We start from the raw sequence: 72,089 nt of genomic DNA on the forward strand, positions 1-72,089 counted from the left end.
CGATGGACAAAAACAAAAGAAAAGTGAAATGAAGCCTGTCACATGGAAAATGATGTTGACATGAAAATCTAGCACTTGGAAATTGGAATTGGAGATTTTTTTATTTTTTTTTGCACACAATTTGAGTTTGTGCTCTATAATGTTAGTCAAGTTTGGCTTTATTTTTCATGAGGGCCTACTTATGATAAAAAAAAATTCTTTTTGACAAAATGGGCATTATTTCTTTGATTCTAATTATTTAATGACCGAATTAATGATTTAATCAAGTAGCACAAACCACAACCATTTGTTATTAAATGGTCATCCATGAAGTTGAGCAGGTTCCTTTAAATTTTTCTAACTTAATGAGATTTTGTGACATTGAATTTGGGTTTGAAGAAGATTATCAAAACAACTCATTGAGATTTTCTGATATTCTGCTTTTTTTTTTTTCACCGAAATCTAAAGTTGCACAATAATTACTTGCTTCCAGGGTTGAATTCTATTTGAGGCAGAGTTGAGGGAATGGTTGCAAAGAGTAAAGGGTAGGAATGGGATGCAGAATTATAAATGCGATACACGAGTCACTAAGCTAATGCAATCTGAACAATTTAGGAGTGGCAATGGGGCGGGGGATTGTGACAGCCCCACCTTCCCCTAAGGCAAATCAAAAGGTTCGGCGGACCACCTGCCCAACTCTCGATAGGACTACGGAAACAAAACACACCAACCCTACATAACGCGCGATAGAACCCAAAGAAAACAAACAATTGGAGACCACCAAGTCCAAAATAAATCTTACCAAACCATACAGTAATATGGGACTTCGATTAAACACTACAACGAAAAGAGAAACGAAAACAAAAAAACGAAGCGAAACGGCCACGTCGCAATCTGGCCGGATTGACAGGGGAAATTGAAAAAAAATTTGGTTTAGCCACTGCCTTGAATCCGGCCGTTAAAAATTTGGTTTAGCCACTGCCTTGAATCCGGCCGGATATCCGGCCAACTTCCGGCGGGATTGTGACGTGGCCGTTTCACTTCGTTTTTTTGTTTTCGTTTCTCTTTTCGTTGTAGTGTTTAATCGAAGTCCCGTATTACCATATGGTTTGGTAAGATTTATTTTGGACTTGGTGGTCTCCAATTGTTCGTTTTCTTTGGGTTCTATCGCGCATTATGTAGGGTTGGTGTGTTTTGTTTTCGTAGTCCTGGCTAGAGTTGGACAGGCGGTCCGCCGAACCCTTTGGTTCACCTTAGGGGAAGGTGGGGCTGTAACAGGGATCCCTCCCCCATCCCCCGCCCCGTTACCTATTAATTCCCTCTGCCCCCGTCCCCCGTTGCCTATTAATTCCCCCTACCCCATCCGGTTTCCCCCGCGAGGGCACCCGTGAGATTAAAAAAAAAAATTATATAATTTCATTATAATTAAATTTGAGCAAATAATCAAGTACTAAAATATCAACATATCACCAAATTATTATTCATTATAACTTCACAATTGAAACTCATAAAAATAATTAAACAAAAGTTATTTGAATATAATCTAATACGATAAAACAAATATAACTAAAATAATCATGTTTTTACTTTTGATACAAATACAATCACTAAATTATTATTCTGTTTTTGTAGAAAAAAATGTTATTGTATTAAGTGTAGTTAGGAATTTAATATAAATGTATTAATAAATTTAGTATAAATAATTAATATTTTTTATTAATAGACATGTATAATTAGTAGTATAATTAATAATATCATTATATATATAATTATGCACACATATACATATATCTTTTTTTTTCCAAACAGGTGCCACCCCCCGCCCCGTTTCTAAACGGGGGAAAAAAATTCTACCCCGCCCCCGTCCCAATAGACCCCCGCGGGGCGGGTGCCCACCCGTTGCCATCCCTACTGAACATATTTTGGTTTGGATCAACTGGACAGACTTTTATCTTTCTAAAAGATGAACAATCTTTCCAAAGCCCAAATATTTAGAAAAGAAAGACCTAATAAAGATATGGCCCGATTTATTTAAGACAGAAAGCTAATCAAAGTCAAGCCCAATGTGAAAACTAATCGTGTGCTCTTTGGAAAGTATGCCTACTTGGGAAACTTCACAATCAAGAACATGAAAAATTTTTGTATAACAAATTTCTAAAATAATCACACTACCAGTCTTTAAAGTAATTGTGACTTTTTGCAACATATATAAACTTGTAAAGCAGTATTCTATAGATGATGGTTTTGCATGACAAATGCATAATGTTGGGTGTTATTATTTGAATTAGTTGTTTAATTAATTTGTATGTACTATATTTGTATCATTTTGTTTAACCAAAGCAATATCTTTAGCTTTCTTGTGTGTCTATTTCTTACAAAAAATTATGCAAAACACATCAAATGGTTTATACAGTATTTGATAGTATAAATTTCTATTCGAAACATAGTTATTAAACCTGACTTGTCAGCTTGACATGAATTGAACCGATTGACCCGGTGATCCGAGCATTAAGTTGGGCCGGATCTCTAGTTTGATCGGATAAAGAATTGACCCTATCAAATTCGGTAAAAACCATTTGATCCATTGGTTCAACCAAGAACCTACACCAATTTTTAAATTGATCCAATTTTTTTTTTCAATTATGAGTCTTTGTTTTTGAAACAAAGTATATGTACGATTTTTACAAGATTTGTATATTAGATCTTTTTTTAAATGTTCATACGATTTTACCGCTTTCTTAATTTTTATTTGATAAATAAATTTTTTATAAACTTGTTTGCTTTTTTGTTATACAATTAATCATTTTAACTTTTAAACTGACAATATTTGAGCAGTTAGAAAATTATTTTGTTTTAAAACAAAAATAAAATAATGAAACATAATGCTATATTTTTTAAAACAAGTGACACATTTTTGTTTTATACTTGACTATATTATTTATTTATGTCAAAATCTGATAAAATGAAACTAAATCTTCTATTAATATCTATATATTCATTATATATCTCTTTAAGTGAAATGATTACTATCCAAAAGTACTTTATTAGATATTTTATGTATACTAAAATTACTATTTTATATTTACGAATATCAAATTAATACTCGCCAATTCAACCAGTGATCCACTAGTTGAACAAGCGGTCCATTGACCTAGTCCCTCCGCCAATTCCCTTGTCGGGATGAGTTTAATAACTACGATTTGAAGAGACAAATTTTGTATTAGCTTTTCAATTAAGGGAAAAATGGGAAAAAAGAAGAGACTTTTAAGCATAAACTATGAAAGCTAAAGAAATGTACAAGACATATCTAATAACAAAAATCAAGAAGTTGTGGTAAAACTCATCCAGACGTACAAGAGGTGTGAGGACCCGAATTTTACTTACATTTATTTTATTTTACTGGCTTATTTAATTATTTATTCAACCGTTTACTCCGAATAATTTATTTCAACCATTTTAAATCTATTTACATGGAACAATGTCTCACTTATATTTTTAAAATGTCCCGTTAGCAAATTTAATTTTTCTGCGGCTCGACTAGTAAGGAATAGCAAATACACATTTTTCGAGGTGATATTCGGTCCGAGAGTACAATAATCTTGGAGAATTAAGAATAATTAATAGTAGATTAAGAAAATTAATTAAGGGATTAGACGTGAGTGAGTGAAATTAAGCTTTTACCGCACGCGTGTCGAAAGTTTCTCGAAAGTCGCATCGCGCGACTAATTGGAGATTGGAGCATTTAATACTAGACTAGTAAGTGTGAATAATTACTATGTTAGAGGAATTACCTTGGAGGATTAGTGTATAAGTGTAACAAACAAGAGAGAGGGTGGTAGTACGAAACCCTATTGATCCACTATTAAGATTTGACTTTTGCACAAAACTTAAGGGCTACTTTTCTACATTCTTTCTCTCCAAGTTTCATCACTCAAACTCCCTCGTCTCTCTCTCCTCTCTCAGCCGAACCTCAAGGAAGAACAAGGGGAAGAGAAAACTCCATTCTTTAGCTCCAAGTTTGCTTGCGAATCAACATCCAACTATCAAACCTCTTGGAAATTTACTCTAGCTTGAAGAAAGAAGCAATCTTGTGGAGTTCCTAGGAGAAATTTTGGTGGAAAAATCTGGTTTTCATCTAGGTTTAAAGGGTAATCACTTCATCTCTTTAATCTTTCCATTTATACAAAGATTAATGGTTAGATTTCATGGGTTTGAAACCCTAATCGTGTTTAGTCTAGCGGACTTGAGGAAACATTTATCTCGCTTTAAATCCTTAGCTAGATGTCTTGAGGAGGCCTTTAGGTAGATGACTTGAGGCTATATTACTTGATTATTGTTGTTTATGTGATGGATGAGATGATTATGGTTAGAAAGTTGAGAGAAAGTTGGAAAACTTGTGAAAAGAAAGCTGGCCGAAATTCTGTTCATGTTGTTCTGCTTTTAATTTGAAATTTTGATGCTTGGTTGGCTGTTAAATTTATGGATATATGTTGTATCATGTGTGTAGAAAGTGTCTTTCGAAAATCATTTCAAATGGTTGCATAAAACTTGAGTTTTGGTAAAGTTTGAAATCTGGAAATTCGCTAGCAGGGTAGCCGGACAGTGGTTCTTTGTTTGAACATAACTCTTTGTACAAAAGTCAAAATTGAGTGTCGTTTGCGGCATTCAAAACTAGACATTCAGGGCTTTCAAATGGTATAAAAATCCCCTACTAGTTCATTTTGAGTAAACCGTAACGAATCGGCAAAATAGACTGTCCTGTTATGCCAGTCTGTCCGAGAGAAACTAGGAAGCTGCATCTTGTGGCTCAATTTTGTTCCACTTGTGAAAAGATTTTCAGAACGATGCCTTCTGATAAATTGTAGCATTTTGAACCTAGTTTTCAACCCATAAACTATTCTCAATTTGGATTTGGATAGAGTTAGATATGGTTTGATTTCAAAACTGCAATAAAGCTGGAAACTGGAAAATTTTCCCTTCCCCGCTGACCAAATGGTCAATTCTGTTTTGGAGTGTTTCATTTCAAAAATTTTAGTGTCATTTACCCATCAATTGCCCATTAAATGTTTTTGGAATCTTGGTTTCAAAAATGGAGCAAATTGGGGCTGATTTCGTTGGACAAAACTTTTGAAAAAGAAAGAGAGATAGGGTTGGCAGATTAGCTTTGAGAAATGTCACAAACTTTAGGCGTTTCGTTAACTGTCTTCCCATGTGATTTTTTACCTAAATTTTGATAGAGAGATAGTCCACATATGGAAGTTTAAGTGTACCAAATTTGGTGTAATTTCAATATCATTTTGAGGCCCAAACAATGCCCCAAATATTGCTCTTCAATCTGGAAATCCACTACTCAGGTTTCAAAAATCAACCGACTTCAAACTGTTATATCTTGTTGCTCAAAACTCCAAATTTAGTTCTGCTTTTGTGTTTGAAACTAGGCTTGGAACTCTTATTGTGTGATAAATTTCAGAGACTGATTCACTTTCTGTGAATTTTGCCAAATTTCCAAACATTGCTGAAAAACCAAGACTGGTTCTGTCCTGTCTTCTTGAAACTGCAACTTTGAGCTGAAATTTGAATGCTTTCTGGTTGGAATCTTGGAAAAATGTCTTCAGGGAAGTTTTAGTACTTTTAATCTAGTTTCCAACGGTATAAATTTTTCCATTTTTGGACATACCAAACTCAAGATTTACTTTTCCAAGTTTTGTCGCGCAAAGCGAAAATTTTCCAATTTTGTAGGAAATGAGTTTTTAAGAACTTTTCATTTCCTTTCGATATTGATAGACAGTTTTAAACTTGATTTCATGGATGATTCAAGTTTCACTTGAGACTTTAAATTCTCATTTTTGAATCTCGATTTTTGAGAGACTAAAGTTCTCTTTAAGACATTGTCCTATGTCTAAGCAAATGCACTTTCTTCCTCGAATGATAAGTGGTTGTGAGTATATGTGAGTGATGGTTGGTCACTATTTCTTCAAGCGCTCAAGAGGATGTTGAAGGGAACCTTGGAGCAGACCACTAAAGACTTTATTTGCTCACTTACTTTTGAATTGGTGAGTGTCAAGTGCATGAATTGTTGTTATATACTCGAATTGTTCCTTATTAATTGAGTATTTTGAAATTGTCGAGACGAGCGTGTATTTTATCGCACTCGTTCTCTTTTAAGTGAATTTATAACTGAATTGTGTGAAGTGAAAATTATATTTGTGTTGAATCGATGTCGATTGGAGTGAATCTCATCGACTTATAATTATATTTGTGTTGAATCGATGTTGATTGGAATGAATCTCATCGACTTATATTTATAATAGTGAAGGATGCCCAAACTCATTGGCCGACCTTGTGACTCGAGCCGGCATAGATTTGGTCGTGAAGCTTGGTGAGCCATGAGAAAATCATAAATTTGATCTATTTGAGAGATCTATCTTGACATACTCAAGTAGTATCGTCTTATATAAAAAAAGTGCGGGCCCGGAACAGGGGGTGTAACGGTGAACGAGAGTGTGAAGTAAGTGGAGTTCTACGGACTTAATATCTACCCGGTTGACGGAATGTCATCACGTGGAGGTATTGGATCGAGCCTCAGCAAAGCAAGTGGAATCTAACTCCTGAGAGCTCCCGTATCCTTATTGAGTGTGTTTATTGTTAATTGTGAATTACTTGAACTTTATAGCTTTATTTCCTGTATAAATGTTATTGTTACTTGAACTATGTGTTTGCATGCTTTTCTTGGCCTCACTGAGCGTTCGCTCACCCCATTAGTTTGTTTTCCTTAACAGGAGTTCGGGATGGAAAGATTTTTGGGAAGCCGACTTGATTACTTTTGATTTGAATTTTGGATGTAATTCATTAGTCAACTTTTGGTGGCTGTAATTTTTGGGAATGTTGATGTACCTTTTAAAAACTTATGATGTAAGATTTGAATGTTCCTTTAAGGAAGCGACTTTTCTTCATTTCGACTTTTATTATTTGGTTGTTATCATTTAAGTTTGAATTAGACTTGTATCGAGTCCTGGCGAGAGTTAGACAGGCATTCCACGGATACCCTTGTGTTCGCCCTAGGGAGAAGTAGGGGCGTCACAAGTGGTCCTAGGGATGGCAATCGATCCTCCGCCCTTGTCCTGTCCCCCATTTTTTCTACCCATATCTCCCACCCACCCTACCCCGCCGCAGACAGCTATGGGGTGCCTCCGTAATTGTTTAATTATAATTTTTATTTTTATTTTGACATTATTACTATATATAACATCAATAACAACATTGTAAAACATTATTTTAGATTCTTAACTAAATATTCAATGTAAAATCAAAGTTAAAATTTATTTTTTTTAATTCATTTCTCTACTTTTAATGGCAAATGTGAACTTATAATCGTCATATTTGTTTAAATAAGTTACAATGTGTAAAAAAAAAAAGAAGAAGTAAACTAAAAATAACCAAAACATCATTTTTGTCATAGAAATTATGATTTCTTTAGTTCTCAAATTATTATAGATATGCATATATTATTGATGTGTATCTATATTGTGTATGACAAATCTAAACTCATAACCACTAAATTTATTTTTAATTTTCAATGAATAACTTACAATATGTAAACACTTCAAGTAAATTAAAAATAACTAAATAATCATTTTATCATACAAATTATGATATATATGTATACATTATTGATCTATAGTTATAATGTACATACACGCACATGCACACACATGCATGCATATATATACATTTACATATGTATGGATGAAACTATATAGATATTTATTTTTTTTAAAAACTTTATATTAGTAGTGAGAGACAATACAAGAAATGGAGCGTGGGTATCTTCCCTGTCCCCACACCCACCCCTCCCCATGACTTCCCCGGTGTATACCCACTTCTTTTGCCATCCGTAAGAGGTCTTTTGTTCAAACTTCCTTAACAGCATATAATTTTTTTCCATTCACCAAAAATAACTCATAGGTACCTGGCGCGTTTCCACTTTTATTATCATTTTTTCTTTCATATAAAAAAAGACTGTGTTGGTTTAAAAAAAAAAAGGACTCCGTTCAAAAAGACTCTGTTCAGAACATGGTCGATTACTGGTTTAATGAGTGTTCAAACTTCATTAACGGCGTTCACTTTTCTTCCAAATGCCGGAAGCCAGGTTGAGTTGATAGCTTGCCTGGTCCCACTCGAGGTGGGGTAAGCTTTGGAAGGCCTAAGATTGGGCCAGTTAGGTCCAAAATTGGGCCTAAGTTCAACTGAGGCCTTTTTAACATTAGGATTAGCCCTAATATCTGGCTTAGCCCAATAAACAGTTGTATTTCCTTCTACTTTAGCACGATTTTTAGTCTTCTGATGTATACTAAAGAGTAACACCTATGTTACATATGTGTCATTACCAAGCGTTCAACTTAATTAAAGTATAACTATGATAATATAAAAAGGATAATTGTCAACATAATAGAGTATGTAACATGAAAGTCATATCCCATTATGTAACATCACATCCGTTGCCCTTAAATACGCATTGAAATTCATTCTTGTTCAACAATTGGCTGTCTCAAGGTGTAGCTCTTCTCTTTAAATAGGAAATTACAAGTAATTACTGGCCAAAAGCCAAAACTTCCAATCAACATTCCAGGATTAGTGTTTATTACACACTTAGGGTAAAACTTTATTATTTTACTCAAATAGGCCTCGATTCTGGCACATCACCTCTGTTCACATTTGAAAGAGAGGATGCTGAGTCTAGCAGGAAAGGAAGTGTTATTGAAATATGTGATTATGGCCTTTCCAACATATGTGATGTCATGCTGTAGATCACCCAAGGAGTTATGTAAGAGCATTGGGGAAGAAATGGCAAAGTTTTGGTGGAGACAAAAGGGGAGGAGAAAAAGATGCACTGGTTAGGGTAGGAAAAATTATCTAAAGTCCAGCAGAATGGGGGTTTGAGATTCAGAGGCCTGGGAGAATTCAATCAGGCCTCGTTAGCCAAACAACTGTGGAGGACACTTACAAGGCCAAATTTATGAGTAAGTAAAATTCTCAAAGCTAGGTACTTTAAAGGGACTTCAATTTGGAAAATGAAAGGAAGAAATACTGATTCATGGTGTTGGAGAAGTATTTTGAGTGCTAAGTCTTTACTGGAGGAAGGGGTGAGGAAGAAGGTGGGTGATGGAAAAACGATAGACATTTGGATTGATAGATGGATTCCAGGGGCTACTGGAGGGAAGTGATCACAACTGTGCAAAGTTCATGAGTTGATAAAAGAAGGTAAATGGGATGAAGAACTACTGAAGAGAGTTTTTGAAGAGGAGGATAGAGAAGAGATAGTTAAAATTCCACTAAGCCTTCAAGAGGCAAAAGACAAACTCGATTGGGCAAATTAAACCACTGGGGAGTACATGGTCAAGTCTGGTTATAGATATGCCAAGGATAAAAAGAAAGCAAGGAATCAAAGGGGAGCTAAAGGAGAATCAGGAAGCAGGAATGAGGAAAATTCCAAATGTTGGAAAGTGATATGGAACTTAAAGATGAAGCATATATTAAAACATTTGCTATGGAAATGTCTGAAGGAATTTTACCAGTTAATGAAGGGATTAAGGCAAGAAGCATGCAAGGCAGTCCAATGTGCAAGTGCCGTGGATTATATTCAGAATCGATCGAACATATGTTTTTTTATGTGTAGCAATATAGAAAAAAGTAGCCCCAATACAATGGGATGGGCTGGACAAGTTCAGAGGAAAATTCTGGCTTTGGTGGTCTGAACTTGTGGAAGCAACTGTAAGGGAGGAAGGGGAAGAGCATATCATTTTCACAGTTAACTTGTTACGGCAAATATGGAATTCGAGAAATAAGGTAAATTTTAATGGGACGCGAAGATGCCCAATGGTAGTGGTAAACAAGCTATGACAGAATGGGTGGAGTTTCAAAAGATAAAGGAGAAGGAAAAGGAGAGTGAGGCTGAAGTACAACAGGAGAAATGGAAGTATGGAAAGTGGTCTGCTCCCAGAAAAGGATGGATTAAACTCAATACAGATGCAGCTTTGAATCAAAGAGCAAGGAGAGCAGGCTGGGGAATTGTAGCTAGAGATTGGAGAGGTAAGCTGGTTGCATCGTGGGCATGCCCATCATTCACTTGTACTGAACCAAAACTGGAGGAAGCTCTAGCAATCAGGACTGCAATGGTGAAAGCTACAGTGGAAGGATGGGAGAAGGTAATTATAGAGACTAACTGCAAAACAGTTGTGGACAAGCTTGAGAATGATGCGGAGGATGCAGTTATCTCTACAGTTTTGCAGGATATTAAGTTGTTAAAATATAGTTTTGATGAATGTTGTTTCTCTTTCATTAGGAGAAAACAACTCTGCGAGTCACAAGTTAGCAAAATTTGCTCTTTACTTGAAAGATGTAACTGAGTGGGAATTTAGTTTCCCAGTTTGAATGCTTGAGACAGCTCGAGCAGACGCTGAGGAGCAGTTGCTCTAAGATTTGTACTTGGTTGAAGTTAATGAAGTGTTGCCGTTTTTGGAAAAAAAAAAAATCATTTTTGTATGGTGTCCAAAGCATCTTTTTTATAAAGAAAATGAGAAACCTAATGCCATCCTACTAAAAGTGACATTCAAAACCTTGATCATAATTGATTACTCTGGTCATTTCATTATAAAATATAAGAAGACGGAAAGAGATATTCACACGAATGAATCCGTCCAAGAAGATGCAGTTTTATCATATAGCCAAGCGTATACATACATATGTACAAAAGTTCAAGTAGAAACAAGACATCACCAAACATAAAGCTGTAAAGTAGTACAAGTCACTAGTAAATTATCAACCACCGGTTACATGGGATAACAGTTCATCAATAATGAAATTTCAAGGAAACAGAGAATCTTGTTCACGAACATCTCTCTTTCACCTTCACTGATAATCCACCTTTCATCCTAAGGGTCAAAGATAACAAAGGCTCAGGACATTTTCCATCTTTCAGTACTGCATCAATCCCAAATCTTTCCAAAACACAAGCTGCAATAGACTTCATCTGAATATAAGCCATATCTTTTCCTATACACATTCTTGGTCCAGCATGAAAAATTGGAAACTTAAATGGATTTTCTTGTTTATAAATTCCATTTTCCAACCATCTTTCTGGTTTGAAATCATAACAATCTTTTCCCCAAATGCTTTCCATTCTCCCCATTGCATAAGTATGGTAGCTAATAAACCAACTTTTTGCAATAAAAGTCCCTTCTGGCAAAACATCATCTCCTAAACAAGCCCTTGTATCAATTGGCACGGGAGGGTATAGCCTCATAGTCTCTGATAATGCTGCATGAAGATAATGCATTTCCCTTAATTCATCAAAATCATAGGCATCACCAATTTTTTTATGACTCCGATTTCGAATCAAATCCAATTCTTGAAGTATTTTTCTCTCAATTATTGGCCTTGTAGATAGCAACCAAAAGAACCAACTAAGAGCTGATGAAGTTGTATCCCTTCCAGCCAAAATAAAACTAATAATAATGTCCCTGAGAAATTCAGCTGAATTTTCAGAATTCCCAATAAATCTTGACAACAGATCTTCATCTTTTCTCTCAACTCGCTCTTCGAGTCTGGACTTTATGATCTTATCAGCAAACTCATGGACCGTATCAATTGATTTCTTCAACCTTTTCTCTGAACCTATGTTGAAGAATTTCTTGAATAGATAAAAAGCTGGAATAGCATACATGAATCTACCTGAGCTAAGAGTTGCAGCATCCTCGAAAGCCTCCATGAACTCACGGCCACTGGTTGCATCCCCTCCTAGACATCCTGGATCAACATTGAATGCAAGTTCGCAAATATTATCAAATGCAAAACGTTCCAAAACATCTTGCAAATCCAAAACTCTATCAACTTTGGCTGCATCTTCGAATAATGGAATTAAGCGAGTTTGCACCTCGACTCTAACGTTTTCAATAACGAAATTTCGGAGGGATTTTGTGTTGAACTCGTAGCTAGCAGTTTTCCTCTGAACTTTCCATAATTCACCATCTGAATTGAATATTCCTTTTCCAAGAAAGTCTTCAAGAAGGCCAATGAATCGAGGTCCTTTCGGGTAGTTCTCAAACTTGGCTTTGAGCATGTGTTCGACAACTCGTGGGTTGGCTGTTGTGATTCCACGGACGCCGGGGCGGCGGAAGACGGCTGTGTGGGAGGGGCATTTGGAGAGGATTTCAGTGCTCCAATCCAGAAATTGGTGGCGGTTGAGGAGGAATCCCGGTAGAGTTCCTACTACAGGGTAGATTTTGAAGCCTGTTTTGGTGGTTTGTTTGGATATTGGTTTGAGAAAAAAGAAGTAAAGGTAAAGCGAGATGAGGAAGATGAAAAGGACAGAGGGTAAAGAGAATAGCTCCATGAAGAGGATAAAGGGCCGTAGGAGCAGCAGAGTAGGCAGTAGTATTTCTTTTAAGATTTTGTTTGCTTACATATTGCATTTATGTTAAACCAGAAGGAACCAAGCACTAGGTCCATCCATAAAATTATGGCTAAAATTTATTAGGAAAAATCATCCAAAACGTCCCTCATATTTTGTAAAATAATTTTTTTCGTCCCTCACTTTTAAAAATATAATTTTATGTCCCTTACATATTTACATCGATCAAATTTAGTCCATAATTAGGTTTCCGATCATTTTTTGGCAGAAATCCATCATGTGCAAGGCACATGATCATTTTTGAAGGGTAAATTTGTCAAATTATATTTTACATAATCTGATCTATAGTCCTTCACATTTTATAAAATAAAATTTTTCGTCCCTCACATTTTATAAAATAAAATTTTTCATCCCTCACATTTCACAAAATAAATTTCTCCATCCCTCACATTTCAAAAAATGAATTTTTCATTTCTCACTAATTATGTGTGTAAATACATTTTTTTTAAACACATATATATGTCTATTTGATTTTGCTTAATAATAATAGCATAAATACATGTATGTAATTGGGCCCAACTTGTGGGCTATCTTCTCTTTTTGTATGATTATGACTAATATTTACCACTAGAACCTTAATTTGCATATTCTTATTGTATTTTGACCGAAAATAGCTTTATTGGCCAACTTGACAATGAATGCAAGATTTTTTACTAGCTAATACCAGATGAAATCAAATGATCACGTATAATATATAGTATTCGTATTATTAAGCAAAATCAAATAGACATATACATGTGTTTAAACAAAATGTATTCACACACACATATTTTTTTTTTTTAAGGTTTCCCTCACACACATAATTAGTGAGGGATGAAAATATTCATTTTTTAAAATGTGAGGGATGGAGAAATTCATTTTGTGAAATGTGAGGGATGAAAAAATCATTTTATAAAATGTGAGAGACGAAAAAATTTGTTTTATAAAATGTGAAGGACTATAGATTAGATTATGTAAAATATAATTTGACAAATTTACTCTTCAAAAATGATCACGTGCCTTGCACGTGATGGATTCCGGCCAAAAAATGATCGGAAACCTAGTTAGGGACTAAATTTGATCGATGTGAATATGTAAGGGACATAAAATTACACTTTTAAAAGTGAGGGACGAAAAAGTCATTTTACAAAATGTGATGGACGTTTTGGACGATTTTCCCAATTCATTATATTATAATTTGCTTCAAATAAAAAGAAATTATAATTGTCAAAAAATGAGGTTAAAAAAGTTTATCTTTAGTGGAATGTTCCAAAACTTTGCTCCAACTTGCTTATTGTGATGCAATAAAGATATATACTATATTGTATGGACAAACAACAGCAAAAAATTTAAAAACCAAGCACATGAGAAATGCAAAACCGGTTCAATATTAACACAAATGATATATGCTCCATAAAACTCAAGTATCATGCTATTATACTTACAAATGCATAAAATTTCACCACTATTTTTTTTTCAAACAAGACATCATCATGTAAAAACTTCTATCCTACAAATTCACAATAAAACTTGCAAGAAAGTTGAATGAAGGCTTTTCAATGCATAAAAAGGGTACAAAAATTCAGTACCAAAGAATTGGTAAAGGATGTGTAAGATTCAATTATGCATTAAAAAGGAACTAAAACATCAGAATTGCAAAAAATAAAATTTGCATTTAGATTTAAAACAAACAACACAAAAGGAAAATCAATTTGCAGAACCAAAATAATGGAAGGTTTAATGAATATCAACGAGATCAAGCCAAAATAAATAAATACACCAAGATAACAAAATAAAGAGGCAAAAAAAATGATAAAGGCTAAATAAAATACAGTTAATAAAAAAAAGTTAAAAATACAGTTAATAAAAAAAATTTAAGTCTATATTTAGCAGCATGAAATGAGGAAATTTTGAACAATGGAATAAAAGAAATATCCATTTCCGTGCAAGAAAAACGTACATTCAATTAATTATAGAGGAAAAAGAAAAGAAAAAAATGCATTGATTGAGCGGAACGAGGAAAGGTAGAGAAAAATTAGGCTGAAGGAAAAAAAGAAAAGAAAAGAAAAAGCAAAATACTAGATTAAAGAGTTAAAATTGATGGAATAGGAAGTGACAATAAAAATCAGTTGATTATTGGGACATCTCTCCATGGTCAACAATAATCATCTAAAAAAATAGTAAGAAAATAATCTTAGTATAATTAATTATAAAGAAAAAATTTGAAGGGGAAAAAAAAGATAAAGAAAAAAGAGGGAGATGAAGGTTAAAACTAGAGGCAAAAAGAGGAAGAATTGGGAGGAGAGATAGTTATGACTTTTGACTAAACAAAAAAAATAGTGAAGCAAAAATTCAACTACAAATAGAAACTGACACTTGTCAAAATAAGAGACTATACACTTGGCAAAAAAAGAGGTTGCTACAGTAACCTCTCCTTATTTTTATATACAAGGTAGACATAAATAAAGTTAATGTGTACAAGGGTCACATAAGTGTATGCCCTCAGGGGGTTGGTCTGGTGGTTGAGATTGCTGAAGATGGAGCTTCAGGTTCCTGGTTCGAACCTTGCTGCCAGCAAGTTGCTGAGGGTGGTGAATAGTCTGCGGGGTCCACTCCCTGCGGGACACACCTAAAAAAAAAAAAAAAAAAAAAAAAAAGGGTCACATAAGTGTATGCTACTTTATAAAAAAAAAGGGATAATTTTAGAAACCTCTCTTGACGTTCTTGACAATTTCATCTAATACGCTTGAGATTTTTAATATTTCACTTACCTTGTCCCTGTAAAATGATCATAATAACTTTAACATATTAATATTTGTCATGCAATTAAACAATCTCCTTCTAATCTTATGCATATGAATGTATCACACAATTAGACATTTAATGGAAACAAAAACAAGATTCACTCGTGGAACAACTAATTTTGCCCTAAACACAATTTTATCAATTGCAAATTAATTTTAGTTTTGCTTGATAGATGTGGAGATGAATAATAGAAGATGTAAGCTGAAGGTTTAAAAAAGACGAAACTGATGTTGGTACTTTAACATTTGAGAGATATGATGTTGTATTAATGCAATTGGTGAAATTTTTTGAATTTAACAGTGCTGATTTTTTTTTTAAACTTAGATTGAGGTTTTAGAATTTAAGGACTAATGGCAGTAGTGATCATGGTGATAATGGTACTAATTTGAAATGTTTAAAATAGTAGAGATGAGAGTTAAAGTGAGTTTGAGATTTTGTACATGTTCCATATTTTTAAAAAAATTATAATAAGGTAAAATGAACCTCACAATTTCATAAGAGCATTTTATGTTATTCACTCAAAATTTTAATCATTGAATAGTTGTTGGTACCAAAATGATAAACTCAAGGGAGGTATGTGTAAACTCCCTTGAAATAATTATAATCATTGAATAGTCTTTTTAAAACCTCAAAAAAACTATATGAAATTATTAAAATCTCAAGGGAGGTTTCTGAAGTTATCCTATAAAAAAAATATATAACCACCGTATAACTGTAGCAAACTCCCATATGTTACTCGATATGGCAGCTAACACACCAAGCACTCCAGCCCCAAAAAAGCGAAGACGCCGTTTGTTATCAAGACAACTTCACCAAGTCATAAGTTTGATTTTAATTAATCACTGAGCTTTGGTTCAGTGGCCACCAAAAAAGGATTGAATCCCTCTTTGGATTGTAGGTTGAGTGTTCAAACCTTGCTTGTAGTGAAAAAAATCCAAAGGAGTGCTGTTAGAGCATCCATTTGGTCTAATCAAGTTTGTATGCCTGTTAATTCCGCTATTAAAGCATCCCTTTGGTCTATGTACCTGTTAATTTCTTACACAGTTACAGAAAAAAAAAAAGTCCGATTCCAATCTAAGAATTTGATCTCTTCTATATAATGTCATACAAGAGGCTGGTGAACTTTAATTTGTTTATTTTTGGTGAAAGCATCTATTAGTTGTTACTGTATAGCTAGGACAAGTACTTTTTTCAGAGATGCTTAATATAGCTAGGACAAGTACTAACTACATACAACAAGGATGCTTTCAGAGATGGTGGACAATGATTGCTGAAGCAAAGAAAAGGCCAAAGGGAAATGAACATTTAGCTCTAACAGTCAATATCCTTTGACAGATTTGGAAAAGTAGGAATGATAGAGAATTCAATGACAAACAACAGCCCCCATTGGGAATGATTCAGAAGGCTAAAGAAGAATGGCTAGAATACAAGAAAGCCACTACAAAGGCAGCTAGGATGAGCACAAAAGAAACAGCAATACAAAGGATCCCATTCCAACAACAACAGGAGGCAGTTGCAGATATCATGAGGTTGAGGTTTGCTATACACAAGCTAAAAGATAACCCATAAATGGGAATTGGTGCCTCAATTGCTGTGGACGACCAGCAGACCATGAAGGGGTGGGCGTTAAAGGAGAGAAGTACAGGAGATCACCTCATTGACGAAGAAGTAGCTATCAAGCTACTGCTGAGCAAAGCTGTAGTACTAAGTTGGAGAAAGGTTGAGGTCCAAATCCAAAACAAGCAAATACTCAACTACATCCTTGCTCGCAAAACTCATGATACGAGATTAGCAACTGTATTGGAAGATATTCACCAATTAAATTTGTTGTTTCATATACGCTCCTTTTATTTAGCTAGCAAGGAATATAATCACATATGTAATAGAATTAGCTCATATGCCATAGGCATAATTCAAGATGAGGATCTTTTGATTTCTTGGTGTCCAAGTACACTAATTGTATAGATCCATTGACCCTTTGCTCGCAATTGTATAGTTTTGATATTCTATAAAAATCACCTATGTTTCGGAAAAAAAAGGACAAGTACTTTTTTCTACCTTTTTCCTTTTGTTTATTTGACCTTTTTTTTCATTTTGGGAGGAATGACCATTTGTTTCAAGCTTCAAGCACTAAGAGCTGGTTGGTTAGTTGGTTTTATTATAAGACTTATTTCAGTTTACAACATTCAACTTGTAGTAGTTTCCCTTTTTACACCCTGAATTTTGAAGTAGGGACATATTTTATCCTAATTTTTCAGATTCATTCCATTTTGACCCTTTCATTAACCATATTGAGAAATTTGTCCGATTCTACACATTTACTAAGCATACACCATAAGCAAAAAAGTCTATTTTTCACTTTACACCCTTTTATTACCCATTTTCAATTTGCACTGCCGAACTTAATTGGATACGCCACAACCCATAATTTGGTTTTGAAGCATTCTTACAAACTTTTTGAAATGTGCAATAGGCATACATAATTTTTACCTGACATTTGATGCACATTGCGCCCCGTCAAATTTATAAAATATTTTTTTATAGTTTTACACATTTTTATAATAACACAATAGATGAATCACAATGGGTTTGTTCATTGAACACTTGTTGGCTTTCAGGTATTCATATTCTGAAAAAGTAATGTTAATTACGGAAAGCATATAAACACAAGATACGATAACAATTATAAATATGTGAATTAATATGGTAAGTTAAGTGTGATCTAGGTGTACTAACGAGTGTTGCCAACAGATTTTAGTAGAAGTGGAAGACCCTTAATCATGAGATCTTGGATTCGAAACCTATGCGATTGAAAAAAATAATGTTGGAAAAGCTTTCCCCTCGTGCAAGAGGCCCAATTCGACTTGAATAGAATTAGTAATGGATGCAAATACCTATAGTTTATATATATATATATATATATATATATATATATATATATATATATAAAAGAAGATGTACTAATGAGTTCCCACTAGGCACCCGTTAGAAAAACCCAATCACAATAGATCGAATAAAGTAGTAATATCTAAATGAGGAATAGGACATGGTTTTAATGGAGGTGTTGTTATTAGGGGTGGCAATTCCTGACACGACCCGAAAACACGACACGAACCTAACACGAAATTAATGGGTTTGGGTTAAGGTTTCGAAAGTTTGGGTCAGAATCGGGTCGAACCCGATGAACCCGAAAAGAAAACAGGTTAATTTCGGGTCAACCCGTGGTGACCTGATATGACCCGATGTGACCCGTTTCCGAATTAAAACTAATTTAATAAACATAAAAATTATTTTATCTAACTAAACTAAATCATTTTTTTCCAAAGGCATTAATTACTTAATCCTAAATGAATTTATTTAACTCGTGTGAAGTTAAAATTATTATATTTGGACAAATAATATATTATGTTATTTTTTACTTTTATGCTGTTTTAATTTATTTTATATTTGGTTTGGGATAAAACACTTTTATGGTGTTTAATTTATTTTAGATTTGGTTTGAAATTATTTATTTAAATTTTTATTACTTGATGATGTAATTAATTCTGTGAAAAATTGATTTTATTAGAAATTACAGTGATAAATTAATAAATTAAAATTAAGTTTCGGGTCATTTCGGGTCGACCCGTCAACCCGAAATTTTCGGGTTCGTGTCAGGTACCCTGACCCGTTTCGGGTTGGCGGGTCGGGTTCGGGTCAGCAGGTTCTTTGTTATACTTAAGCCTCAACCCGACCCGACCCGCCAACCCGGACCCGACCCGATTGCCACCCCTAGTTGTTATGTATAAAAGGCAATAAACTTGTTCATAAAGGATCTATTCAACAAGGAATAAACCTATTTAACGTATTGTTCATGGGAAAGAGATGGGTTGGGTGATTTGAGAGAAAGAAGTGTAAATGAGAGGTTTTGGGTTCAGACCTCCTACTTACACTAAAATAATAATAATAATAATAATAATAATAATAATTATTATTATTATTATTATTATTATTATTATTATTATTGTATAATACATACCATATTCGTAGTTCTTCAACCATCTTAATCAATTACCCATGACATAATATTGATGTTGATCGAAACCACACTACTAGGATCTTGGAGTTCTAATAATATATAAATTTATGATTAATTAAAAGATTTATTCATGTCTTAGTATATAATACATACCATATTCGTAGTTCTTCAACCATCTTAATCAATTACCCATGACATAATATTGATGTTGATCGAAACCACACTACTAGGATCTTGGAGTTTTAATAATATATAAATTTATGATTAATTAAAACATTTATTCATGTCTTAGTATATATGCTATACATATTGTTATCATCATAACAATTTGTGTAGAAAAATATAGGCATGATAAAATATTTTAAAAGTAATTTGCAAATATTTGACAAAAATTAAGATATACATATTCCATATTTAAGAATTTTGTAAAAATACATTTAAAAAGTCCTTTAATTTTCTTAAAGCTGTTAGTAATTGGACCAAAATGGGATGAATTTGAATGTTTAGGTTGCAATGAGTCCATAATTAAAATTGTGGATACAAAGTGAGAATAGGTCAAATTCAAGAGGTGCAAAGTTAATTTTTTCAAAGGATGGAGGAAAACAAAAAAAAATGGAAAAAGGAATAATAATAAACTCAAGACCCTACTCAAAATATCCCACAGTACATATATAATCTATTTAAGAGGCATTTATGGCTTCAGCTATATACCCGTTCATTATGGAAAATAGGCATATTGTATTTGGATAAAGCAAATTAGTATAAATGCCTTAAAAGATAATTTTCTATATATAAAGCATGAGGCAACTGGTTGGTATTAAAATTTTTTGTCACTTTCTTTAATCTCACTTTTACCTTCCCATAAGTAAGATTTACACGGCATAACCACTACAAACAAACTGTACATAGTTAGTCGATTTAATAACTTCCAATGACTTCTAAGATTTCAACTTTCAATAACCTTTTTTTTAAAAAAAATCAAATTTCTAACGACTTCCACTTTTTTATTATGAAAAATATTTCTTTTTAAATTTGCAAATCCATAAGGCGTACTTTTCCTGCTAATCTCTACTACATAAAAAGCCACGACTAGGATTTCGTGTTAAAAAATAGTGTCACTTTATTCTTTTCCAATTTATTCGTATTTCAGCACTACAGCACTTTAGAACCACTCAATCACCTATTCCAAATGATTACCTACTTTCAAGGCTTTTAATTATCTATGCATAACCAACTAAGAGTAAAAACAATCAATTGAAAACGAAGAAACGAAAAGAAAAAAACACATGAAGTCAATTTAACGTTTGAATCCTGTTCATGGCAGTTGGGAGTGGGAAGACCAAAAAAAAAAATCCATAATGCTATCACGGACATTCCTTCATAAGTATTGAATTAGACAACTTTGTCAAGTCTTCGTACAAAAGATTCAAAAAAAAAAATTCAATAAAACTATTTCATGCAAAACTAATTTTCATTAATTTTTCCTGGTAACAAAATAAAGAATTGGTGATTGTACGGCTAATTACTCAAAATATAGGCGAAAAAAAGAAAAATCGGACATCTAGTGATCTGACAATGGATGTCTGCAAAACTATTGTTGCCGGGTTGCAAAAGCGGATTTTTTTTTTTTTTTAAATGGCTGCCCTGCAAGCAGAACTGTTTTTTTTTAAAGGTTGCCGGGCCTGTCAGCCTGGCAGCACATTGAAATTTTTTTAAAAAAATTGACTGACTCAGCAGCCAGTTACATGACCCAAAAAAAAAAAAAGGCTGGCCTGGACGTGTGAGACGACTGAAATCATCCAACCGCTAACCAAATAAGCACTTACCAACCGCGAACAGGAAGAATAGAAGGAAAATCATCCAAATTGTGTATTGCATTTTGTTAAATAAATTCTTTTGTTTTTTAAATATTAACTTTATATCTCTTATAAATTCAAGTACTTTATATCTCTTATAAATTCAGGTTAATAAAATTGATTTTGATCTAATTTTTTTATCACTCTTTAACCTGATGTGACTTAGATATGATCATTTGTAATGTATAAAAAGTTCATACCCCATTTTTCAGTGACAAAAAGAATATGAATTAAATTAGATTCTACTTTTTTTAGAGAAAAAAGAATATAATCTAATTCTACTTTTTTAAGGGCAAAAATAAATATGAGTTGAGTTATGTATTTAGCTATAAATGTAATTGTCCCAAAAATGATTTTAAAAATGATTTTGTGTGACTTACATAATAGATTTAGAATAAAAAATGGTTAAAAACCCAAGTTGAAACAAAATTTTATTGATTTAATTTGGTAAAGGATATAAAGTGATCATTTTAAAAGTAAAAAATGAAAAAAATTCATTTAACAAAATATGAATACTTTTAGAACGATTTTCGATAGAATAAACAACTCTTAAAAACGAAGACCCTGAGTCAACGTACATAGGGTGACCTCCAAGAGAACTGTACAATATACCTCCTCATTTTATTACATACTACGATGTTTTCTTTTTTTATTACAATGGTTTGCAATATAGTTTAGCTGCATTTTCTTTTCTTTTTTTCAATTTCTTGTGCTGAAAACGAAATAATTTCTAGTATGGGAATCTAACTTCATTTTTAGTTGCTCAGATCATTTGCATTATTTTTTTCCTTTTATTCAATTTTAAAGACTAATAAAGGTTAGACAAGCGAGAATCCGAAAGGCTGATACTCCATTCTATCATTTTACATTATGTATAAAAGGAGATTGGAGTGTCAGAAGATTATTTTGGAGTGTCCATTATTAATCTTCACAGCAAAAACTGCAAACTGATCAAAATAGATTTTACACAGCATACCTCTCCACCCAAGAAACGAATACCCATAACAAGCATTGGTAACATCGCAAGACTCCGAAAAAAACAAGCATCTTCTGTTGTGACAAGAGAGCCACTACTCCAGAAAGCTAAAATCCCACAAACCAAATAAGCATCTTCTACTGTTGAGTGAAATTTTTTAAAAAAAAAAAAAAAATTGACTGCCGGCAGCCAGCTTTTTTAACTTTTGCCAGATCCCAGTTGTGTTTTTTTAAAAAAAAAATTTGCTTTTGTTGCCGGGCTGACACAACCTGGCAGCAATAGTTTAATACTTGTCAGATCCGTAAGTGTCCGATTTTTCTTTTTCTGACAATATTCTAAGTAATTAGCCTGATTGTACACACATCAAATCATCAAGTGTACCTGCAGCACTAGCCTATATATATATATATATAATGAGGAAGAGGTTTAAGTGTCAAAATTTTAGGCCATCTTTTACTTTTTAAATTTTACCTTCACAAAAGCAAAGATTTGCTAAAGATTACTTAAGTTGAGTAACTTCTAATAATTTTTTTTTGCTTGTTTGAATAATTTTTTTGTTTGTTTGAAAAAAATCATATTTTTATATTTTTACAAAAAAATCTAATAACTTCCATTGCTTCTAATAAAAACAATTTAATTTTCTTAATTTGCATACCAACATCATAGGGCATGTTTTTCCCACTAGTTAATATAAAGCATGAGGCAAGCATTTGGTGTTAAAATTTTTTATTATGTTTTATTATCCCATTTTTATCCTTTCAAAAGTAAGAATTTACATTGCATAACCACCACAAACAAACTATACATAGTTACTAGGGTTTAATAACTTTCAATAACATTCATTATTTTAATTTTCAATAATTGTTTTTGAAAATCAAATTTCTAACGACTTCTACTTTATTATTATAAAAAGAATTTATTTTTTGTAATTTGCAGTGTGCTTTTCCCACCAATAGATAATTAATTTAGATGTGAGGCCTTAGGTTTACTGTAGTTAGTGGATAAGACGTGGGTAGAATATGAGATGACCAATTGCAATTTGAGACAAAAAAGCCAAAACCCAGAAAAAGTAATAATCAATTGTTTTCTCATTCGCAATCTTTTGATTTTGTAATCAAGCTTTTTCTTCGCCTGCATCTACTTGTTTGTGGTCCGATATGAGAAGTTACTGAAAGGATTTAAGATCAGTATAATTATAGATGCTAAATCATGTAGGAAGCAAGGTAAATGAGAAACATGCCTTAAAATGTTATTAGACTGTTAGTTTCTTGGGAGAATGGAAAAACAAAGAAATGGCAAAGGTTAATTTGTTGTTATTCGATCAAATAGTTTGACTGGATAAGAATAACTGAATCTCGTATGGATAGTCAATTCAATAAGAATACAATATAGGATTCACGTTTGGATAGTATATTGTATTCTTGCAAGTATTGAATTTTTTTTAACCACAACTTTTTTGGTTATATCACATTATTCACCTCAAATTGCAACCTCTTTGAACCGCTCGGTTGACACTATGTGCAAATATTTTGCAGGGGCTAAATAGTTCTTCATAAAATTACGGTATACCAGATTTAATATAGAATACAGTACTTTCAAAATAGAGATTTGACTCACTTGTCAAGCAAGCATAGAGGAATTAGGAAACATACAGACATGACATAAACAAGCAAATTTTTGGAATTTAAAATGATGCTAAAGTACTTGGATTAACCTTATTCGCATTGTCGCGCCCCATTTTTCGCGATGGAAAAAGAAAGATAAAGGTGGTTTAGAAAAGATGTGATTTTATTTTAAAACAAGTTAAAAGGGACCTAAAATGGGACTTTAAAAAATGCGACAATTTGGGTCCAAAAATTTAGTCTAAAAAGGGTTTTTTAGAAAAAATAGGAGTCACCACTTGGTATCGAGTTTTGGTGTACCAAGTCACCCGAAAAATATTTTTGACAGAAATAAAATAAATCAAAACCCTTTTTGACAACTCCAGGTCTTTGAAAACAAGAGAAATGGGTTCGGGAGTCACGGTTGAAGAAAGGGAAGGCAAAGGTTCAATTGACTCAAACCTAAGGCACCCTTTCAACCTAATCTAAGCTAGTTGCGAGGTTTAGTCAAAATTTTCCTAATCTAACCCTTAATTTTATCATATTTGGATGTTTCCTACATGGATGCAAATCTAAATTTATAAAAACATTGAAAGGGACAAAATGTTCATTCAAGGGTTTGATTGAACCAACCGCATTAATTGCGAAAGCCAAAATAACTCCTTGAAAGTGTCACGAATATGCAAATGATGAAATTAAAAGAAAAGAAGAGAAAAGAAATTAAATTATATACATATATAAATGATCAAAGGAAAAGGGAATGCAACATAAAGGGTACGGGAGACAAAAACTCGTGACATAATTTTCTTATACATGGATTAATAGAGTATTTAAACTAAAAAGTTATAATCACCCATTTCCCATGTTAAAAAAAAAAAAATAATAACTATCCTAACATGAACAAGCAAATGAACTAACTTAAATGAGATGCAATTCTAAATGACATGATTTGTACCTACAGAGGGTAAGGGATAATATAATAGGGAATATCATACAAATGAGAAAAGATCCTAAAAATGAAAATATGCATGAAAATGTGGTGAAAAGCATACAAAGATGAATCTAGCGCAAGATGACCTAAAGGGTCTAGCGTTGGACTAACCCATTTCTAAAAAAATCCTTACTAGCGTTGGACTAGCAAGTAAGTGGAGGGAAAAATCACAACTAGCGTTGGACTAGTGTGGTGACGTCATGCATTAACAATTCATAGTGAAACAAATAAAACATAAATTAAAACAAATAAACACATAAGAGCACGTAGCACATAACACGTAAACATAATATCTAGATGCCAAAATCCTAAGAAAAGCGGATAAAACACATAACACATAAGCCACATAAACACGCAACCTATCTATTACATCGGGGAGCGCCTAACTACAATCTAGAAGGGAAAAATATAATAAAACAAATCTAATTATCCTATCTATTACATTTTTGAGGTATTTAAATGCCTCTTGAATCATTGTAAAAAAAATTAACTAAAACATATGTAAGAAAATTTGAATGAATATTTAAATCAAATAAATAAAGCATATAAAAATATAAACACATAGGAACACATAAGAGCACATAAGATCACGTAATTGACATTGAAATAATAAAAATAGGAGTACCTCCCGTTTGAAGTGGTAACTAAATGGAGTCAAATTGTCCTATTTATACTCACAATGAACAAAAGGATCATGGCACCAATTTAATTGAAAAAGAAAATAATAATACAAGTACTAAATTCACACTAATATGTCAGACGTAAAGAAATTTAAGCAAATCTAAAAATTCCAAGTTAAGTATATTCTAAAGTAACATAATTAGCTATTAAAGAAAAGAAACAATCATAACAAAGAGAGTCAAAATTCACCATGTACTGAATTGCAAAGATTGAAAAACCTTTGGGGACAAAATTATATTTTTCCAAAGTTTAGGGGTCAAAATTAAATGAAAGATAAAATTCAGGGACCAAAATGAAATTAATTTAAGGACCTAGGTGAAAGGAATTTAAAATGTTCTGGGCCACAATAAAACTACTCCAAAGATCAGGGGCCAAAGTGCAAATCGTAACCAGATCTGGGCAAGATAAAGGGCATCGGGCCACTCTTTTTATTTTACTTGGGCCAAAACTACCTAAGCCCAACTGAAAATCCAAGCTAAAACACACAGGCCAGCCCGTATTTTTATCCCTCAAGCCCAGCCAAAAATACATGGGCTCCAACCTCGTAGCCCAACAGAAACCCAAAAGAAAAAATAAACTAAAGCCCGATCACAAGCCCACAGAAAAAAATTGGCCCAAACCCCTTTTTTTTCTTTTTTTCTTTTCTTTCTTTTTTCTTCTTTTCTTTTCTTTCTTTCTTCTTCCTTCGGTTCTTCTCCTCCTCTGGCCATCCGAAGCTTACTTCAGTTGGTGGCCGCCGGTGGCGCCACCGCCGGCGACCTCTCCGGTCACCAAAATTTCTCAAAATACACCCCCTCACTCGATTTTTCGCGTAGGTTCCGTTTTCGGAATTAGTTTTTACAAAAGATGATCCAAAAGTGGCCAAAATATCAAAATACAGTCCAGTTTTCATTTTTTAAAACACCCAAGTCACCACTAAAAATCACAAAATTTATACCACAACACTCCCTACAACCTCTACAATACAACTATGATCTTAGCTAACCGGAAAACAACAACAAAAGACTACATTAAGGCAAAACAGTCCTTAAAATTCTTTTTGGCATTTTATCAAATATTTAGCATACATACAGAAATATTACTTCTCTTTCTTCAACTTTGCTCAAGCCATTTCCCAAATTTTGAACAACACAACAACAACAATAAAAGACAGCAAAAGCCACAAAATTAAACGATAAAATGTGGGGTTGACATGGTTAATAAAGCTGGAAAAATACCTCCACTCCCGCAAGAGCTTCTTCGGTCAAAATTTTGAAGGAATTTCAGCACCTCACACTCCAATTGCTTGTTGTCTTCATTTCCTTCCTTCACCTTTCTTTGCTCCGAGGACAGGTGCATGTGAGATTGAGAGAACCAGAGATGGAGCCAAGAGAAGATTGAGGGAGATTTTTCTTCTTCTCTGTTTTTGAGAGAGAGAGCCGAGAGAGTCAGGAGTCCTTTTTTTTTTTTTTGTGGCTTCTCTCCTCTGCCCAAGTGAGCCGAGAGGGATTTTTTTTCTGGAGAAAAAATTGGAGTGTTGGTCTTGTTTTTGCTTGTCTGTCCCATCCCCTGGGGTAGAGCCGAGAGAGACTTGTAGCCAAAAAAAAAATGGAGCTTGTGTGCTGAATCTTCCGAAATGATGACTTCTGCCAATGAAAAGAAAGGTGCATGGCAATTGAGTATGGAATGGGTTAATAGGGGTTTTGGTAGAGAAAATGATTATGATGATTTTTTTTTATTTTCTTTTTTGTTGTTTGTTTTTCTTTTTTCTTTTTTTTTCCCTTTTTTTTTTTTTAAAAGCAAACCTGCAAAAATGAGAAAAATGCACATTAAAATACTAGAAAATAAATAATTCATTAAATAGAAAAATCTTGAGAAAATATTAAAAATTGACAAAAATTTGGTGTCTACACGCATCACACTAGTATTAATACACAGCAATCATTCGCTACAAATCCCTCACCTTCATCTTGCACTCCGATACGCATTCCACATTCCATTTGCCATTTCATCTCTCATTTCATGCCATTCGTTGACCTCTTGTTGTGAGGCACTTAAGGGTTGAATTTCTGGCATTGGTGGGACCCCACCTTCTCCTTCGATATCCATCTCCTGATCATGATCATTGAATATGTTATCATCTGGCAATTCATCCCGTATGAAATTGTATAGAGTACAACAAGCTATCACCACATTTATTTGTGTACTCATATAAAAATTAGGTATAGGACCGTGCAGGATGGTGAATCTCATTTTAAGCACCCCAAAGCATCTCTCAATTACATTTCTAAGTGATGAGTGACGAGTATTGAAAAGTTACTTCAGGGAGGAACAACCACATCCGCCCTGAGCAGGTTGTCGAGGTGTTCCACGATAAGGTGCAAGAAATCCAGGAATATTTCTATATGCCGAGTCCACAAGGTAGTATTTTCCTACAAACAAAGTGAAATGAAGGTCAAATATAAGTAAAAGTACACTACTTGTTACCTCCTGAATATTTTCATACTACTATGGAAGCATATAATTGGACAAAAATTTGTAAAATATTGTCGTGCACTTGGAGGGGGCATCGGAAAATGTGTAGGTCCTGTTAGTGTTCCGTCCAAGACGCGTGCATCATGGGCGCTTCCTTCCCAACCAGCATAAATATATGAAAAGCGCATATCAAAATCGCAAATGGCTAGTACATTTTGAGTTGCTTGCCCATGCCTATGCGTATACGCCGCTTGCTGCCCAGGTGGTGGATGTGCTGGAATATGTGTACCATCTAATGCACCTACAACATTCTAGTAGATTTGATATGCTAGTTAGTTGGTAAGTGCATAATAAAGTTGGACACGATCATTGAATATTGATGCTTGAGTGTTGGTACAAATGGGTAAGTCATACTTTATACTACTTGAATAAATTTGGTTTAACAATACTTTACCGTAAACCACTGGACAAATCTCCTATCGATATAAATCTTTGGATGAACCTCGTTCTGTCCTCTCGGTTTTATGAGAATTTTTCCCAACTCACAAAGCCCCCGTAACACCTCATGAATGTTCCTGTAGATGGTCTCCGGGGAATGTTGGAATTGTTCAGCGAGGCTTCGCATTCGATGATTGTGACTTAACATAACTAATGTCATGCACACTGCTTCCTCTATGAGCACTCTTTTCTGGGGATTTTGTGGTACATATCCCCCACTCACAAGAATGTCACATAAGCGCATGAAAGAATCCACCGTTATTCTACAGTTCTCAAGTACTCTTGCAGGATGGCCATCAATCAATTCTTGCACATACGCACGGCCACTTAGCATGCTGTTTCTGCATGGTAAAGGCAATATATATCTTGCTAGACGTTCAGTCACAGGGTTGAATAGAATAACCATTGCCCATTGGATGAGTTCCCAGTCGTCGTCATCATCATCAGCATTATTCGAAGACGATCCTCAAGTATTCCAACTGTTATCCATACTTCTATTTTGGCCGCCTATGAAACCTGGTACACCATGGCTCAAAATGAAACTTTAGCTAATATACTAAACGAATGACTCCAAAGTCACATATAACTGGGCCTGTAGAATATAGTAATACACAAGTTGCTTAGCTAATAAATTTTTCTAGTTTAGCTGAATTTTTAAATAGATTTAGCTAATATACCTTAGCTTAGACAAAGTAATTTAGTAGTCATATTTTTTAATAGTAAAAAAAATCAAAAGTAATTTTAATAGTAATATACCTTAGCTAATATTTTTAATAGCTTAGCTAATAGACCTTAGCTAATAATTTTTTAATAGTAAAACTAACCGAAAGTACTAGACAAGTGGAATGGGCCGTGTCTTCTGCATTTGGCCTTTATAGCACTAGACAAGTTTGTGGCTAAAGTTGGACGCCTCTCTGTTGCAGGTTCAACGGAGGATGCTAATAAGCTTATATCAATTGCCAGAGACTTAAATAAAGCACTAGGGGATGGAAAACTAGAAGATATCAACCCAAAACTTTTGCAGTATTTTGCCTTTGGTGCCCCAGCTGTTTTGAATCCCATGGCTGCCATGTTTGCTGGTATTGTTGGTCAGGAGGTTGTGAAGGCATGCTTTGAAAAGTTTCATCCTCTTTTGCAGGTGGGACAATTTGTCTTTGTTAATAGTAAAAATAACCAAAAGTAATTTTTATAGTAATATACCTTAGTTAATATTTTTAATACCTAAGCTAATATACCTTAACTAATATTTTTAATAGCTTAGATAATATACCTTAGCTAATATTATTTAATAGTCAAAAAATCAAAAGTAATTTTTATAGTAATATACCTAAGCTAAAATACCTTAGCTCAGCTAATATTTTTTAATAGTACAAAATATCCAAAAGTAATTTTTATAGTAATATACCTTAGCTAATATTTTTTAATAGTAAAAATAACCAAAAGTAATTTTTATAGTAATATACCTTAGCTAATATTTTTAATAGCTTGGCTAATATACCTTTGCGCCGCGAATATACCTTAGCCAATATTTTGTAATAGTAAGAAAAAACAAAAGTAATTTTTATAGTAATATACTGCCAGTAATATATATATTGGCTAATAATTTTGCAACTCGGTAGGATGGCGTTTGATTTGACAGGTAGACGAGATGTATATATTCTCTCTCTCTATATATATGGTCAACCTGGAGTTTGTAACCCGACTCCATAAAATAATTTGAACTTCAGTTGCATGTATGTATATATATATATATATATATATATATATATATATACTGAATAGAAAAATTACCAACATGACAGATATTTATGAATAGAAATTAATCACCTGTCCTGGGCTATGGCAAGAGCCTGTTTCAGGAGCAAAAAGGCCGTTGATGAACCAGAATTCCTATGGCTTGAACGCTGCTGGATTTCTGAAGTTAGTAGCTAGATATGGGAGGCATGTACACACTGCTATAAACTTATGGCTTTATAGAAATTTGACAGTTCTCATGGAACTCAACCAATTTCACCTACCGACATAGACATGTTGACACACTTTGAATGGCCACGACTGGTTACATAAATAAAGCTGCAGCCAAATAGTGTATTGCATGTCCGAAACTATTTCTTATTGATAGATCACCGATGCTCGGACAAATAAGCACGCGAAGATAGCAGTGATAAGAACTTAAAGGGGCCATTGAACATATAAACCAAGTATTCGGATATCCCGTGAACGTCCAATTCCTGCAAAGAAGCTAGTGGCCAACATAGCCACTATATAACCCGCAATCAAAAGAAGGAAAAGAATCTAGCATACTAGTAGTCATATGCAAAGCTGCCGGGGGTTCAGATATGGGCCTGTACTATTTTCCTACAAAAATAGTAGTCATAAGCTTTTTACCAAAAAAAATATCAGATGTCATGTGTGGGTGTTAGTGGTCCATACTTGTCATATATAATATCAATTGCTATTGGAAACCATCTTCTGTACATTCAAATATATACAGCTACTTAGAGATGTTAAGACAAAGGATATTTATATATATTAATACAAATGTCAATTAACAATTCATAACAATAAGCAAAGGATATGAACGTGAGAGCAAAGGAAAAGCTGGCAATGAACCATGAATGAAAGTTGCACATGAATCCTTTGCGGCCATAACCTCATCCAATCAACTAAGGGACCATCCAGCCTCCCTGTGTAAAGAAACACTCGAATACAGTATATAGCTACCACAAGGTAGCATTAATACTAACTATTTCTCATATAAATGAAGAAAATCCCCCACTCAGTAGTAAATCACTATAATGGGAGTAGCAATAAGCATTGAACTATATAAAGATAGTACGTCAATACCAGAAAGTACATAAGCCGCAGGGTTAAAAGGCTCAAATATAGACATAGTGCAAGTTTATGTCAAATGGCAAGCAAATTACATATAATATCCGCAAGACTGGGATTTTTTTCGCATTCACCAGGAATCCAAAATTTGTCCTCCAAGACAGTTATAGAACCCAGCCAAATTTCCTCAAATATCCAGCAAGGCACCGTCATCTAAATCTGCCTATGCAGCAGCTATTTCGGATCAAGAATGGTATCAGCATACCAGTACTGGAAGCCTTCATCCGACTGGAGAAACATATGGCACCACCCCTCACTATTTTCAAACACTTTCATGCACGCAAGACGTTTTCGGGACCACTATTCAACGGGCTCATGTTTTGGGTATGATTTGTCCCAAACTTTTAGCGCCGCTACGCACCACTCATTTCGTCTGGTGTTTTCCTCAATTTTGATCTGAGACAGCTTACCGATGTTCGTTGCTGCGTCTCGTAGAGCTTCCTCGGTCTTCTGAGACTTAGTGCTCCTTGAACCATCGTAGGATGATGTCCCCCGACTCGATACCGGGCGCTTACCCGGCCTACTAGCAACGCATTCGACTTCTTCATCCCGAACTGGAATATACACATCCTCCCCCCAAAAGTCTGAGGTAGGTCCGTCAACCTTTGCCTTCCCCTTTCGCCTTGATGCAGCCCCAGTGGTCTTTTCGGCAGACCAAGAAGAGTGGTGGACATCAATCTGAGCAGACGATTGGGCATGCTTTCCGGTGGCTGTTCAGCTCTCAAGAATTTCTCCCAATTCGTAGAAGCAATCGCAGCTGCGGCCTTCTTTGAACCTTGCATAGAATTTGTTTTCCTGCAAGGTATGTGAAATGGCAACTGGTTCAACTGGACAAACAGATACAGTTTATATAAAAAGCATTCTTGCTGTGTATTACTAAGCTATTACTTCAAATAGCTAATATACACATGATCAGGCAAGCAATCAGCCATGATAAGGCCAGTAATGAAAGAAATATAGGCCAGTATTCAAAAACAAATTCCAGGCCAGTAAGGACGGATATGTAGGCCAGCAATCAAGCATAAGATGGCCACCTTAAATTATTATTGTACCAACCTAATTGATACATAGGAATTTCTCCCCCCTCACTGTTACATTTAGGGTGCAGTAGCAATCAAAGATTAATAAGGCAGCCTCCAAACATAGGAAGTATAAAATCAAAGTACACATCTATGCTACCAACCCAGTGCAGCAGAACTGAAACACATAAAACTTGTATTCAACTGTTACATAAGTCATAATTTCAGGGACCCAGAAGCAATGACAGGGCTCAATATTCCATTGTCTATCACCAAACACACAGGGAAACATATCTATCAAAGCTTAAGGGCAATTTGGGATACAAATAATAGAGACATAGAAGAAGTTTACCCGCTTTAGAGCGCTCCATTTTTCCTTTGTAGCCTAAAAGCAGAGAAGCTTCGAATTAAACCCAACTCCCGTCTTTGCCGTTGTCTAGGATTCCCCGATAAGCGGACGAAACACTTCCACTCGGCTTCCATCCTATAGAATTTTGAACGATATTGCTCCCACCTCAAATTGACGTGGCACTTGTCGTTCATGTGTAGGCTAAGATGGTGCCAGTTTGACCTGCCCTTTTGGTGCTTGTCCCAAGCACCATTCCTATGCCACTCTACAAGTGTTGCAACGAAAGCTGCCTCAACTGTAGGGTGATTTTTCCAATCGGCTACTTCAAAATCATCATTCATCTAATACAATAAATCAGAAAAATTCATAGTAAATAACATTTAGATTGTACAAGGAAACAGAAAATTGAAAGTGAGTATTGGTACTTCAAAGTAGGAACCACTTCCATACCTTTACGAAGTAATTTCTCGCACAAGCACCCAAATCATTTGAACCGCTCTAGGAATGTGCTTGCTGGACTGCATGAAAGCAAAATATAAAAAATGCTACTTTATTTGGTTCAACAAATAAACACAAATAGGCATTCAAAGCTGTCAGTAATCCCAATTGTGAAATTTTTTTGTGAACAGATTATGAGATCATTAACGAATGTATAGAAATTGAAAATAATAGCAACCAAAACCAAAATCATACGTGGATGAAGGTCTTACCGCTACTCTTACGTACTCGACGGCGCTTATGTGGCATATAAACGTGGCAACGACAAAAAATGGCAGCCCTAATAGTCACGCACCAACTGGCTGCTTTAAAACAAAAGGGGCAGCAAAAAAGAGATTTTAGTGACGAATGGCTGCTACTAAAACCTTTAACCTACCAGCAAACCTATTATGATGCCTTTAATTGGACAAAGACCTTTTAGACTCTACATCGGGGACTGCATGTGTAAGTATTAATCAAGCAACTTAGGATCCAAAAAGCAGGTATGTGGATTAGCCTGGTCATTTTTTAAATCTTGCATAACGAAGGCAACAGTTGCTATATGCATACATATAATTTGAGTAAAGCAAAATTCATCTCGACCAATGTGCAGTTGCTGATGTAATGTGAAAAGGTTAACTAGTTCATTTTGCAGGTATACCAAATTTGGATATAGGAAAAATAAAATGGACATGCAAACAGCACCAAATACAATGCAATCCTCCATTCATCCAAGTAAAGCAGCCACTCAATATTCCCCCATTCATTGGTAGCTAATAAATTCTTTCATCCACCCTTTTTGCTTTTATATCTAACACCCATCCTCCCTTGAACTAAATGAGGCGTGAATGAAGGCCTAATTTGTCTCTTTCTCTCTAAACACACAGACACAATATCGAGTGTAACACCAAAAACGAAGACCAAAAACAACCATCAGGTTGGTTGAAGCTATAGACGACAAAGTGTATACCAAACACACCCTCACCCTTTTATATTAAATAAAATTCCATTCATCTGCAATAACACACAGAATTGGTTTAAGGTGCAAATTGGTCGTGTGGTCTAGGCAAAATATCTAAAAGCCTCTTTAAATTTTAACTCACGTCTTAACAATGTTGGTTCAAACTCCACAGACTTGGGCAATGTATTGAAAGTGGTGCATTAAAATTTTCAAAATTAAATATAAATTTATAAATAAAAATGAGTTAAGAGCAAGCCGTCGCTGTGAAGGAAATTGAAGAATCAAATACTGTTGCATATTCATGTTGAAACAATTTGCAGATTCTACAGGGAACCTAATTTTGCAGGAGCTACCGAACCCTAATTACAGTACAAAAAGACGACTCAGGCACTGCACATACCCATTCACTACTTAACATAATAACAAACTGGAATGGATCAGAAGAAATTGGAACAAAAAATCCCCTTTTGATCCGCAAGACTGGGGAAACATACCTTGAGGCTTAAAGGTTGGAAGCCACGCACACAATCAAAGTCCAGTTAGATTCACAGATGGACGGCGCCAGAAAAATATCTTAGCCGCTGGTGTCGCTGCTGAAGCTTAATCGAAGCCAAATTTGACAGCTACTTCGGATCCGTTCTTCTTGTTAGTGCAACATGAAGAGACAAGTTGCTGGTTACTCCCTTGGCATTCTAATTCAAAACCCACGGCTGAGATAAATGTTATGTCAGCGAGAGGTTGGGGGTGATGAAGATGGGGAGTAAAGAAGAAGAGAGAAAGACTAGAGGCTAATTTGTCGGCTTCTCCCGACACAAGACAACAGTCTGAATAATACGCAAGTGCTTTACTGTTTTGGACTGAAAAAGTTTCCTGAATTATTCGGTCAAGGAATGTTGTAAAATATTTTGAATTTACTGTTTCGAAATATAAAAAATGAAATATGCATCAGTCCAAACAAAGCCTTTATGATTTTTGTATCCCATTTCTCTCTCTCTCAGAGGCAACGTTTGGGTTGAAGGAAAAGACCGGAAAGGAAAGGACTCCAGTGGAAAACAAAAAACAAAAAGTAAAAACAAAAACAAGCACAAACACAACAAAAAATGAAAGAGAGTGATCAAAAGGTGTTTCCATCCAACTTGTGTGAATCACTCATGGATTTAGTTGATACAAATCCTAACCCGCTAAATTTTTCGTGATCAAAATTCAGACTTATATTTTAGTAGGTTTGGAAGATTCAAACCAATCTTAGTGGGATTGGGTACTCAATAGGTATCTATGGTAGTCCTAAAATGTGCAACCATATATTATAATTTAAATTTTAGTGAAAATAGGTTAAAAATAATGAAAATGAATTTTAAAATAATTTATCGAGGAAGCTTTGAATTGGTACTTTTCAAATCTCACCTCCTTACTAAAGAAAAATAAGGAATAAAAGAATTTTGAACAATCTAATTATTAAGAACTGAAATAATAATGTTATATCAACAAGTCACATGTCCTTCAAAAACTTCATTGACATCCAATATTTAAATTTGCATGTATTTCACTGACAATGTATATAGTAACACTGTTAGATGCATGACAACTAATTTGGATTTGAAATTAAAATTCAAATATTACGCATGTGCCATATATTCAACTCTGATAGTATATATATTGTCAGTATATATAAAATTAATTCAAAACTATATATGATTATGTAGTTAGAATATTTGCTTATGGAACTCAAATAGTGAAAGTCATTTACACCGAAAAAATTAAATATTAGTAGTTTCAAACTATTTTTTTAAAGAAAAACTTTTTAGGTAATAAAACGGAATATAACTGGTGTGACTATTGTTTGGGTTGGATTTCAATACGCACTATATGAATCAAACCTATTTAAACCTATAATTCTCTTGTAAGGTCTGGATCTACACAGGTTTCAAGTTTTGAACTTTTGGACCTAGACCCATAAAATATGACGAGTCTAGATTGGCATGTCTAATCTTATATTATATTTCTTTTCTTTGACAACATGTTTATTTTGGGAACCAAAATATTTACTTTTCAGAAATAATAAAAACAAATCAAGTGTCTGTAATTTTGGCATATTATTAAGAGTAACTTTGAAACTCAAATTTTTTTTCTCCATTTTTGGTGGCAAAACCCTAAACACGAGAGAAATTCCAGTCTTAATTTTAATAGAATAAATAAATATTTAGAATGGGAGGGACATAAATCTAAAAGGAATTACAATGATCAACTCAAAACTAGCAGAGAGAAAACTCCCTTACATTCTTAAAATGGAATTCCTACTCCCACGGAAAGAGAGGAAACCCAATAAGCAAATCGCCAAAAATGTTACTAAACTATGCGCTAGTGATTGTTCGGGTCACTAAATTTATTTGTTAGCCAACAAATGTCACTAAACTAACAAAAGTGCATGTTTTGTAGCATTTCGTGTAATGTCACAAATGGAATGGACGTCACGTGATCTGCACTCTGAGGGTTTGAAGGGCAAGATTGTTCAAAAACTTTAAGCAAGGTAAAATGGTCGACCGTTCAATGTTCAATTCAAACGCAGAATTTTGTCACTAAACTTTCAATTGAAAGGACAAAATTTAGAGGTCCACCAAAACTTGAAAATCGACAAGATCAGAGTAGATAATTCAAAGATTGAAGAAGAAAGTCCGGTAGACAAGTTCATCAGTCACATAGGGCGCTGGTTAATTAATCACGATGAAGTGGGTAAAGCGAAGGAGATATGAATACCTGAATCCGTATGAACTATATGATAAGAAATCGCTAAAAATCATGTGTTCCTCTTGATTTGGTTAATAATGTATGAATGGTGTTGTTGAACTGAGTGGGTATTGTGTTTAGTGGGTAAAAAGGTTTTATGTTTTTGCACTGATTGGGAAGAAAGCAACATGAGAGCACTAGTAGGGTAGAAAGGACATTTGTTTAAGGGAATCATTTTTTTTGTCATCACAATAGGTTGCAAAGGTTCTTATAAGAACATATTATTTGTGATAATATATTGAAATTTATTGTCAATTGTGTTTCGTATGTCGGATTGCTACTGATTTTGTGTTCATTTTTAATTGTATGAATAATAAAAAAATGCTGATTAAGATTAATTTTTTATTGTATTTTGTGTTGGTGTAGAAAATGGAAGATGTGCATTTTCAATTAAACTTCACCATGGGGGTAAAATTAAAGGAGACAAGTACAAGAGTTATGATGAGGGAGAGATAGACTACTTTGACATGTGCCATACAAATGTTATGTCATTACAAGTGATAAACAAAATGGTTGAAAAATGTGGGCACTGGGGGACCATGTTATATTATTACATTGACCCTAGAAGTGACTTGAACTACGGACTGAAGGAACTTCAAACGGATCAAGATATGCGAGGATTCTTTGAATGAGTGTATGAGTACAAGTTGATGGAGGTTTACTGCAATCGTTTGACATTAGAAGAAATATATGAACTTGATAAGCAAAAAAAAGACTAGATGGAGGAACTGTTGAGAAAGTCTACAGCTGTCACAGGGGAGATTGAAGATGTTGCTGAAGTAGCTCCAAAAAACCAAAAAGGCTATTGCTGCTCTAGAGTGGCAGCATGATTGTTCAATTCGAGAGTCCGGAAATAGTACTACAACTGTGGAACCAGTTGTAGAAATGAACAGGAAAAATGAGGCAGGAAATGGTACGGTTGAAGAAGCCATTCACGATGAAATGCATAATAGGACTGAGTATGATTCGAGTTTTGATCATAGAAAAGACTTTGCTGATTACAATGAATATTACCAAGATGAACAAATGTATCAACAAGAGTGTGAGCAGCACATGGAGACTCAAGATTCTTTTGTTGGGCCCCAAAAAGAGGGTAGCCACCTCCAACAGAGTCCCTTCATCATGATGAACCAATTGGAAAAAGTCATCATGAAGACTTTACCTTCGGACATGAGCCACCAACCAAAGGCAAGAGGCAAGGGAGGAAGAGCCAACAAACCATAAATTTCACAATAAAAGGGAGTAATGAAGTGCAACAGTCCCAAGCCACTAGTGCAGAAAATGAAAGTGGAGCAGGTGGTCCCGAGCACAATCCACTTGTAGATGATACCTTGGATATGGAGCTCCATAGTGATCCTGATACAAGCGAAGATGAGGATGCTCTAGTGAGATATACCAGTTTCCATATTGCCAGAGATAGTTGGACTCCGCAGTTTCATATTGGCCAGAAATTTGGTACCACATAGGAGTTTAGGATTGTTGTAAAAAACTATGCAATCATGTTTGGTAGACCAATCTACATGTATACAAGTGACAAGACAAGATTGAGAGTTAAGTGTAGATATCCTAATTGCAAGTGGTACATATATGCTTCCCAGGTTCCAGTGTTGGGTACATCTAACTTAAGAGGATACTTGATGTATACAGTAATTGTAGCCATACTTGGAGAAACAAGAATATGACTTCAAAGTGGGTGGCAGAAAGATTTGAAGAGTCAGTCCATGCAAACATGAAAATGCCAGTTGGACAGCTGTTGCAAAATGTTGATCAACAATTCAATTATGAAATCACCAGAAACAAAGGATACAAAGCATTAGCTATAGCTAGAGCAAATATTAGAGGTTCAGTAACTAAGCAATACATTTTGATTGGAAAATATGTAGCAGAATTACAGAAAACACACCCTAACATACTATCGACATCAAGTTCTTCCTGAGACCTGTTCCCCAAAACAACCCTAAATTCATGGGCTTGTACTCTTATTAGGGAGCACTAAAAAAAAGTGTCAAAGAAGGATGTAGGCCTCTTATTGCCCTGGATGGGTGTCATACTAAGGGACCATACCATAGCCAACTATTGACTGCTATTGGGGCTGATCCCAATAATGAATGGTGGCCAATAGCTTGGACTATTATTGAAAAGAGGCAAGGGAGCAATGGCATTGATTTTTAAGTTTGCTGATTGAAGATTTGGATATACCTCATGGAAGCAGTGAATATACATTCATTTCAGACCAACAGAAGGTGAGTCCCTATGTATTCACTTCACTAATTTTCATGTAAGTGACTAACACACAACTACCTTGGATCCCTAATATGTGTTGCTTTACTGTCTTAATATTGGCAGGGTCTTGATAGTGCTCTGTTTGAGCTGTTGCCGTATGCCAAACATAGATTTTGCTTACAGCACATGTATAGAAACTTTAAGAAGAAGTACCCTGGGGAGCTCCTGAAGCAAAAATTTTGGAACATTGCATCAGTTACAATAGTTGAGTTTCATGCTGCAGTGTTGGATGAGTTGAGAGAATTTGACCAACAGGCTTATGCATGAGTTAAAAAGACAGCAGCACCCCAACATTGGGGTAAGGCTTTTTTTCCCATACCACATAAAATCTGACATGCTTGTCAATAATTTGTCCGAAACCTTTAATTCACATATATTGAATTATAGAGACCTGCCAATGATTGGATTGTGTGAGGGGATTAGAGGATTTCTTATGGAGAGAATAGAAATTAGGACTTCTTGGATGAGGGAATGTAGTGGTCCCGTTGATCTAACAATAAAGATTTTGATTGAAGAAAGAGAGAAATTTTCTAGAATATGGTGTCCAATTTCAAATAGTAAGTGAGGGTATCAAGTCATTGGGTCAAGGGGGAACAGTTTGCTGTATACTTAAAAGAGAAAACATGTACTTGTAACTTGTGGCAAATTAGTGGCCTTCCATGTTGTCATGCAATTTCGGCTATTATTAAAATTGGTAAGGACCTACAAATATGCACATGATTGTTACAGTAGAGATGCCTTTTTGGCAATGTATAATAATGTACTCTACCTAATAAGTGGCAAGTCCCTGTGGCTTGAGAGTGACATTCCTACCTTGGATGCCCCCACATCATGTGTTCAACCTAGTCAGCCCAAAAAATCAAGAAGAAAGGATAACACTGAAACAAGAAGTGGTGTCCGTATTAGAAAGGACAATGTGCAAAAATTGAGAAAATATGTGATCATGCACTATAGAAAATGTGGGCAAGCAGGTCACAATATGTAAACATGTTCTAGATTCTAGTGTTGCTGGTCCATCTCACTCTGTTGGCACGAAATATGCTGCTACAAAATCTGCTACAAGGTCTCCCACAAAATCCGGTAGAAGTAGTTCTAGGAATGCTTCTACGGGTTCTGAATCTGGTTTACATAAAGGTGATTCTGGTGCAGATACCCCCCAGCATGAAGCATTTGCAGAGTCTGAAGCATTGGCAAGAGAAAAGGGGCAATCAAACAACACTAACACTGCTCTTGTTATGCCTTCACAAGCCAATAGTGTTGGACATGTGAAAACTTGTAATGCTAAAAATGAACAAAGACCAGATACTGCTGCTAGAACAACTAAGCCAAAACAGAATATTAGGAAGACTAATGCACCAGTTAGTCCTCAAATTTGGTCCTGCTATTTTGGTATTTTTCTTAATTGGATTGTTTAACTTATAATGTGCACATACTATCTATATTTGTTGCCCACAGATGAGGAGAATTAGGCCTACAACTGTTGACCAAGATACCAATGGCACTACTGGACATATAAATTTTAGTGCTCATAAAAAGACATGGCCTGACAAGAGAAATTTGAGTGATATAAATAACATCATGATCAACACTAACTATGAATATCTGGGTAAAGAACCTCCTTTTAAAATTGGTAAACGGGTTGGAAGTTCAACAAACACCAGAGGTGGAGGCTCAGCTTAAGGGGTCCATGATGTTGACTGATTTTCTTTTCTTTTGTTTCTTCAACTAAAGTAGTCTTTAGTATGGTATCTATTATTTGAAATTGATAGATTCAAAAGGCTTGACATGCTTAAACAAATGGTAACTTTTGTTAGGAGTTTAGAGTGTTCACTTGATACTTTTGTCAATTGATTGTAATTATGGATAGTAACAAAGGCTGAAATGCTGACTAATGTATTTGTCAATTGTTTATGCTGATTTTGCTTTTTCCAATTATGTCGATTTGTATTTGCCATGTATAACACTTAAAGAATAGCTCATGTCTAAATTCACAACTATAACATTGTTTAAGAAACGAACTACATTTTCATTCCAAAAGGGTGCATAACACCTGATAAAATGAAGTGTAAACATCAGTATTACACCTAACAATATGTACAACAAACAAAACTACCTACAAGAAGCTACAAGAACAATGGTGTCCTAATATTCATCGACTTGCAACTTGCCAAAATAGTGTCCATTTATAGGCCCCCCAATCCATATCGATACAGTTATAATTGCTCAGACCGCAACAACAAAAACCATGACCCATTGTTTCCTCGACTTACTCCTAAGTTTCTTTTTCAACTTTTTAACTTGGACCTCCATTTTTCAGCTTTGTTTTGCCATATTCGAACATCTTTTCGCAATGTTTCATTCTTCAATTCTAGCCTATTTGCTTTCCTCAGAAAACTAGGTATTACTTGTTTCGTACAAGCACACATTTCATTATCATACCACTCCCAGTAGCCACATCCATCAACCTAACCAAAATTTTTTGTCCTATCAAATTGTATAACACACCCTTTAATTTCTCAACTTCAATCTCCAAAAAAAAAAAAAAAAAAAAAAACTCACCTCATTATGAGCACATTCAAGGTATCTCCTTGTTGGGTTTCTCTCAGTCCATGAAGTCTTTAAAATGCTTTTTCTTCTGCATTGACAAACCGGAGTTGCTTCCTTGCATCTTGATATGATGGAGCTTCAACCTACCCAACAAATCAAAGATTCCAAAATAGTTGCTAAACTCACCTCAGATCTGGCCACAAAATCTCAAGAGAATGATGGGTTCAAAAAAGTTGGACAAACTACTGTGATTCGGTTGTTTATAAAGATAAAAGTTAGCCAAAAAGGTGAAACGACGATTTTGCCCCTCCAAAATCCAGCTCGCAAGTGTAGATAAAGGGATTCCATTTGACTTCATGGTGAAATTACAGGAAAGCTACAAAACATGCATTTTCATTAGTTTAGTGACATTTTTGACTAACAAATAAATTTAGTGACCTGAACAACCACTAGCGTATAGTATAGTAACATTTTTGGCGATTTGCTCAAAGCCAATCTGTCTACTCTAAACCTCACCCTTAAATAAATTTGACAACTCTATAAAACTATTGTATATCACAGATAGGGATTGATTACATCCAGCATTAACATTTGGCTGACACTGTCAAAGTGGTAGTTTGAATCTCATTTGGACACGTTCACAATTCACCCTCAAAGTGGTAGTTCATATGAATTGTCTGTAGAAAATGGTGTAGAACAGAGTACATCAGCCCTGAGCTAGTAATAAGCTTTGAAAAAGATAACTAAAAATGAACTGTATTCACACAAGAAAACAACCCCTCTTATTGGCTTGCTCACAACCAACTAATTCTAAAGTAGTTGGCCACCACATGTCTTGTGGGGTGAGAGGTCAAAGGTTCAAATTTTACCTTCCATCAAAGTTGCTACTTAATATGACTTCTCTTAGATCCATATGGGTCCTTAGTGTACCCATATAGTCCTCACCGATGGTGATTCAGTCCCTATCGATTTTCCGTGATCCTATTGTGTCACCCTTTTTAGTATAGGATAGCATAGAATTAGGAGAAGTAGTAGGTGTAGATGGTGACAATAGAAAAAAAAATTGTCTTGCTCACATCTATATACAATTATAGAGAGAGGAACACCTAACAATTAATACCAACTAGCAACTAAATGACATCAGTAAACCAAAAGATAATTCTAGACTCTATAAGAAAGTAACAGTGATAAATGACAAACTAACTGCTCTTCATTAGTAGCCAACAACTTCTTGGGCTGTTGGTAACCCCAAGACTATAAAAGTCTTGAACCCTTGACCTTCCACCAAATTTGCCACTTAATTGTGGCTGCCACCTTTGGGTGGCTTTCTTCGACGGGGTTTTCCTCCCTCCCTTTATACTAGACTAGAGTAGGTTATACAACTGTTATCGTTAGGACAAAAAAAAAATTTTGCTCTTCATTAGTCTCAAAAAAATCAACTTTAATGTTCAACATTGTTATGTGCATAACATCAATCACACTGTCAAACATCATTTGGTGGCCATTTTCCTTCCTCACTAGTTTACCAAAAGCCCTTTCTTTCTCCTTGCGCTGTACTAATAATGTGATGCCCCGTGTCCTGAATATTTCTTATTTCCTTGAATATATAATGTACTTGTTAAACAACCCTTGGCCTTTCAAAGTTCAATGTTTAGACTTTTAGGGAATGATTAATGTTTCTTTTAAACCTTAAAAGGAAGTCATTCAGATTTTAATCATTAAAAGATCTCACTAGTTTTAGCAATTATTCAGTGTTACTACTTTAGAAAGAATATCCATCTTAATTTACTAGTTATGACTTACCTATATAGGATTCATCAAATAACTTGGCTACATATTGACATTAATTAGAAGAAATTATCAAAACGTTCTAAGATAATTGTAAAAAATTTGAGAAAATGGAAATTCATTGTATCTATTACTAGTGGAATCCTGTTGTAATTCAGTGTATTGAATTCAATAGCTTTAGTTATGCATTACTACCTACAATTCTTCGCTATATATAATCATTCCTTAATATTGTTTGTCCAAAGTTATTACTCCTTGCTTTCTTTTTGTTTTCAATTAGATTAACTTTCTCAATCACTGAGATATGAAGCATTTTTTGGTTCTCACAATTTACCTAATCTACTCGCAATTTTTCCTAGTCCATGCAATTCCAGCTTCAAGTAAGTTAACAAATCATATCAAAATATATTACTCCAAAAGAAATTTATTTTCTTTTTTGCCATTAACTTAAATATCCTGCATAAGCATGCAGACTTAATTTTCTTTTTCTTGCTTTTTATGTAATTTTGTATGAAAGTTAGTCTTATATATGTTATCGTGAATCTAGAAATCAATTTTTGGAGAGGCTGTGAACGTGGCTATGTCGAGGAGGTTTTAGAACACGCTATGTGTTGGCTTATGAAAGTTTGGAAAGCATCGGGTTGATGATAAGTGCTAAGTTGACCATGAGTTTCATCCAGCAAAATCAGGGGGTTTGATCTTATGTGGTACGAATGAATGTTTTGGGATAATCAAGTATTCCATTCTATTACCGATTGCTGTATAGGCAAAATTTGGTGTATTATAGTAGTATCAAGTTACACACGCAATCGGTGGGGTGGTATGTACTTCTGACGAGTTTGTTGGATCGACCAAGTTTTTATGACATCCCTCTTATACATATTTGTGTGCTACAGTTGATGTAAACGGTTCTTGGAATTCAATTTTGTCAAGTAAGTTCAAGATATTTGACAATGTTTTATAAAAAGTTTGGTGCACAATTTTGAGTTTATGTTGAAGGATATTACTTTGAACTAAATTTTTGAAAGGCCATTGAAACTAATTTATTGTTCAAATTTATATAATTTGCACTTACGTGCTCGATTCATTTAGACAATACTTTTGCTCTCTACCACAGTTTATAGAATAATTTGTTTATATTTTTATTAAATAATCATTTGAACACACAATGAATCTCACTGAATTTTGCCTGATCAAGTTTTGAAAAACAAGAAGTTTTCTAGAAAAGAAGATCAACTAGAGAAACAATCAAGAGGATTTTCATGTGAAGGATTAATCGGCATCAAAAGCTTTAGTCTCTATACACGTGAACTTGATCGAAGATTTAATTTTTTGCTATGTTCAAGTTTAGGTAATTTTGTGTAAGTTAGAGAAGATCAACTAGAGAAACTATCAAGAGGATTTTTATGTGAAGGATTGATCAATATCAAAATTCTGATGCTGATCAAGTGAGGATTGTAGGACTTTTAATTTTATAAATTTTATGGTTTTTAGTTTTTCTTTTTGAGCCTGGTGAGAGCTAAACAAGCAGCCAATTCGTCTCATTTTAGTAGGGTCAAGTTGGGTCATTACAGGAACATACCATCCTGATAGAGAAAAGGAGTGCGGGGTTGGTGTTAAGGGAAAGCTTTTTTTTTTTTTTTTTTTTTTTAAAAAAAAAACTCTCTTATCCAGCACGTACTTGTATGGTTTGGAACAACTTACTTTATATATATATATATATATATATATATATATATATATATATATATATATATATATATATATATAGTTTTGGAGCTTCTGTCCATTTTGGAAGAGTTCAAAAAAAAAATCTCATTGAGAATTCTATTGTCCTTTTTGAGTGCCATTTCTTTAGACAAAGACTCCATTATTTCCTCTTTTTGAATGGTAAATATTTCTCAGAATATGGGGTCTAAGTCAAACCCTTTTCTATATTATAATCATTCAACAATGCTGTTTGTTTAAAGTTATTACTCTTTGCATTTATCATGGTTTCCTTGAGATCAATCCTCTTTATCCTTGAGAAATGAAGCATTTTCTTTCAATTCTCACAATTTTCCTAATCCTTTTGCAATTCCAAGTTCAAGTACGTTAACAAATTTTATTAAAATTTGATCATCCAAAAGCAATTTGTTAATTATTTTTTGCCATTAAATTGATTACATACATAAGCATACAAACTTACTTTATTATTTCTTATCTTTTTGTAGGAAGCTTAATCTTTAGTGATGGGGAAAGCACTGTTAGCAAAAGACATATTTTGGTACTCCATCCATATTTATTTTATGGATTAGTCTTTCCTATACTAAAGGCATAAAAAAATTTATACTTTCATGCTAGAACAAATTATATTTATGCAGTTTAATTACGAGGTGTATAATCTTATAAAGTTCATAGTCCTTTTATTTAAGTTTCAAGTTTTCTTAAATTTAGGGCAATATGAAATTGATGGATATGGGAGCATATGGTAAAGAAAGTGAAAATGTGGTGGCAATCTTGGACTATAAAGATCCTGGTGCAGATCCTGGTCACGATCCAAATGTTCCGCCACATGCAATGATGATACATCCTTAGAAGTTGCATGCAATTTGACTGCCAAGTCTTGGAGGGAGAAATGCAGCGTTTTTAAGCTCTCAAATAATTATCAATTTCTCATGCCTATACTGTAAAGCCAATGGCTAAGAGTCTTTATTCTTCATTTTAAAATGAGAATTTGATTTTGGCTATTTCATTATCTATTTCTACTACATTATTCCAATCTTTTTTAAAAAAGAATATTTTATTTGTAATCTTTCACGAGCTCAAAGAAAAGGAAAAAAAAGTATGGATGATAATTGGTTACTACCTCGATATTTTGTAAATGATATTGTTCACCTAATTTGATAAAGTGTTTTTTTTCCCTTTTTTTGAGGGAATAAAGTGGTCTGTTTGATGGATGATGTTTGAAAACCCAACCCCATATAGACATTTATGCCGAAAGCCAAGGTTGTCCTTGAAGTTTCTGACAATTAAACTTAACATCACGAAAGTTTTCAATTTCGCGCTGGCTTCCCCTACTTTGAGAGATTCAAGTAACGAAATCAGCCCCAATCATAAAAGGGTTGAGCTTCTTCAACATAAAAGCGAGAGACCATAGAACCAACCATTTGATGGTTAAGTACAAAATGGGTTTTCCTAATGTAAAACTTATTTTAAACCAAGTAAGAACATATATGATAACTACTAATGCATTAAAAAAAATGAAACTATTGGAAGAAGTAGGCGGAGAATTGTTAAATACAATATTTTGAAACTTGGTCCGTTAATTGAATCGGTAAAGTGATCGGGTCGAGATTTAATCGGTCAAACTGGTTCAACCCCGATTCGATGATTATACACATACACACACACTTGTGCACAAAATAAGATATTCTATGGACCAATTTAAGACATCACCTGATAAAAGAGTTAAATATTTTTAAACACAAAGAAACTTTTAAAATTGTAAATTCAATCAAATAAATTATCTCAATTGTGCCTATTAGGAAAAATCTTAAACCCAACACAAATCACAACCATATTCTGAACTTAAACAAAATGTATTGGAACTTTTGAAATTAACAAAATCTAATAGAACTACAAAAGAAAACGATGATCTTTGAATTTGAGGATGAGAAATAGAGAGAGTTTGGTTCCTCTTTTAGAAATTAGGGTTGGGTGCAAAAGATTTGACAGATAAGTTTTATGTTTAAAACTTTAGGTTCATTTAAAAAAAAATGGGAAAAATGAAAAATTGCAATTTATGGATCAATCCGGGTTGAACAGTCCAATTGCTTTTTGCAGTTTTGACCAGTTTTTATGATAAGTCAATACTAGTAGTGAATCAAACTGAAAACTTGGCCAATTTACTACCCAACCGATCGAATCGGTCGGTCCGGTTTGATTTTCAAAACATTTGTTAAATATCGAGATGGAAATAAATCCACTAAAATAGTAAAATTAGCAATTCATCGTGTTACGGCACCAAATTTCAAGGTGGCAGTCAAGCAGGGGCGGAAATAGAAATTGAATTTAGTGATAGCAAACTAAAGGTAATAATTACAATTTTTTACCTCAATCCTGGATCAACTAATAAATCATCAAAATTCATTTTTATCGTTTTTTTTAAATGATCTCTTCCAGTATCACTATCATCAACTTCAACATAGTATTTCTTTATTATATTTTTCCTTAATTAATTGAAGTTAAATGTTAAATTAGATATTAATTTACAAATGAACTACAAAAAAATGTAATTTCACCATATAAACTATGAAGAATAAGTGTAAACTATAAACTATAAATATTACAAAAATTTCTCCCTTAAACAACCATATAAAAACTAGATCTCAATGACATATTTGTGGATTGAAACAATAATTTATACAACTTTATTGAAGATATGACCAAGTGAATGAATGCTTTTATTATTTTGGCTAATTGGAAAACAACGATAATCTCTCTTACTAATCAATTCTTCTTTGGGAGTATCCACTTCTAATCTAAAATCTCAACAAGGGTTTCGCCACTACTTCCAAACTTCAAATCTCTAAAACAGGGTTTTGTCACTTCTATTCTCAATTTCCTACCAAAATTTTTCTATCTTTAATGGTTAAATAATTAAGACAAAGTTAGCAATTTTTATATGTTTCAATGCGTAGAGAAAAAAAATTATGAAAGCTTTTCCAATCGGTTATGTGTTGAGAGAATATTGAAAAAGAAGGAGAAGAAGGGTAAAGCTATTTCTTGATTCTAATCCAATTGTAAAAGATAAAATAGGTTGTTTCTTTAGTGTGTTAAATTTGTATAGACCAACTGACAAATGAGGAATAATATTAAATAAAAAATTAGATTGAAGTTTCATTAGTATGTGCCTAATAATATCATGGGTTTGGATTGTAATTTTTTTGCACTTGTAAAAGTATACATGTAAATTATTAATTTTTGTGCGGGCAGTGGAGGCGTCTGCATCGCCGCAGTCAAGACTCAATTGCATAAACACATATTTTTATTCTCAAAGCTCCCAAAACAATGAATGCCGTTTTGACCAAAAAAAAAAAAAGCTCCCAAAACAATGCGCTCCATATGGAAAGGAAATTATCATTTGAAAATTATACTTTCGGCCATAATTTTATTATTTTAAATTAGGATTAAGTGGCATGTATTTAACGGTACTAGTTTATATATTATCAGTATATATATATATATATATATATATATATATATATATATATATATATATATATATATATAAACAAGATTAATCCTTAGATTAACTTTAATAAGTTGTCAATTATATTTTTTGTAAATATTAAAAGTTCCATAACCGAAAGACAATTATCACCTATATCATCATCAACACTTTTATTAACTTTTTCTAATTAAGATTTTCTATTTATTCATTCTAATTCATACTTTAGAAATTCCTAAAATTTTCAATTGATTTGTAAAATGGGATGTGATTTGATGAAAATCGAATTCTAGATTAATTAACTCTATGAAATAATTAAGTAATCATGACTTTTTTCTTTTTTAGTCCCAAATTTATTAGGAAACTATGATAAATTATTACTTAAAATCACATCACTTTTCATTTTTCTTTTTCTTTTACCATGACAACAAAGCTGAAGCCCACCTTTACATAGCTAAAAAAACATGAAGAAGTGACGTTAATTTTACATTTGGTAAGAATCATAAATCTTTGCACCACAATTAATTTTTTGGATTGTGCATCTTTTTGATGGATCATTTTAAATAAATTATAGCTTAAATATTAAATCAAAATCAATTTCGGAAACGAACTGATTATTCTTGGTATATGATTCATAATATATGTCATATGATAAAGCTTCTATTACCTAATTTCGAGAAGATCCTCAAAAAGGAAAAAAAAAAATTCTACAAAGATACACGATGAGTTAAAGTGGGGAAACAAACTTGACGTTGAGAAGAAAATCAAGGACTTTCCTTAGCGGATAATGGCTAAACATTAACTGCAAAAATGTAATGGTTTGTTTTTGCTATAGACTGGATGTACATATGCGCCATGAGACATACATATAGATCTACACATAGACCTACAGGCGTTAAACCAGTCTATCTTCTGGCTTCAGATCCTCTGTCCCCAAAATAGTCTCTGTCCCTTTGTTGTATAGCTGTCACGTGTCTCTAGCCTTTTGTTAACCCAAACTCAAATAAACCGATAATAATTGATTTACAAGTTTTATTAACCCAAATTCAAACTAACCGATAACTCAAAACTTTTTTATCAAGAAAATAAAAAAGAAAGTAACTCTTTTCTGTTAAAAAGAAAATAGAATAAATTTTTTATCAAGAAAATAAAAAAGAAAGTAACTCTTTTCTGTTAAAAAGAAAATAGAATAAAAAAAAAGTTTTGAGTTATCGGTTAGTTTGAATTTGGGTTAATAAAACTTGTAAATCAATTATTATTGGTTTATTTGAGTTTGGGTTAACAAAAGGCTAGAGACACGTGGCAGCTATACAACAAAGGGACAGAGGGGACAGAGACTATTTTGGGGACAGAGGATCTGAAGCCCTTCTTCTTCTTCTTGTGATGGCATATATTCTATATCAAGGACTATAGTGACTAAAGCGGAGAAGGCTCACTAGAAAGGACCTTGATCCGGCAACTAGTGCATTTTAGTGTTGATTTCAAGCCACTAAAAATGAAAGTCCCTGTTTTTCTTTTTTTCTTTTTTTTTTGTCATTCGCCATTTATCTATTCTACTCCTACTCTAGTCTAATTTAGGAGGAGGCCCAACTGAACCTATAGAGGAGCCGATAGGAACTGAACCATCATCGAATCAGACGGGTGCACTATGCGCCCGTATAGATTCTAAACCTAATTTAGGAGGAGGTCCAACTGGGCCTATAGAGGAGCTGATAGGGACTGAACCACCCTCGAACAAGACGGGTGCATTACGCACCCGTATGGATTTGAGGAAACCACATATTGGTGACAAATGATAGAAGGTAAGGTCTGAACCCTTGACCTCCGATCCACCAAGACTTAAAATCTTTGGTGGTGACCACCAGGCATTCAGCCACCTACCCCGTGGGGCCAATGGGGTGGGGGGGAATTTTTTCCCCCACTAAAAGAAAATAAATATATATATTTATGTGTATATAATTATATATATAATATTTAATTTAATTAGTTACAAACTTATGATAATAATATTATTAGTTATATGTCTTATATAATCTATATTAGTATATGTAATATAATTGATAGTATCAATTATACTAATAATTATATATGTCTACTAATAGAAATTATTAATTAGTTATACTAAATTCCTAATTACACTTAATACAATAACACTTTTTTCTCAAAAAAAAACAAACCACAACAATAATGAATTAGTGATTGTATTTGTACCAAAAGTGAAAACTTGACTATTTTAGTTGTATTTATTTCATCATGTTGGATTGTATTCAAATAACTTTTGTTTGATTGTTTTTATGAGTTTCAATTGTAAAATTACAATGAATAATAACTGAGTGATGTGTGGATATTTTAGTACTTGATTATTTGATAAAATTTAACTATAATAAAATTATATAACAAATTTTTATTGACTCCACGGGTGCCCCTGCGGGGAAGCAGGGTGGGGCGGGGCATAGGGCGGCGGTGGGGGGAATTCGTAGGCAGCGAGGCGCCTTCCCTTGCCTCGTTGCCATCCTTAGTTGAAAGTCTCTGTTTGATAACCCAATTTAATACTTAAATTTAATGGAATCAGATCTTAACATATTCAAATCGTTTGCTAACCAAAAGTTGAGCATCTAAATTAATTAAGTGGCACTGAATTTTCTAAGCAAAACTTGTTTCCAAAATTAAGTGATAAGCTATTCACTTATCACTAAATCTGATAAGCACTCAAATATATTATATTTAATATTTAACAATCTAATAACTTAATGGATTCAGATTTCAGATTTCAGATTTCAAAATTCAATTTTATCAAACCACCTTAACATTCAAAATCTCTAAGGTCGTAAGGGAAATTATCAGAAATCTCCCTTGATTCATGTATAGCTACGCATCTATCTCTACGGATCATTTGTCTGTCAAGATAGTATATTTCAGCTATATAGTTCACTATTTTAATCCTGTAACCTATCAAGGTAACCATTTTCCCCAATACATACAAGTGTTTATGCAAGTATATTGGATGCATATGTACATATTTATTTAGGGGATATACGCAGACGACACATATAGTTACTTAATTAGCAGTGTACACACACACACACACACACATATATATATATATATATATATATATATATATATATATATATATATATATATATATATATATATATATATATATATAATCATCATTGCGCAGTCACCTAAAAGTATTATTACCAAATTTTTTTTAAATAAAATTATGGTCATTCCATCAATTATTGTTATTAGCTTTGACACCTTCATTCAAATATATATATACATATATATATATATATATATATATATATATTATTGCAGTCACCTAAAAGTATTATTACCAAAAGGTTTTCTTTTGTTTTTAAATAAAATTTTGGTCATTCCATCAATTATATGTTATTAGCTCTGGCACCTTCATTCAAATTAAGGTGCATTTGCATCTTTTCATTTTCTTTTCTTCACTTAGCCGCCTTGAGTATCCAATGGATAGACTACCACTTACAGTGAGTATTTTGTGATGGGTAGCAGGAAAATAGCATTTGACACATTCAAAAGTTGAATATTAATTAAAAAAATGCTTCTCTATTCTCTTTCTATTGAAGATGTTAATATAAACTCCAAGTTGTTTAAATTGCATCTGGAAATGTTCAAAATTCATGAATTTTCATGTAGTTAACATACATCACACAGTTAAACAAGATTTTGGAGTCATTTCTTCGTCACCAGTTTACCAAGCCGTTTCCTTCTTTTTGCGCTATACTAATAATATCATGCCCCATGTCTTGGGCTCCTTGAATATGTAATATACTTGTTAAATAACCCTCAGACTTCTAAGTTCAATGTTTAGACTTTAAGGAAATGATTCAATGTATTTTTTTAAACCTTAAGGAAGTCATTCAAATTTTAGTGATAAGATCTCATTAGTTTTAGCAATTATCCAAAGTAACTACTTTAGGAAGAATATTCATCTTAATTTACTAGTTATGACTTACTGCATATAGTATTCACCAAATAACTTCCTACAAATTGAAATAATTAGAAGACAATGCCAAAATAGTTCTAAGATAATTGTAAACAATTTGAAAAAAAGAAAATTCATTGTATCTATTTACTAGTGGAATCCTATTCTAATCCAACGTATTCAACTCAATACAATAAAACCTCTATTAATTAATACTTGATAAATTAATAACTTTTATTAAATAATAATTTTTCTCAATCCCAAGTTGGGCTAACGAGTTAAATTAATAATTTTGATAAAATAACAAGATAATAATTTTATTTGAAAACCTTCCATACATATCATAAATTAATAATTCACTAAAATTATATATCATATTTTCCTAAAATATGAGTCTATTGTTGATTTATGAACACCTTTTAGATTTAATAAAATAAAAGTAGACATCTATGATGTAGTATTCCTAAGTCTTTTTAACCCATTTATTATAGAAATGATATCAGTTACAAATATAAATTGAACATTGAAGACATTAATAGAATTAAATTATATTTACAAATCAAGTACACTTTTACCCTCCTTTTATTAATAGAATAGTTCACATTTTTGTAAAATAAAATAAAACTTTAATTAATCAAATGAAAGTTTCTTTAAATTGCAAGTACACTCCAAAAATTGATAAATTATTAATTGATCAATTAATTAATACCTCTTTAAATTAATTGAATTTATATGATCCCAAAGTTATTAATTTATAGAGGTTTTGTTGTATCTTTATTTTATGCAATACTATCTACAATTCTTTGCTATGTAATAATTATTGCATAATGCTCCAAAGTTACCATTCCTCGCTTTCCTCATGTTATCAATTAGATCACTTTCCTTGTCATTGACAGGGTGCATTTTAGTGAGATATTTTGCTAATATTGCATAATTGTTTTGACTAATTGTCGTACTATTTGGTGGATTCTACTCAGATTTTGTGTTTGGGGTTAATTGCAGGAAGTAGTGAAGAAAATGTGCTGAAAATCAACACTCTAGAATACTTCCTGGCAGTTAGGCGTGCCCACGCCTACCTCCACCTTTCGAAGCCGGAATCTCGAAATTATTCACACGTGGGAAGCTTCAGAAAAATGAGTAGAGTAGCTGGCTACAAATTGAGAAATCAGTGAGGTCACTCCGGAGGAAAGCAGAAGCTGAAGAAGTTTGAATTGTAATAGGACTGCTATTGAGGAAGTAATTTGGTATTTTGGATACCAATTAATTAGGAGAAAAAGTAGAAAAGGTGAGACATTCTGGGACCGTCTCTTTTGGGAGGCTAAAAATGCAGAGAAGAAATTGTACTTTCCTGGTCTTTGACTTTTTTTGACTTCTTAGCACAATTAGGAGAAAACAAAAGAAAAAAGCCACAATTGTTGACTTATTCTATTGTTCCTTTTGACCAAATTCGAGAGACATCAGACTCTCTTTATGCTTCTGCTAGAGACAATAGAAAGCAACGATTTTCCTTATTCTTTTCTTTCTCTGTTGACCAAATTTGGGGAGACAGGAGTTTGCAATTTTTCTCAATTGCCTTGCACGGATTGTTCTCCATTAATGGAGAACTAACTTTCTCTTTCTAGTCAAGGAGACAACTGAAGATTTGGTTCAACAACAACTGTGAGATCTAAATTATTTTAACTATTTTCTTTATTTATTGGTATTTGTATGTTTTCTATTTTTAATTGTTGTTATAGCTATCGTGTATAATTGAATAGGTGCGCAATATTTAATTATTCACATAAGTTATTTGCTAATTGGGAGTAGTTGAATCTGTAATTGTTTGATTACTTCCGTCCCGATAATAACTGGCATAATTGAGTTTATGTTAGAAAAACATACGATCTAATTTAAACAAACCCTTGTAGCGTGTTTGTTAGTTAGGGTTGGATTTTTTTAATTTTTAATGCAATCTAGAAATTAAATCCTACGGTCGTACCTAGAGTTATTCCTTAGTTAGAGAAATAGTTAACGGTTATACCTTGATTATCGAAAAAGTAAGGAAAAGCTGGTTATTTATCGTATGTATGACAGTTATAACCAACCTATTAATGAATGTTGAAATTATATTTGAATTGATGATCAGTTGCATGAACCATTTCTGAAGTGTATCTTTGGCTAGAGTTTTCCCCAATTATTTCTTTCAATTAATTATTTTTTCGCATTTAATTTATTTAGTTAGCAATTCATTAGCATTTAATCCTAAATCCCCCTGTTTGTCTTAATTCGAAAGGAAACGAACTATTCCCCAATCCCTGAGGAGACGACCCTGCTTGCCATTGTCTACTAGTTAGTAAATTTTGTCAGTTAATTAATTCTGGTATATCGGATTAAGTAAACTCTTCGGAAACAGGGTGAATCAAATAACCCATTGCATATCTAGAGTCCCTACTCCCGTACCTAGAATTGATTATTGACTGCTTTGGTGGTAGTTAGGTTTTATTATTATTATTGTACAGGCTCGACACCTATTAATTTTTGGCGCCGTTGCTGGGGACTGGCGCTGGAATTATTTGTTTCTTTTTTAGTTCAGTTTATTTTTGGTACTTTTGCTAGTTTATGCCCCGTTCTTCTCGCACTGGTAAATTGATATATAACCCTGATGTTGAGAAGGTAGCGCGTAGACGAAAGTAAGAGACCAAGAGACGAAAAGAATGGCAGTCATCTGCTGCAACCGAGTCAGTAGAAGACAAAGTTAGCATGACTAATAACCAAACACTACGGGAGTTGGCTATTCTGGAGCTAACCCATCAGCTTTTGTGCATTACATTCCCAACTCTAGCGGAAAACACTTCCTTTAAGCTAAAATTAGGGTTAATTCACCTCTTACTCTCGTTTCATGATCTTTCTGGTGAAGTACCCCATAAGCACATCCAAGAGTTCGAAGTGGTATATTCTAGCACGAAATCTCTTGGAGTTAATGAAGAGCAAATTAAACTCAGAACCTTTACTTTCTCTCTCAAGGATGCAGCGAAAGATTGGTTATACTACCTACCCGCGGGTAGTTTCACCACATGGATTCAGTTGAAAAAGAAATTTTTAGAAAAAATTTTTCCTGCATCCCAAGCTGCAAGTATGAGAAAAGAGATATATAGCATCAAGCAGTACCCCGGGGAGTCTTTGTATGATTATTGGGAAAGGTTCAATAAGTTGTACACTAGATGTCCTCAGTATCAAATTAGTGTATAACTATTGATCCAATACTTCTATGAGGGGCTGTAAACATCTGACAGAAGTATTATTGACACTGCGAGTAGAGGAGCACTGGCAAATAAGACACCGAGAGAAGTATGGGAACTTATTAAAACAATGACAGAAAATTCTCAGCAATTTGACTTCCGTGAGAGTAACCCTCCACTACTACCTACTCACAGGGTCAATGAGGTAGAGACGTCATCCATTCAGTAACAACTGTCGGAGCTGACGTCTTTTGTTGGGCAACTAGCTGTGGAAAATGCGCAGCGAGCGAAGGCCTGTGGAATTTGTACAAGCATGGACCACTCCACCGACACATGTCCCATTTTGCAAGAAAATGGAGCTAAATAAGTAAATATGGCTGGAGGCGTGCCCACGCCCCGTAGGTAGTATGACCCGTACTTCAACACTGTTGACCTTGATCCCTAACTTTTGATGATTACAAAACAAATGAATGTTACTAATATCTTCTCAAAGATTTTTTTAGAAATGAAACAAATCAGGTTCAGAGATTAAGCACATTTGGAAGGGACAAAGTATGCTGAAGCTGTCGGATGCACAAAAGGACCATATCGGACGGCCGACAACCATTGAGTAACTTCGGACGCATGAAGAACTCACACTCGGACGTCCGAAGATAATAAGTCAAGTCTTCTATGATCACTGACCTCGATCGGACGCTGAATATGTCTCCACCGAACGTCCGATAGAAACAAAATCATTTCCCAAATCTCTTTGTTTGCTGTCGGACGCACAAAAAGCTTGCACCGGATGTCCGATAGAATTGAAGAAAATTTTTCAAACTCACTGCCTGCTGTCGGACGCAAAAAACAGGAGTAACGGACGTCCGACACTTCCAACGGCTAGTTGACTGTTCAGCTACTCTCTATCCGTTGGAAGCATTAATGAAGCACTTTCTTGGTCTCCTATAAATAGAGCATGGTCAGATATTTCAAACAACTTTTGCACACTGAAGATACAAAAGATCTAGAGTGATTTTAGTGAGAAAATATTCTTTAAGAAAGATTTATAATCTTAGTGGTGTAAGGTTCATTGTAAGCTTTTCATTTGTGAGTGAATACTTCATGAGTGTAGCTCTATGAGGGTTGTCCTGAGGGATAGTAAAATATCCTAACTTGACCGAGTGGAGTTTGGGGCAAGGAGGAGGTGAACCTTCCTTTGTACACAAGAGTGATTGTAATTCATCAACTTGAAAAAACTTGTTTGAATTAATCTACAAGCTCAAGAGGAGATGGGTAGTTAATTGGTTTGCAATTCTTTTCTTTTTATTTACTTATTGTTACATTTGTGATCTGTACATTGTTTATCTCTTCTACTTGGTTGTCTTCGATCCTTACAAACACGTACAATACTGGTTGGAGAGACCATCTCAATTTTAGCTACGCGAATAGGTCGCAGAATTCATTCGTGAATCATCCGCCAGGATTTCAGCAACTATAGCAAGCAAAGCATCCGTCTTCGTCTGCAGATTCAGGAGACTCTTTGGAAGACATTATCAAGAGGTTGGCCACAAGTATGGCCCAATTTCAAAAGGAAACCAGATCGAGTATGAAAAATATGGAGACTCAAATAAGTCACATGGCAACTGCAATTAATCGCCTAAAGTCTCATGTCTTTGGGAAATTGCTAATGCAACCCGAAACGAATCCCAAGAATGTAAGTGTCATGACAGTAAAAAATGGTAAGGAAGTGGAGGGGCTTAAGTTGACAAATCCAAAAAGTAAAAGTGAGGAAGAGATAGAAAAGGAAATTAAAGAAGAAGGGCACATTCGCGAAAACCTAAGGTAACATTTATTCCTTCAGCTCCATTAAATCTAACTTACCTCATTTTCCTTACAGGTTGGAAAAGACAAAGAAGGCAGAGAAGGAAAAAGAAATCTTGGATGTGTTCCGAAAAGTGGAGATCAATATTCCCTTGTTGGATGCCATTAAACAGATACCAAAATACGCGAATTTTTTAAAGGATCTGTTCACCCATAAAAGGAAGCTAAGAGGTGACGAAAGAGTGGTGGTGGGAGGAAATATATCGGCTATACTTCAAAGAAAACTTCCACTAAAATGTGGAGATCTAAATATGTTCACGATTCCGTGTAAAATAGGAAATATCTCAATTAGAAAAGCAATGTTGGATTTGAGAACGTCGATTAATGTGATGCCTAAAATCATTTACGCGTTTCTAAATCTTGGGCCACTAAAAGGAACAGGCATAATAATTCAATTAGCTGATCGCACCAATGCTTATCCAGAAGGGTTAATTGAAGATATTTTGGTGCAAGTAAATGAGTTAGTATTCCCAACAGATTTTTATATCCTAGACATGGAAGATGAAAAGTCATAAATCTGTCACCTATTTTGTTAGGTAGACCATTTTTAAGCACTGTTAAGACAAAAATAGATGTGAATGAAGGTATTCTGTCAATGGAGTTTGATGGAGAAATTATAAATTTTAATATTTTTTATGCGATAAAGTACCCGGAGGAGTCTAACTCAGTTTTTGTTTTGAATGTTATTGAACCCATTGTACAGGAAACTTTCGAATTAGATGAGGAGGATGCACTGAGAGTGGGTTTGGCGAAACATCTTGAGTTGGGATTTACTATTAATGTGAAAATAAGTGATGAGTTGTACCGTGCGGTTGAAGCACTGCACTCACTCCTACCCATTTCTTCAAGATATGAGTTTGCTTCTCTTTTTGTGCCAGAAACTCAGAAAAAGTTGCTGCCTTCCGTTGTGCAGGCACCAGAGTTGAAGGTCAAACCTCTCCCAAAACATTTAAAGTATGCATTCCTTAGGGACAAGGAAACACTGTTGGTGATCATTTCTACACACCTATTGCCGAGTTAAGAAGACAATCTGGTTCGTCTTCTTCGCGATTATAAGGAGGCGATTAGGTGGAGTATCGTAGACATCAAAAGAATCAGTCCATCTTTATGCATGCACCGGATACGACTCGAAAATGGTGCGAAATCGATAAGATAGGTGCAATGAAGATTGAACCCGCTGATGATGGAAACAGTTAAGAGGAGATACTTAAACTCCTGGTGGCAGGAATCATTTTCGCCATCTCAAATAGCCCGTGGGTGAGTCCGGTTCAATTAGTCCCAAAAAATACAGGAGTAACTGTAGAAGAGAATCAGAAAGACGAGATGGTTCCAGTCAAGAAACCCACAAGATAGTGCCAGTGCATCGATTACAGGAGATTAAATACCGTGACGAAAAAGGACCACTACCATCTCCCTTTTATTGATCAGATAATAGAGAGGTTGGCCAGTCATGTTTATTACTGTTTTTTGGATGATTTTTTTGGGTACTTCTAGATCGCAATAGCACCGAAAAACCAAGAAAAAATCATATTCACCTGCCCATTTGGTACTTTCACTTATCGTAGGATGCCTTTCGATCGATGCAATGCTCCAGTGACTTTTCAACTATGCATGGTAAGTATCTTTTTCTAATATATAGAAAAGATTATTGAGGTATTCATGGATGACTTTAGTGTATATAGGGATAGTTTTGAGGAATATCTTGACAATCTAGCTTTGATTTTAAAAAGGTGCATAGAGACAAACTTGGTTCTTAACTGGAAAAAATAGCACTTTATGATGAAACATTGTATCGTCTTAGGACATGTAATGTCAGTTAGGGGAATAGAGATAGATAAAACAAAAGTCGACCTTATTTCTGTTTTACCTTATCTCGTAAGTGTACGGGAAGTACGTTATTTTTTGGGTCATGTAGAGTTCTATAGGAGGTTCATCAAGAATTTTTCAAACATTAGAGCACCCTTGTTCAAATTGTTGTAAAAGGACGTAGCATTTGACTTCACAAATGAATGCAAGGCGGCATTTGATAAATTGAAGGAGTCGTTGACATTACTACCCGTCATTCAACCCCCAAATTGGAGTCTTCCATTCGAAATAATGTACAACGCGAGTGATTACGCCGTGAGGGTAGTGTTGGGGAAAATGATTGGCAGGACGGCGCATGCAATTTACTATACATCGAAAGCGTTGAATGGAATTCAACTTAACTATTCTACGATGAAAAAAGAATTATTAACTATTGTTTTTGTATTAGAAAAATTTAGCTCTTATTTGTAAGATGCAAAAGTAATAATTTTCTCTGATCATGCAGTCTTAAGGTACTTGTTGACGAAAAAAGAGGCAAAACCAAGACTCATCAGATGGATGCTGTTCCTGCAAGAGTTCGACTTGGAGATTAAGGATAAAAGTGAGACAGCGAACTTGGTTGCTGATTACTTGAGCTGCTTGTTTACACATAAGGAGGATCAGCTACTGAGAGAAGCATTTCCAGAGGAGCAATTACTTTCCATTGATTCGTCTGCACCCTGGTATGCTGATATTGTGAATTTCTTAGTAACTAATTAATTACCTGTAAATTGGCTAAAGGTTAAGAGAGACAAATTGAAAAGTGATGCCAAATACTGCATTTGGGACGACCCCTACCTTTGGAGACAATCTTCGGATCAAGAGCTAAAAAGGTGTATAAGTGCAGGTGAATTCCATTCTATTTTAACTTTTTGTCATTCGTTTGCATGTCGAAGGCATTTTGGGTCAAAGCGCACAGCTCGTAAGGTGTTGAAAAATGGTTTTTATTGGCCCACCTTTTTTAAAAATACGTATTTATTCTGTAAAACTTGTGATAAGTGTCAAAGGGTGGGGAATTTTTCATAGGGACCAAATGCTTCAATCCCCTATGTTGTTTGTAAAAATATTTTATGTCTGGGATATAGATTTCATGGGTCTTTTTCTCTCGTCTTTTGGTTTCTTATATATCTTAGTTGTCGTTGATTATGTTTTTAAGTGGGTGGAAACAAAAACCACTCGAACTAACGATTCTAGAGTGGTTGCAAAATTTTTAAAGTCTAACATCTTTGTTCGCTTTGAAATGCCGAGAGCTGTAGTGAGTGATAGGGGGACACATTTTTGTAATAAAACTATTGCTGCCCTGTTTCACAAATATGGCGTATTCCACAAAATATCCGCGCCTTATCATCGACAGACCAATGGTCAGACCGAAGTGTCAAAGAGGGAGATCAAGTCAATCTTGGAGAAGATGGTGCGTCCGGATAGAAAGGATTGGAGTTTGAAATTGGAAGATGCACTATGGGGTTATCGCACCGCATATAAGACGCCGATTGGGATGTCCCTGTATAGACTAGTCTTTGGTAAGGCTTGCCATCTTCCAATGGAGTTCGAGCATAAGGCATTCTGGGCAGTGAAACAATGCAATATGAATCTTGAGGAAGCGGGGGTCCAGAGGAAATTGCAGCTACAAGAGCTGGAAGAGATTATAAATGAGGCATACGAGAATGCAATGATTTACAAGAAGAAGAGCAAAATTTTTTATGATTAACAAATCTCAAGAAAATCATTTGTAATAGGGCAAAAAGTCCTCTTGTATCACTCGAGGTTTAAACTTTTTTCCGATAAGTTGCATTCTCGTTGAATTGGTCCATTTGTCATTTTTAATATTTTTCATTGTGGTGGAGTGGAGATCCAAAGTTTGAAAACGGAGAAAAAGTTTGTGGTAAATGACCATCGTTTCAAACCTTACTATGAAAGATTCTCCATTGAGGAATTCGAGTTCATACAGCTCGAGGATCCAATTTATCCAGTTTGAGAGTTCCGCCCAAGTCTAACCAGAGACGTTAAAGAAAGCCGCTGCTTGAGAGGCAATCCAAGGTTATTTATTTTAGTTTTTTTATGTTTTTAGAGTTTTTATTAATTGTTAGTTGCATTTAGTGAGTTGTTGATTTTGTGGTAGGAAACTGGCAATTAGACGTGCCCACACCAGGTGGTCACGTCTAAGGAAGGAAGGCTGAAATTGATGGACAGAAGGCTCTCCAATGGTTAGGCGTGCCCACGCCTAGTGGTCACGCTTAAAGGCAAAACCCCACCGGTGCCCTACTTTCTTTCTTCTTCTTTCTTTTCCTTCTTCTTCTTCTTTCGTTTCTTCTTCTTCTCGTCGCCTCCCGCCGCCGCCTTCGCCCGTTGTCGCCGCCCGTCCCCGCTCACCGCCAGCCAAGCACACAGCCTGCGTGCATCCTCCTCTCACGTTCCGTCCAGCTCGCGCAGCCACGCGAGAAAAGCCCCAGCGCGCACCTTCCTCCCACGCCCTCAGCTCCCCCGAAGTGCACCCTCTGCCTAAGTACACCAAACCTACCTCAGCCAAGCACGCAGCCTGCGTGCACCCTCCTCCTGCGCGCTGCCCAGCTCGGGCAGCCACGCGAGACCAACACCAGCGCTCGACCAACCTCGCGACCTAACGCGTGCCAAGGCGCGACCAGCACGCCCTTAGCTCCCCAAGCTCCCTCGAGCGCACCAGACCTGTCTAAGCCATCGCGCGCGACCCCACACGCGTCTTAGGCGAGCCCTAGGCGCCAACCAAGCGCGCACCCCTTCTGCGCATCAATAACACCAGCGCACAGTCCAGTGCGCCTCTACCCACTAGCAGCCAGCTACGCAGCAGCCTAGGGCACACCGCGCGCACCTCTCCTTTGCTCAAGCTAGGCGTGAGAGATCTAGCACAGCCCCATGCCACCGCACCTTCCCCGGCATGTGGCCACCACACGTGGCCCTCCATCGCCACCACTGCCGCTGTAACCTTCACTGCCTGCTCTTCACCTCAGGTCCCTTCTTTTTTTAATTTTCTATTACTTTTAGCTGAGGACAGATTTTTTTATTTCTAGCTAAGGACAAACTTTAAATTTTTAGCTGAGGCTAGACATTTAATTTTTAGCTGATAACAGATAGTTGGTGTTTACTTGGGATACTGTGAATATTTCTTTATATTTGGGGACTTCTACTGTGTTTGTTAGTATGATTAATATTTGTGTGTTTACTGTGTTTGAGTAGTGTCGTTACTTGCTGCACTTGTCTGATTGTCTATTTCGTAATTGTCGGTGTTTCGAGTTGTGATTAGGAACCTTTTGTTTAATTGGCTGCCAATTGACTTAATTTGGGTGCTTGTACCTTGACCTTGCCCTGTTTATTGGTGTTAAATGGCTAAATCAAAAGATAAAAGTAGGAATAAATCATCCACTTCCACCCTACAACCAACTGTCCCTTTGAGTGGACCTTCCCAAGCAACTGTTTCGGGAGGTCCCCGGACCCGCCTTGGGAGGAATAGGGAGGTTCACCTCTCCTCTCCGGCCCACTTCAGCGGACATTTGACCTTTACCAGAGCTGCCGATAAGGAACGGTATGCTGCTGCTTGCACAAGGAAAATCATTCCTTGTAAATTCATCCATAACCCCACACTCGAGCTTTTAAACCTTAGGGATAAGGTTACTAAGAGGTTAACCATCATAAGTTAGACAAATTATGCTTTTATTATTTTACTTGCTTTCACTGAATTAACGTGAAAATTTTATGCCACTTTTGAATTTAATGTGTCTGATGAATTCTCCGTTACTACTCCGAAGATGGTTTGGTTTAGATTGATGGGTTGGGAATTCAAACAGTCTATTACTGAATTTAATTTGGCTCTTGATTTTATTGACATTCTCTATTCCCAAACTGAGGAATATATGGAAAGTGCCTGCGACTACACTGAACCCTTTTTCTCCCATAACACGGGCTATTGGAGAGAACTATTGGTTGACACTCAATCTTATGACCCTAACCAGTCTATAGTCTCTTTCCTTAAAGACCCCGTTTTTAGATATCTCCACTGTTTTATGACTTATAGCTTCTCAAGCAGGAAAGACAGTTCGGGTACTTTGACCAAACCCGAGTTTTTTTTATTTGGTATATGATTGCTGAGATTAAGGTCAACTTGGGTTGTTGGCTTGCTTCTCACCTCCGAACAGTCTTGAGCAATAAAAATAAACTACTAATTCTGGATTCTTTTATCACTCGATTGGCTGTTAATTTTGGGGTTTTGGATTTGACTAAACATAATCTACATTTGACTTGTACTATAGAAGCTCTTGATTTAGTTTGTTTGGAAAAGATGGTCTAGTGCAACAAGTCAATGGTGTCTTCCAATTCGTTCCTCCGGGGCTGATCCAGATTCCTCCTAGACACAAAGCTTTCAAATCTGCCACTTCTGAGGCTGGCAGTCTTTCCACTGACGCCCCTGGATCTTCCTCTTCTGCACCTCCGCCGACGTCCTCCACTGACAGGCATTCTTTCGACCTCCTCTTCCAACTGCATCACATGGATTCTAGATTAGAAAGGATCGAGCGTCAGGTGTCCGGAATGGCGCAGAACTTAGCTCAGTACTTCATACACGTGGGCTTCCCTCCACCCTTCCCTCCCGAACCTTAGTCCTTTCTACCCTCCTCTGTGTTCAGGGAAGTGTCGTTGTCTTATTACCTCTATTCTTAGTCTTTATTTGCTTACATTGGGGGCAATGTAAGTTTTAGGTGTGGAGGAGGGTTAACTATGCTTTTAGTTATTTGTTTTGTATTTTCTTTTTCTTAGTAGTTCTTTGTGTTAGACAATGATGAATGCAATTGAGACACAAGTATGATTAGAGAGTTCATGCCATGAGTTTTCTATTTTTCTCGATAATGAATTAATTGATGAATATGTTGAACTTGACATGATTTTGATCACTTGTGAGATTTTTTGGCTTAATTTTTTTCGTTTGTTGAGTGATTATTGTACATGATTTGTCATTCTAGAACTTGCTTTGTTATGCATGTCAAGACCACATTTAATTGAATTTGATGCATTAAAATAATGAAGGCACCTAAGATTGAACCATTTTTTACTTGCGCAAAAACCTACCTTTATCTTATCTATCTTTAGTGAGCCAAATTGAGCCTTTACCCATTTTTTCTCCGCTTGATATCTTAATTGTTAGCCGAAAAACCTTATTTTTAGACCTTCTCTTTGTACCTTGAGTTGAAGAAATGCTTTGATTTTATTGTATGGGAGTTGGGATATTATTTGAAAGACAGTAAAATAGAAAGACGAGTATGACAAGTGAAGTTGACTTCTATGGTGTTGGTATTCAAAAAAAAAGAGAAAAAAGAAAGAAAGAGAGAAGCAACAAAAGAAAAAAAATAGAAAAAAAAGAGAAAAAAAAAAGTTGAAATCAAAATATTTGCGACAAGTGCCGACTATTACTTCACTTGTTAGGTTGTTGAGATGTCTTGGAGGTACAAATTTGCAAGAACTTGTGCAATGCATTTTTGGGCATTTTTCTTGACATTTTTACACCCTTAAGATCCTTTTTATCCTAATCCTTCACCTGATCCTCATTACAACCTTGTGAAATCCCTTTGATTAGTGTATTTATTCATAGTTAAGTGGTGGAGATATGATATATGAGCAAGTTTATGGTAATGTCATTTCATTGCGTTGATTTGAGAGCCAGCATATATCTTATACACTTTGGAGTGAATGAGTGCATATTAAATGTGAGAATTGTCAATTTGGAATATTCTGAATTCGATAAGGTTATTGGAGAATTTGGAATACCGTTATTGGTATGAACTGCTGTGAATTGCTTAGTATCTTAATTGCACTTCTGAGTTAATTATGCTTGAGGGCAAGCATAGTTTAGGTGTGGGGGGGATTGATAGGGTGCATTTTAGTGAGATATTTTGCTAATATTGCATAATTATTTTGACTAAATATTGTACTATTTGGTGGATTCTACTCAGATTTTGTGTTTGGGGTTAATTGCAGGAAGTAGTGAAGAAATGGTGCTGAAAATCAACACTCGAGAATACTTTCTGGCGGAATCTCGAAATTATTCACATGTGGGAAGCTTTCAGAAAAATGAGTGGAGTAGCTGGCTACAAATTGGAAAATCAGTGGGGTCACTCCAGAGGAAAGCAGAAGCTGAAGAAGTTTGAATTGTAATAGGATTGCTATTGAGGAAGTAATTGGTATTTTGGATACCAATTAATTAGGAGAAAAAGTAGGAAATGTGAGACATTCTGGGACTATCTCTTTTGGGAGGCTAAAAACGCAGAAAAGAAATTGTACTTTCCTGGTCTGTGACTTTTTTTGACTTCTTAGCACAATTAGGAGAAAACAAACGAAAAAAGGCACAATTGTTGACTTGTTCTATTGTTCCTTTTGACCGGATTGGAGAGGCATCAGACTCTCTTAATGCTTGTGCTAGAGACCCAAAGAGTATTGCAAGTACCCTGCTTGTCTTAATTCCAAAGAGAGATGTACCTCAGACCTTCTCTGATTTCCGGCCGATAAGTTTATGCACTTTTGTTAGCAAGGTGTTCACTAAGATTTTGAGCACTATGCTAAAGAGGATCTTGCCTTCTCTTATATCCCTGGAGCAGTCGATGTTTGTCCGGGGCAGAGAAATTTCAGATAATATATTATTGGCTCAAGAATTGGTGGGTGCAATTGACAAGCGGGTGCGCGGCCATAATGTCATTTTCAAGCTTGACATGATGAAAGCATTCGATCGGGTGTCCTGGGGCTTCCTGTCTAAGCTGCTTCTGAAATTCGGTTTCAATCCTCGTTTCGTGGACATGGTGATGAATCATTTAACCTCATCCTGGTTCTCTATTCTAGTAAGGGACACCCTACGGATTCTTCCAACCCTCCAGGGGATTGAAGCAAGGTGATCCTCTTTTTCCTTTCCTTTTTATTTTGGAGTCAGAGGCACTCAGTCGGGGTTCGCTACACTTGGTGGAATCGGGAGCTATCCGTAGCTATGCTCAACTGAGAGGTACTGTGCCGGTGTCTCACCTGGCATTCGCCGATGATGTAATAATTTTCACCAGAGGGGATCGAAGATCGGTGCAAGCTCTCATGAAGTTTTTGGAAGTATATCAGGAGGGCTCAGGCCAAATGATTAACAAGGGAAAGAGTTTCTATGTGACCTCGTCTAGATGGCCTTCCTCTAGAGAGCATCATATCTCTCGGCTGACAGGCATTCGAAGGCAGGACTTACTTTTTGTGTCTCTTGGTTGCCGGCTTTTCAAAGGACGAGCCAAGAAGGAGTATTTTCAGCACTTAATACTAAAAATGCAGTCCAAGTTCGCGGGCTGAAAAAAGAGATTGCTTTCTCCCGGGGGCCGTTTAACACTGATAAGGCATGTTTTAGCAGCAATACCAATATATACTTTCGCTGTCCTGGACCCACCGCAGTGTGTTTTACATCAAATGGAACGGATAATGTCCCGTTTCTTCTGGGGGGAGGTGGAAGGTTGAGAGAAACGACATTGGTGAACTTGGAGTAGTATATGCTGCCCAACAGAGCAGAATGGATTGGGGATAGATGCACTTGGAAATGTGTTGCAGGCATATGGGTGCAAAATGTGGTGGAAGCTACGAACGGATGACTCGCTTTGGGTTCGATACATGATTGCCAAATATGGGACAAGTGGCCAGCCCGTCACTAGCTCTCCGCTAAGACCTGCAAGCTTGCGAGTATAGAGACGACTGGTCGGCTGCCGGGAATCTATGGAGGCAAATATGCAACTGCTCATTCGCAAGGGCAATGCGTCTTTTTGGTTTGAGAATTGGCTAGGGATAGGCCCTTTAGCCGAGGGAAAGGAGGACTTACCATTACCAGAGGTTAAAATCTGGGAGCTTTTTGGTGGAACAGGGCGGCAGCTTGGCCAGGTTCGAGATGCTTTAACACATGAGGAGCTTTTGCAAATCCTAAACTCAGGGGTTCATCTCTTGAAGGGATGGGACATTCTTGTCTGGACGCCTTCTACGGACGGCCGCTTCAAGGTACAGTCGGCACTGATGCAACTTCGGAAGTCAAGACACAATTTGATCTCACGCAAGCTACTCTGGGATCGGTGCATTCCCCTAAAGATATCGGTCTTCATGTGGAGGCTTTTAAATGAATGGCTTCCTTTTTCGGATAAGCTACAACTTTTGGCTTGCACTTGCCTTCCAAGTGCTCTTTTTGCCTGAATGCAGAGACCTTACAACATTCTTTTGTCCAATGCAGCATGGCACACCAGGTTTGGGGGCATTTTGAACGTATGCTACGGCTTAGCAGTGCGGCAGACACGCTCACCGAAAAGCTGCAAGATTGGTGGACCCATGCATCCGGAAGATCGCCAAGGGCGGTCTTGATCCATCTCCTACCAATCCTGATATGCTGGGAACTATGAAAAGCTCGGAATCGAGTGGTCTATGAAAATATCCTGGGGCAACCGAGTCACGTATGCCGACAGGTCATTTGGCTCCTCAATGTGATTGGGGCTACACAGCCCACTGCCCTACCAATGTCAGATGAAGGAATTTGGCAGCAATTGGGGTTTCTTACTCACTGTCAAAAGCCAAAATCGTGGAAGTTTATCACTCTGGTTTGGTCCCCACCACCATATCCCTATACCAAGCTGAATGTGGATGGATCATCCCTGGGGAATCTTGCGCACTCAGGAGGAGGGGGCATTGTAAGGGATCATCATGGCCAGGTTATAGGTGCTTTCTCCACCTACTATGGCCATTGCACGAACATGGATGCAGAAGCCAGAGCTCTCCTCGAGGGCCTTCAGTTCTGTCTCTCCCACGGCCTGGTAAAGGTGATCATCCATATGGACTCGGCACAGTTACTCAAAGCGGTGCAGGAAACAGCCTCCACACCTTGGAAACTTGATGCCCACATCTGCCGAATACGACATCTGTTAGCCCAGGCAGAAGTTATACTGGAGCACAGCTACAAGGAGACGAACTCGGCCGCAGATGTCCTAGTAAAGCAGGCGGCAACTACACGACAGTCGGAGAGCTATGATGCCGCCAGCCTACCCCAGCGAGTGAAGGGAATCACAGCTTTGGATACACATCAATACCCATATTTTCGTCTTACGCACTAAATGTAAACATAATCGCTCGGGACTTTTCTTAAGGTTTCCCCTTCTGTGGTTTTCTCTTTATTTTTATCAATAAAACAAGTAGCCCTTTTTATATATATATAAAAAAAAGAGACAATAGAAAGCAATGATTTTCCTTGTTCTTTTCTTTCTCTATTGACCGAATTTGGGGAGACAAGAGTTTGCGATTTTTCTCTATTGCCTTGCACGGATTGTTCTCTATTAATGGAGAACTAACTTTATATTTCTACTCAAGGGGACAACTGAAGATTTGGTTCAACAACAACTGTGAGATCTAAATTATTTTAACTATTTCCTTCATTTATTGGTATTTGCATGTTTTCTATTTTTAATTGTTGTTAAAGCTATCGTGTATAATTGAATAGGCGTGCAATATTTAATTATTCACGTAAGCTATTTGCTAATTGAAGATAGTTGAATCCATAATTGTTCGATTACTTCCGTTCCGATAGTAACTGACATAATTGGGTTTATTTCAGGAAAACGTACGATCTAATTTGAACAAACCTTCGTAGTTTGTTTGTTAGTTAGGGTTGAATTTTTCTAATTCTTAATGTAATCTAGAAATTAAATCCTACGGTCGTACCTAAAGTTATTCATTGGTTAGAGAAATAGTTAACGGTCATACCTTGACTATTGAAAAAGTAAGGAAAAATTGGTTGTTTATTGCGTGTATGACAGCTACAACCAACCTATTAATGAATGTTGGAATTATATTTAAATCAATGATCAGTTGCATGAACCATTTCTGAAGTGTATTCTTGGCTAGAGTTTTTCCCAATTATTTCTTTCAATTAATTATTTTTTTCGCATTTAATTTATTTAGTTAGCAATTCATTAGCATTTAATTATAAATCCCCCCGTTTGTCTTGACTCGAAAGGAAACGAACTATTCCCCGGTCCCTGAGGAGACGACCCTACTTGCCATTGTCTACTAGTTAGTAAATTTTGTCAGTTAATTAATTCCGATATATCGGATTAAGCAAATTTTTTGGAAATAGGATGAATCAAATAACCCAAATCTATTGCACATCTAGAGTCCCTGCTCCCGTACCTAGAATTGATTATTGACTGCTTTTGGTGGTAATTAGGTTTTATTATTATTATTGCACAGGTTCGGCACCTGTCAGTCATTGAGATATGATACATTTTCTTTCTATTCTCACATTTTACCTAATCTACTTGCAATTTCTTCCAATTTCTTCCAACTTCAAGTGAGTTAACAAATCATATAAAAAATATTATTCCAAAAGAAATTTGTTTTCCTTTTTCACCATTAATTTAAATATCTTACATAAGAATGTAGACTTACTTTTCCTTTTCCTGCTTTTCGTAGGAATCTTAATCTTAAAGAATGGAGAAAGCATTATTAGCAAAAAAACTTATTTTGACACTCAATCTATATTTACTCATGGACTAATATTGCCATACTGACAATGTACAAAATTTTCTACTCAACTTGACTTTGAAAGGTTGCTGCACATATATTGTCTAAATTTGAATTTTATTTTACGTGGCATGCATTTTGCTTGTTGAATCAAAAAATTAGATACCATTATGACAAAAAATATTTAACTGAAGTCTAAGCAATTAATCATGAGATGTATATACATATGTATGTATATATAAACTCATAAGTTCATAGTACTGTACTTATCACTCAAATTTTTTCATAATTTTGGACAAAATGAAGTTGATGGATAAAAATATAGGAGCTTATAGTGAAAAAAGTAAAGATGTGATGACCATAGATTATTGGGAAAAAAGTCCCAATGGCAACTTTCAACAATTAGGAGGAAACTTTTGGCCCCCGATCTATCAATAGTGTAAATTGCTGGCCCTTCTGTGAATTCCAGCCATTCTATGTGTGATGAAAACGAGGACATTTTTGTCCGTGCATGAATATTAATCGAATATCCAAAGAAAATAAAATAAAAAATTCCAATGAACACCTTAGCCAAAATAGACATTAACTCACAAATATACACTTAACAGCAGGGGAAAAAACACCCCCAAAAATCTCATTTTTTCCATTCCCTTTTCAATGTTTTCACATAATTCAGTGGATTTGAAACCAAACCTTATTTACCTCCTCCTCTGTGCGCTTTTCTCCATGTGAAATTGAGTGAGAGAGAAAGATAGTAATCAGACAAATATTCAGCAATGGAGAGAGGAGAAGGTGGCGATGGATCTATGCCTTGCTTTTCTGCTTTCTCATCTTCTGTATCATGTTTCTATCAAGAATGGGTTTCTTGAGAAAAGGAAAAAGATGAAGAAAAGAATGGATTTCTAGAGAAAGTGAAGGATTCCAATCAAAACAATGGAAAGAAGATCAAAGAACCATTGGATTTGGGAAACCCAATGTGGATGTCATCGGACCCATTAGCTATTGTTCTTCTTTTGCTTTGAAGCCACAATGCTTACTGCTTTTACCTTCCAGGAGGTCACCCCCTAAAGAGTTCCATATGGTATAAAATTAATGGTTGTAAATATGTTGATTTTATTTGCATTTGTAAGATTCAAAATATCCATTTGTTGGTTTTATAAGTTCTATACAAATCAATGTTACAAAGTGACTTTTAGACTGTAAAAATCTAAGATTTCTGGAATTTCTTAATTTTTTAATTTTGTCATTAAAATGGATTGATGCGAACTTGATTCTCTAAACTCCCGCTCTCGAAGAAACGAATTGCACAGGCAGTGGAAGGATCATTCTTGATCAGGTTATAAAACAAAGTTGATGGAAAAACCTCGACTCTTCTAACCCGTGAAATTGCGAACCTCGAACTTAATCTTAACCCACAACTTAACAAGATAGCGAACTAGATGTATTGGTAGAATGGTGCCACAGTTCAACGTGGTCTTGAATTGATAAGCCAAACTTGAACAAAGGAGACATGACTCACTTTGTATCAAGGGACGTTCCTAAAGGAACAAGAAAGAGAAAAAGTCTCAATTTTTATTCATCTTATAATTGTCTAACTTCTGAAAATATCATAAGTTTGGCTATTTATAACCTTACAAGACTCAAAAACCTAATTTAAGTTGGAAACAATACAAGTTTCCTTATTTGACTTGGCTTCTAAACTTGACATAACTTCCTAAACAAATTTGGAAGCAATTAACTACTTTCCTAAAACTCTAATTCAACTAGAGTAGCAAATTAACTAACTCAAATTGGCTTAACTATGGTCAACATGACCTTGGCTTTTATTCTCTTTATTAAGAACTCAAAAATAACTTAAGACTAACTCTAATTAACTAACAATTATTACTGAAAACTTAATTAAATAAATAACAAAAAATAAGCATGACACAGTTCGGATCTTCAATGATTCTTGAACTCGATTACATCATCGACCATCATTAGAATGTAAAGACTTGTAAAATGAATTTTTGTGGAATTGAAGGGGATCCCGATCTTCATGTTCTCATCATGGGCTTTT

General features: G+C 35.1%; 4 protein-coding genes across 4 annotated transcripts; 2 read left to right on the forward strand and 2 right to left on the reverse strand.

Moving 5' to 3' along the window:
• The first annotated feature begins 9,848 nt into the window (after window positions 1-9,848).
• Window positions 9,849-10,385, forward strand: LOC140009801 (uncharacterized). Its single transcript, XM_072056124.1, has one exon. It carries the CDS (start codon window positions 9,849-9,851, stop codon window positions 10,383-10,385), a length of 537 nt encoding a protein of 178 aa, XP_071912225.1.
• A 286-nt stretch (window positions 10,386-10,671) lies between these two features.
• On the reverse strand, window positions 10,672-12,435 carry LOC113694919 (cytochrome P450 CYP94D108). Its single transcript, XM_027213841.2, has one exon. It carries the CDS (start codon window positions 12,368-12,370, stop codon window positions 10,865-10,867), a length of 1,506 nt encoding a protein of 501 aa, XP_027069642.1. The 5' UTR covers window positions 12,371-12,435; the 3' UTR covers window positions 10,672-10,864.
• A 14,864-nt stretch (window positions 12,436-27,299) lies between these two features.
• On the reverse strand, window positions 27,300-28,713 carry LOC113696604 (uncharacterized). The gene is made up of 4 exons (XM_027215992.1): window positions 28,264-28,713; window positions 27,892-28,120; window positions 27,671-27,766; window positions 27,300-27,475 (listed from the first exon to the last, which is right to left on the reverse strand). Exons 1-4 carry the CDS (start codon window positions 28,711-28,713, stop codon window positions 27,300-27,302), a joined length of 951 nt encoding a protein of 316 aa, XP_027071793.1.
• A 28,703-nt stretch (window positions 28,714-57,416) lies between these two features.
• On the forward strand, window positions 57,417-61,214 carry LOC140009803 (uncharacterized). The gene is made up of 6 exons (XM_072056125.1): window positions 57,417-57,622; window positions 57,678-58,113; window positions 58,365-58,589; window positions 59,227-59,275; window positions 59,973-60,202; window positions 60,663-61,214. Exons 1-6 carry the CDS (start codon window positions 57,417-57,419, stop codon window positions 61,212-61,214), a joined length of 1,698 nt encoding a protein of 565 aa, XP_071912226.1.
• The last annotated feature ends 10,875 nt before the right edge of the window (window positions 61,215-72,089 follow it).

Source organism: Coffea arabica, chromosome 6e (genome assembly GCF_036785885.1).
Source record: "Coffea arabica cultivar ET-39 chromosome 6e, Coffea Arabica ET-39 HiFi, whole genome shotgun sequence".
Taxonomy (NCBI): Eukaryota; Viridiplantae; Streptophyta; class Magnoliopsida; order Gentianales; family Rubiaceae; genus Coffea; species Coffea arabica.

Excerpts from the sequence above, each read along its gene's own strand:
- LOC140009803 (XM_072056125.1), top strand. The coding sequence starts at position 57,417 with ATGGCAACTGCAATTAATCGCCTAAAGTCTCATGTCTTTGGGAAATTG. Across the intron at positions 58,114-58,364 it reads TTGAAGATATTTTGGTGCAA|GAAACTTTCGAATTAGATGA; the intron begins GTAAATGAGTTA and ends CCCATTGTACAG. Across the intron at positions 58,590-59,226 it reads TGCAGGCACCAGAGTTGAAG|GATGCCTTTCGATCGATGCA; the intron begins GTCAAACCTCTC and ends CACTTATCGTAG.
- LOC113694919 (XM_027213841.2), bottom strand. The coding sequence starts at position 12,370 with ATGGAGCTATTCTCTTTACCCTCTGTCCTTTTCATCTTCCTCATCTCG.
- LOC113696604 (XM_027215992.1), bottom strand. The coding sequence starts at position 28,713 with ATGGTTATTCTATTCAACCCTGTGACTGAACGTCTAGCAAGATATATA. Across the intron at positions 27,767-27,891 it reads TTTTCCGATGCCCCCTCCAA|GAAAATACTACCTTGTGGAC; the intron begins GTGCACGACAAT and ends CTTTGTTTGTAG. Across the intron at positions 27,476-27,670 it reads ACCTGCTCAGGGCGGATGTG|ATGATAACATATTCAATGAT; the intron begins GTTGTTCCTCCC and ends ATGAATTGCCAG.
- LOC140009801 (XM_072056124.1), top strand. The coding sequence starts at position 9,849 with ATGCCCAATGGTAGTGGTAAACAAGCTATGACAGAATGGGTGGAGTTT.